General features: G+C 35.3%; 6 protein-coding genes and 1 non-coding gene across 13 annotated transcripts; 4 read left to right on the forward strand and 3 right to left on the reverse strand.

The window, feature by feature from the left end:
* Positions 1–1,174: 1,174 nt before the first annotated feature.
* On the forward strand, positions 1,175–9,568 carry LOC110633639 (uncharacterized). 5 transcript variants are annotated; one of them, XM_058151027.1, is made up of 3 exons: positions 1,360–1,853; positions 3,985–4,057; positions 8,254–9,568. In XM_058151027.1, the coding sequence occupies exon 3, from the start codon at positions 8,265–8,267 to the stop codon at positions 9,333–9,335; it is 1,071 nt and encodes a 356-aa protein (XP_058007010.1). In that variant the 5' UTR covers positions 1,360–1,853; positions 3,985–4,057; positions 8,254–8,264; the 3' UTR covers positions 9,336–9,568. The 5 variants fall into 5 exon arrangements, with proteins under 5 accessions (XP_058007012.1, XP_058007010.1, XP_021638013.2 ...); XM_021782321.2 differs by lacking the exon at positions 1,360–1,853 and adding an exon at positions 3,067–3,328; XM_021782322.2 differs by lacking the exon at positions 1,360–1,853 and adding an exon at positions 3,377–3,400.
* Positions 9,569–10,395: 827 nt separating this feature from the next.
* LOC110633641 (separase) lies at positions 10,396–35,910 on the reverse strand. Of its 3 annotated transcripts, XM_058151026.1 has the most exons (28): positions 35,173–35,910; positions 34,309–34,486; positions 34,122–34,229; positions 33,012–33,146; positions 32,413–32,897; positions 25,482–25,587; positions 25,268–25,393; positions 24,472–24,768; positions 24,284–24,397; positions 23,911–24,132; positions 23,672–23,773; positions 23,406–23,531; positions 22,951–23,319; positions 22,762–22,851; positions 17,433–17,696; positions 17,217–17,340; positions 16,591–17,096; positions 16,314–16,500; positions 15,722–15,959; positions 15,372–15,474; positions 14,648–14,845; positions 14,429–14,466; positions 14,113–14,342; positions 13,610–13,856; positions 12,858–13,239; positions 11,599–11,838; positions 11,344–11,431; positions 10,396–11,226 (listed from the first exon to the last, which is right to left on the reverse strand). In XM_058151026.1, exons 1-28 carry the CDS (start codon positions 35,826–35,828, stop codon positions 10,709–10,711), a joined length of 6,477 nt encoding a protein of 2,158 aa, XP_058007009.1. In that variant the 5' UTR covers positions 35,829–35,910; the 3' UTR covers positions 10,396–10,708. The 3 variants fall into 3 exon arrangements, with proteins under 3 accessions (XP_058007009.1, XP_021638018.2, XP_021638019.2); XM_021782326.2 differs by having other exon boundaries at positions 16,314–17,096; XM_021782327.2 differs by lacking the exon at positions 23,672–23,773 and having other exon boundaries at positions 16,314–17,096.
* Positions 35,911–36,678: 768 nt separating this feature from the next.
* On the forward strand, positions 36,679–40,292 carry LOC110633622 (uncharacterized). The gene is made up of 8 exons (XM_021782299.2): positions 36,679–36,872; positions 36,985–37,150; positions 37,885–37,975; positions 38,057–38,115; positions 38,337–38,397; positions 38,717–38,807; positions 38,902–38,978; positions 39,905–40,292. Exons 1-8 carry the CDS (start codon positions 36,845–36,847, stop codon positions 40,019–40,021), a joined length of 690 nt encoding a protein of 229 aa, XP_021637991.2. The 5' UTR covers positions 36,679–36,844; the 3' UTR covers positions 40,022–40,292.
* Positions 40,293–40,680: 388 nt separating this feature from the next.
* LOC110633626 (pectinesterase-like) lies at positions 40,681–42,519 on the reverse strand. Its single transcript, XM_021782305.2, has 2 exons — positions 41,544–42,519; positions 40,681–41,375 (listed from the first exon to the last, which is right to left on the reverse strand). The coding sequence occupies exons 1-2, from the start codon at positions 42,517–42,519 to the stop codon at positions 40,681–40,683; spliced, it is 1,671 nt and encodes a 556-aa protein (XP_021637997.2).
* Positions 42,520–45,423: 2,904 nt separating this feature from the next.
* LOC110648203 (probable pectinesterase/pectinesterase inhibitor 13) lies at positions 45,424–46,841 on the reverse strand. Its single transcript, XM_058150603.1, has 4 exons — positions 46,548–46,841; positions 46,129–46,432; positions 45,954–46,016; positions 45,424–45,824 (listed from the first exon to the last, which is right to left on the reverse strand). The coding sequence occupies exons 1-4, from the start codon at positions 46,839–46,841 to the stop codon at positions 45,424–45,426; spliced, it is 1,062 nt and encodes a 353-aa protein (XP_058006586.1).
* Positions 46,842–59,830: 12,989 nt separating this feature from the next.
* LOC131182615 (small nucleolar RNA R71) lies at positions 59,831–59,937 on the forward strand. Its single transcript, XR_009150878.1, has one exon. It is a non-coding gene; the product is annotated as a small nucleolar RNA R71 (small nucleolar RNA).
* Positions 59,938–66,816: 6,879 nt separating this feature from the next.
* Positions 66,817–68,926, forward strand: LOC110648204 (pectinesterase-like). Its single transcript, XM_021802358.2, has 2 exons — positions 66,817–67,949; positions 68,070–68,926. Exons 1-2 carry the CDS (start codon positions 66,977–66,979, stop codon positions 68,750–68,752), a joined length of 1,656 nt encoding a protein of 551 aa, XP_021658050.2. The 5' UTR covers positions 66,817–66,976; the 3' UTR covers positions 68,753–68,926.
* Positions 68,927–71,097: the final 2,171 nt, after the last annotated feature.

Raw genomic sequence — 71,097 nt, forward strand, 5'->3', positions numbered from 1 at the left:
GAAAATTAGAACACTTTTATTTAAATTAGTTTATATAGTAAAATTAATTTATTTTAAATATTAATAAATAAAATTTGACAAATTGTAATTAAACTTAAAATTTTCATTTCTACATCATCTTGAATGGAATGTTTTAGAAAAAATCAATTAATTCATTAATTTAACATGGTGAGTCCCATAGACTTTGTGAGTAAAAGAGTAAAAATATAAAACGTACTCAATAATTTCTTGTAATTATTTTGTATGAAAAATTACTATTTAGTTGTTACACTTTAATAAATTAACTATTTAATATTTTTATTTTATTAAATATACTATTTAACTTTTTTATTTTTAATCTATGAACTATTTAGTTTATTTTGTTAACTTTTTTATTAATTAAATTAGTAAAATGAGAGAGAATAATTATGAACAAAGATTAAATAATTGCTTGATATAAAATTACAAAAGTTAAATAATTGTATTATTCAAATTATATAAACTGAATAATTAAATTATGGAAAAAATTTTATTTTAAAATAACAAAAGAGACTTAATAATTCATGAAATAAAAAATAAACAAACTAAATAATATATTTTTTAAATTAAAGAGAATAAATAATTAATTTTGATAAAATGTAAGTATTAAATAATAATTTATTAATTTATTTTTCTAATGCTTTATTTGTATTTATTTATAATTCCTACTAAAATTAAATAAATAGAAAAAGGTTGGTAATTATTTATTTCACTTCATTCATGTCTATCTTCTTTTGCAAGAAAATTCACGCACATTGATGTAATGGAATTGAGAAGCTTACGACAAGTGACATAATCCTGTCCGTTTACCAAACGTAGTCTCATAAAATTGGCCTTCAATTACGTTGGAATTTTTTTTTAATTATAATTTAGGTTATAAAATTTCATTGTTATTAAATTAATTGTTTTGGATTTATGATTATAATTGTAGATTCTGTTTGTCTTGTAAAAAAATAACTTATATATATATATATAATATTTTACATGAAAATATTTTTTATTATTTGATTGTAATGTTGAACTGATGATATGTGTTTATATCATATACGTACCATAAGATTTTTTATTAATAAAAAATATTAAAATTTCTTATAAAAATTAATTATTAACAAAGTTATATTAATATTATATTTTTAATAAAAACTGAAAAATTCAAGTTCCAATTGCGTAATAGGAAAATTTATTTAGAGGTTGAAAATGATAACAAACCCCAATAAGAACCCCTAGTTTTCTTCACTGGTTTTGAGAGTCCCTTGAGTTTCCATCATGAGGGTGGTTTTTCCTCGCCCTTCTGGGCAGGAAAGCTCGCCCTCGGCTTCCCCTAATTGGATGTGGTCGTCCCTCCCCACATTTGGTGGGGTTATATAATTTTTATTATTTTGGTGGAGGAGCTTGGATTTGAGATAGGGTTGTTTATTTTTCTCAGTTTTTATAGATCGATGCTTATTTGAAAATTTCTTCTTGGATCTGTGTTTGTTATGTTTAGGTGATGTAGGAGTCTCACGATTTGAGAGCAGCTACTTTATTTGTGTAGGTTGTCGTCTTTTTTTTGCTGAGATAAGGCTCAAATTCGCATGGTAGTGGTGAGGGTATAAATTTAAGGAGAATTTATCCTTTAGTCTTGGTGAGCTAAGAAGCTTGAAGTCCGGCACCTCATGGCCATGAAAGACTGAAAACGCCATGGCTTTGCTCCTTCTCCCTCTGAGAGTCCAAGTTCTGCCTGTTACTATTGTTGGAGATGTTACTAGTGCTGCTACATTTGTGACATGATTGGCTTTGTTTGGCTTCTATAGAAGTTCACAAAGAAAGTTGGGTCTTTCCTGCTTTTGTCTCAGGTAATCCCTTCTTCTCTCCCCAATGTCGGTGGTGATCTGTGCCTATTTCTGCTACTTAGCGTCTGTGCATAGTGTTGGGTTCTAAGTGATAGGGCTTGATGTTGTGTGGGCTTAATTGTATTTTCATGGATCTGGACTATGTAGTTATTTGCCTTTCTTTGGGCTTTAATGTAAGACTATTGCAGTTGAAAAAAAAAAAACAAGAAAAAAGGGAAACTTTTCTATAATTAATTAATTGATGCATTTAATATTAAAATAAGTCTTATATTAATTATCTTAAAAAAAGTTAATTAAAATATACATACTGAATGTATGAATTTAATCGAGAATTTAAGATTGAGATGAGATTTTTTAAAATAAAAAATTAAGAATTAATTTACATATTTTATTTTTAAAATATTAAAAAAATAATTTATAAAAAAATAAAACAATACTTTAAATATGATTCTATAGATAATAATAAAAAATATTTATTTCAACTTATAAATTAATTAAACTAATTTATAAATTTTAAAAATAAGCTGGCATATTTATTTATAACATTTTCTAAGTTTACAAATTAAAAAAAATAAGTTAGAGAATTGACATTTTATTTTGATATTTATGAGTATTATATTAATAAATTAATTTAATTAAATATACTATTATATTATTTTTATTTAATTTAAAAATATATTACTAAATCACATTTAGAACATTTTTAATAATATTAATAATAAATATATTTATAAATTATTTTTCCTAAATATATTAATAACTTACCGACCACTTTGAGCAATTTAATCAAATTCGCTTATAAGTTAGCTTTATAAGTTGCCATCTAAATTTCAAGAGGCCTATAGCTAGGAAGGAGGTCGACCACACAAGATCCTTTCTCCAACGAGCCCTCCACGTTGAAGTTAGATTCAAAAGAAGGTCCAAAAAGAAACAAACAGCCCAACGTGTGCCATCCGTGATTATCACGTGAATCCTTAAGCCCAGGAAATAGGCACGTCTATTACACTCTCACCAACATCGCGTCATCCGCCACCAATCCCCAAACCCACCAGAAATTTCATCTCCACCCGCTTTAAACACACTTACTCGAACAAAAAACAAGGTGGCCTGTCATTGCATCCACCTGTCTCTTTCCCAAAAATTGCGTGCTATTTCAACAAACCAAAAGAGCGTGGAGCACAAAAATACTCGCCTCCATCTCTCTCAAAGTTAGCGAGCGCGTAGTTCAGTCTTCATTTGTCGCGCGTCTGGAAATAGTTTCCAGTTTGAGCAGCTAGAGAGAGGGAGAGAGAGTGAAATAGGAAAAAGGAGAGTACGATGCATCGCGTAGAAATGACTCGACGAATCCGATAAAAGCGCTAAGAGGGGAAAAAAAAAACAAAGAGAGAGAAATTCTCACTCCCGCCTATAACTTTCTCGCGTTTGCTCTGTCTCGATCTCATCGCCTTACCTTTCGATTCGATTTCATGTAAAAAGAGGTAGATATCAATCGAACCCTAATTTCCATTTTCGTTCTCTGTTTTCCCCCATTTTCTCTCTTGAATTTCCCGGTATGTATGGTGATTCTGATTCCCTGCTCTATTGTATATGACCGGTTGCTGATACTGGAAGGAAATGGTAGCAAAGAAGCAAAATTATGGAAATTTTCTCACTTTTTTTTGAGAAAAGAATTTAATGAGATTTGAACCGGATTCTAGGTTTTTTGAGACTTTATAGATGTATTTTTCAGAAATGAACTTCTCAATTTTACGGCCTGGGTCGGTTTTTTTTTTTTTTTAAATTTTTTTTAATCAATCGAACAGTGCGGAAATTATGTAAATGTGCTTTTTTTTTTTTAAAATGATTTTGGTGTAGCTTGAAGTTCAAACATTTTGCTGCTTTTTTCTTTTTGGAAATGGATTATTATAATAAATTTGGATCTGAGATGGATAAAGAGGTTAGGGGCCATGCGGGTATAATATTAGCTTTATTGTTCTTTTAAGTTTTATTTACTCAATTGATGAACTAGTCAGTTTAGCGTGATTCTTTAGCTAAGCACGTTCTTAGTATTTAGGCCATTAATTAATTAATATATATGAATCTCTGACTCTGTTATATTACTTGTTTTGGTGGTGAATGTTTATGTATATATCAGATACAATTTGTACCTTCAACTCATTCTGTCTTTGCGATCTGGATTTGCTCCAATTGCGCTATTTAGAATACAGGTATGCACTTGGGAGTCTGTATAGCAAGTTTCAATTTTTGATATCCAGTTTGAATTAATGCCTCGGATTTTCTTTTTTTGGTGACAGCACTGGAATTGTTTTATTCCATGTATTGTGCGTTTCTGGGTAAATTTGGGGCTATATCTTATCGAAATTGAACTTTTTGGTCATTAATTGCTGCTTATTTGCATCATGATTGTTTACTTGTTGCATTTTTAATGTTTTCTTCCCTTAAGTTCCAATGCAAATTGCATCCAATTAGTGTAATGCAGAAAGGAGATTTCTGGAATTCAGGTTTATTTTTATGAATTGGGCACTGTTTTGAGTACCTTTTGATTTTTGTTTGCTTTGATTTTGGTCAAATTAGGCATATATGTAAGTTGGATTTGATATTATATGTTCATATTTTGCATTAACTAGTTAAAGCTATTACAGAGTGTGCATATTGTGAACTTTCTATTGCTACTAATAATTTATGCATCTAGGCTTTCATTAAATGTTCTTGTAACCTCTTCTGTTCTTCCTTTTTGCATCTCAAGGAACATAGGTGATACATGAAAAGGATTTCTACTTGGGCCTTTAATGATTGGTCTTTGTTGGAAATTTGCTTGCTGCTAGGGCTCATCCTTGATCCTTGCATAGTTATTGGATAAAATTTACACTTCTTTTACTTGTGGATAACTAGTCATATATTTGGATCATGAAAAGGATATCCTTGAGAATGTTTAGAGGTCAAACAAAGTTTCTTTGTGGAAATCTGCTTGGCAGGCAGGCATTCCATATTACACTGTTGGATTTTTTTTTTTTTTTTTGGGTAGATTGCATACCTCTACATTCAGACTTAGCAGCTTAGTATCTAAAACATGCTACAATTTGGGTAGCAGTTATCCTTATTTGGAGGTTTCTTATGTAAGAATACCAAAGATGCCTGAATGTCATATTTCAAGGTGAACACCAACTATTGTGGATATCCTTGTGATCCATAATTTGGATTTGGCATCATGAAGGCTTGTTGCCACTCGACTTGGTCAGATGAGTCTGAAGTGGCCATTCATCAGTATGAGATGGATGAGTATAACCTATGTTGGCTTCTCTTTTGCTAGTTTATTTTTACTAAGATTAGATGGCCATGTCATTGCTCCCATATTTGTTACCAGAATTAGCCAGAGGAGAATTGCAGCTTCCACCCTGTCTGGAAGTTATTTATTATTATTTTTTTAAAAAAATTCATTTGTTTGCAATAAATGTGGATTGTTTAATGCATTGACAGATCAATTCACAAACTCAAATTTTAGAATAAGCCGCATAATTTAGGTTTTATCTAAGTGGCACATCTACAAAATTTGTGAACTGAAAAACCAATTCACATTAATTTTGATTCATTCATCCATTCACATACGATTGCAGTTTGTTATCGAACGCTTCTCATAGTTTTCCCCCCTATGAGTCTGAGGCTGGCTTTTATTTATTTGTTTCTAATTTTTGGGCACTGTTGTATTTTGTTTCTGTCCCATTAAGTTCTGCTACACTTTTTGTTTATTTATTCATTAGGGGATACCTCATTTTTGTTATTGTATTTGATGGTTTCTTCTCTTGTTCCTCATTTTTGTAATTGTATTTAATGGTTTCTTCTCTTGTTTCAATATTTTCTTTTATCGGTGAAGGAAAATGCCTTGGATTCTTTTGGGCATAGTTATTAAAGGCTCAATGGCGCACTAATTTATTTGTTAGGGGAGACCTCATTTTTGTAATTGTATTTAATGGTTTGTTCTCTTGTTTCAATATTTTCTTTTATTGGTGAAGAAAAAAGCTTTGCATTCTTTTGGGTATAGTTATTAAAGGCTCAATAGCGCACTAAGGCGCCAAGGGGTCCTGGATCCTAGGCGCACACCTGAGTGAGGTAAGGCGCAAAAAAAAAAAAAAAAAAAAAATCCATATAAGTCAAATAAATGTGAATATTCCATCAAACTTAAAATAACATAAAACTAAAAATAATAATAACTAATAAGCATTCAAGTAATAATAACTTTGCAACCTAATAAAATAAAAATAAACTACTGAAGTTTATGACACTAATATATAGAAACTTGAGTAGTCTTTTAATATGAAGAAAATTATGATGCTACTCTAAAAGAAGATCAAAGCATAGTTATTTTATGACTGCTTTACTTGAGTAGTCTTACTCAAGTAAAGCAGTCATAAAATAACTATGCTTTGATCTTCTTTTAGAGTAGCATCATAATTTTCTTCATATTCTTCTACACCTTTATCCTCTTAATACTCATCTTCAAAATCAATATATTTCTCACGTTTCTCATCTCTAGGAACTAAAGGAGTATTAGGTCTCAAGTTGGTAGATGATGCTTTTCCTTTTTACTTTGGCATCGATTGGAAATGGGCGTGGATGTGACCCTTTTTTTTTTTTTTTCGAAAAAGATAATAAGAGAGTGGTAGTGCTGAAAATGAAAATGGAAGGTTTGTGATCCTAGGTGTGGTAGTTCGATGAGATTTTGCAACTAGTTATTACCATCAATGCTAATTCTGAAAACTTCCTAGTGTGTCAATATTGGATTTTGGTAGATCAACAAATTTCAAGTTTAGTGGTAGTGCTTTTTGGCCACTGTTATCAGAACCAGACCGGTTTAACTGGGAACCAGACTAGTAATTGGTTTGGTTCAAGCTTAAACCCTCTTATTTTGAAAATCAGATCTCATCCGCTTGGATAGGCTGGTTAACTAGTGAACTGGTTGACCTGGTCGGATCTAAACAGGCAGATTAGCTTACTTTAAAAAAGAAATTGCATTTGCTATATGTGGGAATCGAACCCACGACTGAAGCCGATTTAATAGCACTGATTGCCAATTGTTCTACAAAGCATTCTCATGCATTCTTTTCTAATATATATGTTACATCTAGTATATTATTTTTCTTTAAAGAATCGAGTGTATTATTATAGAAGAATAATTAAAATTATATTAAAAGTAAATTGATCAATAAATATTCATATATAATAATTACAAAAAAATTAAAATTTATTTGTTTTGTCAAATTGTGACTAAATAAATAATTATATCAATAATTTATTCTATTCATATATTACCTTAGATTATTAAATTTCATTATAATAATATTATTATTTAAATCTAAAATTTAATTAAATTTTTAAAATTTTAAGAATTATATTTTTAAAATAATTTTAATCATTATATAAAAATATATTAAATTAATGATCGTAATGTATTATTAATTGTATAAATTATAATTAATATTTGTTTAATAATATACCAGTTAAATCTCGGTTCGATATTGGTTGAATTTTAAACTCTTAACCTTTTGTTTTTACCGATTCAATGACCGGGCTGGCTTTAAAAGCTTTGCTTTTTGCCAATGAAAGTGCTTGCTAAATGTAGAAATAAAGAAGCGTGCCTTTCTAGAGCCTTGCGTACACATAGGCACGTAAGGCAAGTGCTTGGTGAATGTTGCTTGCCTTTCTCCTGTACGGGCGCTAGGATTGGAGCCTGGTTAGCCTTGAACCTGAGGCTTGCATGAGGCGCGCCTTTAATAATTATGCTTTTGGGTTGTTTTGAAGATTCCTTGGACGAGATATGGCATTGGATTGATGTATCTTGTACAGATTCTAGATAATCCTGATCATTAGCCAGGATGTGGTGCTGACGGTGATGTGATGATTATGACTTTTTACTTTAAAAAGCTTGATTGTAAAATACAGCCTCTAGTAAAGGCATGCTAATTAATTTGAATGGGAAAATTATATCAATTAGGAAATGAATTAATTCAGAGAAGAATAAGAATCATTCAATGTATAATACATAAAGTACGATATGTACAACTTGAAAGATTCACAGGATTGTGAATGCATTTTCATTTGTTTTGTTCTTTTTCCATCTTTTTAAAAAAAAAAAAAAGCCAATATTGCGGATTAAGGTCCCTGTACAACTTGGAAGATTCAGAGAATTGTGACTGGATTTTCAATTGTTTAGTTCTTTTCCATCTTTAAAAAAATGCCAATATTGTCATAGCCGTGTGTGATTTGAAAACTTTGATTGGTTTTATAAGTAGATTGAGTTAGAAAATTTTGATAGTGAAGGCTGCTTTCAGGGGCAGTCCAGGATAGGTGTTTAATTACATCAAATTTTTAGAAGCAACTCATGAATTCTTGTTGTATGTGTTTTTAGGTTTGCTGGAAATGGCAAAAGGTAGCAGAGGACGATGCAGGATTGCTTCCCGGCAATGCAGGCCAGCGCCATACAAATTGGCATCTTGCAATCATGATGAGGACTTTTACAATAAGAAATCCTCCAAATCGTTGGATAAGAAAGACTGGGAAGATGTAACTTGTTCTGTGTGCATGGAGTGCCCACACAATGCTGTTCTTCTACTTTGTTCCTCTCATGACAAGGGTTGTCGTCCCTATATGTGTGCAACTAGCTTTCGTTATTCTAATTGCCTTGACCAGTACAGAAAGGCTTACACTAAAGTCATCTCTTCCAGTGGCACTGCTGATAACCCAATTCTGCTTTCAGATTCCAGTTGGCCTGTTGACAAGTGTGAAGTCACAGAGCTTGCTTGCCCCCTTTGCAGGGGCCAGGTGAAAGGGTGGACTGTGGTGGAACCTGCACGAGAATATCTAAATGCCAAAAGGAGAAGCTGCATGCAGGATGACTGCTCATTTGCTGGAACTTACAAGGAGCTAAGGAAGCACATGAGGACAGCTCACCCCTCTGCGCGGCCTCGTGAAGTTGATCCAATTCTTGAGCAGAAATGGAGAAGGCTTGAGAGGGACCGTGAACATGATGATGTAATTAGTACAATAAGGTCCACAATGCCTGGGGCAATGGTTTTTGGGGATTATGTAATAGAGGGAAATAATTATGGTTTTGATATAGATGAAGAAAATGGGGATTTTGATGCAGATGCTGCAGAGAGTAATGGAGGTTTTGAGGTGGGTTTTGATCGAAACTTGGTGAATGTCTTCCTTCTGTTGCATGCATTTGGGCCATCAGGGGATGGTCTCAATAGACGTCTTAGGCAGTCTGAAAGGCCGAACCGCCTAACAATGGATGAGAGTGCTGCTAGTATCCACCATGTTTCTCCTGTTGGTGGTTCAAATTCCTCAGATGATAATGATGATAGTGATGATGACAATGGTGATGGTGGGTTATCACTTGTAAGCCGCCTTCGCAGTCATGGCAGAGTGCTTCTGGGACATTCAGGTAGGAGGCGTAGGCATAGAGAAGACAGTGGAGGTGAGAGATGATTTGGAATGGTACTTGGGGGGGGGATAAGCATTCAGTAGGTACATAGTTTTAGGAAGGTCTGAATTTCTGGGATAAAAGAAACACAGGAATTTACTTCAAATTTCATGTATTTATTTGGTATTTATATTGCACTGTATCTGTGATTGGTAGGGAAAATTGATGCGGAAAGGGTGGCTGACCTCCTCATTCCTTGTTATATTATTATCATAAATATAATGTCCCAGTTGGCTTCTGTCCTCCTAGTCTAACAATCATTTTATTTTCTATCCAAATTAGGCAAATATAATTTAATTTATTTGATGTGAATATAATAATAAAAATATAATAATTTTTTCACTTCATTTTTTTTTTATCATAATATAGAATATAAACAAATTACTTTCTGTTCTTTCCATTATAAAAAAATTTGTAAGTACTTTTCCTTTGTATAGGGATTTTTCCTATCTCGATATTCTTTTTTTATAAAACAAACCCTACAAGATTTAAGGTTCAAAAAATTTAAATTTTAAAAAGGCTAAGACACTTGGCCAGGGGTCGGTCCAAACTGATTTTGGATTAGAATTGTTGGTTTTGGTTTAAGGGTTAGGGCTAATTGGGATTGGACTGAAAGTTTCACCTTAGTTTTGATTTGAATTTGATTTTGATTAAATTTGATGGTTAATTTTTTTTTTTTAAATTTCATATTAAAAAAAGTTTTGAATTAAATGAAATGATCAATTTGGGTATGATTTTAATTTAATTTTGATATTATAAATTGGAAAATTTTAACTTTTATCTGATTTCAGATTTGAACAGCATATGAATGGTGTAGGTCAGTTTTTTTTCCTTCGAAGGTAAAATTTTGACTACATTTTCAGAAAATTTGTGAAATATTATCAATTTTAGCTATATTTTTTTTTATTTGATGAATTGATTTTGGATAAGAAATTTTAGTTTTATAAATGTTTTAAATGAAATAGACTAGAATTACATAAGTATGAATTGAATTTTAGATTATTGAAAGCTTGCACACTTTCGAAAGCACATTCTCCAAATTCCATTGATAAAAAAAAAAAAAAATTATAGAGAAATGAATATTCATATTTTTTTTAACCAATAAAAAAAAATCATATTCATATTACAGAAGGAATAACAGGAATATTGAAAATTCACACATGTTAGAATTTTTAGGCTGAGCACATCACTTCAAGGGGAAAAAGAAAGAGAGAATCAAGTATATGAAATTATAAGTGGACGTCAGCTGAATCATTTGGCACAGTTCTGTTGTTGATTTTTAACTTGTGATATTAGGTCTTGGCTTCTAGCCCTCCAGGTTATCTTTAAAATCCAAGGACACGCCAATTTGGTAAAAGAAAATGACTGGCTGATATTGCTACAAATCCTTCTTCCTCCATATGCCTGTAGGGACACCGTAACAGACTGGAGATGCTCCAATAAGAAAAGGGAGGGTGCAAGCTTCACGAGCTCGACTCATGAATGATCCAATCCTTGGTCTATGGTTACAAGAATTCTTCAAAGAATCACTATCACAAGTTTCAGGTTCTTTCTTCTTTTGGACTTTCCTTTTGTTAGTAACTTTGGGATCTTTCAAGTTCAATGCCTCAAATTCTTTCAATAGTAAATTGCATTGGTCACAATCTGTGGAAGCACTAGATCTTTCCTTTAACCAGCCATCAAGCATAGCCTTCCCAAACCGATCGATATCCTTATCTGTGACTTCCCAAAGATTTGCAACAATGATGGGGGATCCAGCCAGAAGATAGGATAAAGGAGTACCTTGTGGGGTGTAACACCCATGTAATGACAAAGCACCACTACTGCATCCCATCAGAAGTGTAGCAGCACAATTTTCCAGTTTTTGAATCTCTTGCTGGGAAATGTATTGTGCTCCTGTTCCATCAGATGTGCACCAACGCAAGGGAAGTTCATAATGAGTGAAGGATAAAAAAAAAAAATAGTAAGAACTGAAATAAAATTATTGTGATATACACAGCCGATCAAGTATACCGCTTCCATGGCCAAAATATAAGAAGAGGTCGTGGCTTTTTAAGGCTGAAGTCAATTCTACAGCAGTGGGAGCAGATCCAGCTTTCCCCTGTATTAATTAATAGTGAAATATCATTTGAAGAAAACGCCTTATTTCAGTAATCACTACAATCCCTGTATGTCTACCACAACAGGGATAGAGACAAGTACCACTGAATTTCTTTACGAATTTTCTATTATTAATTTTCATAACCAAAAATGTATAAAAGAAATTACCTCCAAGTTTTGAACTCTAAACCAGTTCTCAAACTCAACTTGTGTACTGCTTAGATCGCCACTAGGATTCAACAAGTAGAATGCATCTAAGGGATCTATATGAGGGAAGGCAGAAACTATCCTCCCAACTTGCTCTGGACAGTTGCAGCTTCTATCAAGTGTCAGACAGATGCTGCCAACAGAAGGCATTCGATAGACCTCTTGGCTTCTGAGAACAGGTAAATTCTCCCATGGAAGCATCTGTAGAGAGTCATTCTTGTCAGCTTAAATGAACTACAAATATTAGAAGAATAGAAAATCTAATTCACCCCACCAAACAGATGCAGTAGATATAACATGTCATCTTGATCTGGGAAGAAAAATCAAAATTCTTAGATCACCTTGCTAACCAAAGGCAAGGCAACATTTTGAAACGATATGAACTGTGTAAATAATCAGTAAGGGCATGTGATTTCTCATTCGGCCAAACACCTAAAATTGCGTAGATATATGCACTATTCAGGTGGTGACGGAAAAAACATCAATGTAGTGGAAGTTCCACAAGGTCAGAACCAAAGGTTCAGTTGGATCAGTTCTGACGCCCTCAGGCTTGGTCTTGGTTGAATAATAAAATGACACTTAAAAATTCTAGGTTGATGTAAGCAAAACTCTGTCAATTCTAGTACAAATACCAACTTGTCCAATTAAGTTCCTTGGAAGAAATAAAAATTTGTCAGCATCACTTTTCACAGGATTCCATTTCATTTCTCTGTTGATGTAAACAAACGCCTGTGAATTCTAGTACAAATAGCAGCTCGTCCAATTAAATTCTTTGAAAAAAAAAAAAATTTATCAGCATCACTTTTCACAGGATTCCATTGTTCAATTATATTCCCGTTCTAACAATGCAAATATATAATTTGGCTTTCACGGCTTTAGGGTTTGGCAGAATTCTTGTCCTTCGCATGATTGTATTTTAAATTTGGAGTCAATTGACAGAATTAGAATGAAACCTTTCAATGGTTCTAATGGTTTTGGAAGCTTGTTTCTGATTTAAAGCTGAAAATCAGCCCTACTGACTTGCCTCTAATTTAAAGCTGATCAACATATTAAAATTATTATTATCTTTTAACCAGACAGATACTAATCCAGCTGCTATTCGGCTAATCTTTAAAAACTACAAACATAATACTAAATCAGAAAAACAATGGACCGAACACAAATAGCTGAGACCACTCTCAGAATATGACAAAAGTAAACCAAAGCCAAGAAAGGCATACCTGCACGTCACAATCCAGCACCAAAATTACAGGTTCTCTATTAAAAGAGTCCACTTCAAGTTCATTCACTGCATCATGAAGTAGCTCTTGAATTCCCTCAAATTCGTTAGACAGTGTCTGGCATGTTTCATCAGAATATAGAGCTCTCCCAATGAAGCAACCCTTTTCCAGAGATACTAAGTCAGCAACAAAGTCTCCTCCATCTAAAGCATACTTTCCTCCTCCAAGAATAACCTTGAGAAAACTTTCATTTACATCCACTTTGCATTTAGATCTCAGATTATGCATCAGCTTCTTCTGCACAGAGCCTAGGTGCTTGCAGTTAGACAATTCTCCTAGAAGCACATACCTCCAGGGACCCAACCACAAATCTTCTAATTTCCTGGATCATAGAAGCATGGCATTTTTAAGCACCAAACAAATAATTTCAGAGAGTTGGATATGACCAGAAAGATGCAAGAATGGATCAAGGTGCCATGGCTAACACATATCCAAAGCCATTAATCAATGCTCAGGAATAAACATGATTTTTCCTACTCTCCTCAACCTTTAATTAAATAGAACCAAACATGTATATTTTAACTATGAAGATGGAAGGGCAGATGTTTGAAAGTATTGCTCGATCGAATATAATTTTAACAAGTTCATGCAAGTCATACAAAAACAGAAACATACAAATAAAACTTAAAGGCATATAGTAAACAAGTTTCAGATTGAGGCAGAAAGGAGTTGCACTGAGTTTAGAGAACTACCTCAGCAATTTACCAAGTTGCCAATCCAACTTCTTTCTCCTCATCCACCATGAATTTCTATTCTCTTTTGTGTCCTCTAAAGGAAAGATTGATGAAGATAAATAGTTTTCTTCCAATATAAGTTTAAATGCAGGAGCAACTTCATCAACAACAGTGAAACCCCAGGGACAATGCCAATGTTTACCAATGTCATTGTTCTCTGCAAATTCTCCATAGCCAGACTTTGCTGCATCATCATCTGAAGCTTCTGATAAATTTTTGCAAATTATTGAGTATGCCATAACTAATGTATACAACTAAGAGTGAGCAAAGAAAATAGAAAAACCAATCTGAAAAATTGGTTAATCAAACTAAACTTCATATATAATAATAATAACAACAGCAACAACAACAACAAAAAAAATAAAATTTACTAGATTTAAATGATTTTAAAAAAATGATCATGAATAAAGCTTCAAGCTTAAATTAAATATTACTATCCATTTATATCTTTTGCAAAGCACCTTCAGAAATTGAATTCACTGGCAGAAGCATCACGATAGGCTGGCTCTTGAAATTCAAGCGTGACAACAGCATCCAGGCACAAACGCTTGAAGGATACATTAGTAGTTCTTGTAATAGAGTTGAATAAGGACCCCATATCAAACTTATGCAAATGACCGTGGAGCAAGGAAGCCTCGAGAAAAACTCTATCACAAATTGTTCCAGATCTTGAACAGACTTGGGTGCAAGCCTGTGGCACACAACGAAAAAAGGAAACTCAGAATGTGTTATAAATTATGGAATGCCTTGCAATGCAAATGTGACAGCTGAATATACCTTGTCAAGTTGCATGTTAAGCTAGTTACTTGTGAGCCCTGAAAGAGGAAACACCTAGTTAAACTAAGAAATAAAGTATGATGTTAATATAATTATAATATGTACTATGATTATATAATCAATTTTACATAATTAAGTTGAAAAATATGCTTCAAACTCCTGCTATATAGATCAATTTCAACTAAAGAAGAGGATGAAATAATGAGCATGCATATACACCTGATCATCTACAAGGTTTCCGGCTTTACGTTTCCCAGTGATACTTGAAAAGAACTGGTAAGTAAGATGAGTACCAAGTGAAGCTTGATGAAAATATGAAGCCCAGTGACCCTCAGAGAGCACTTTGCTAGAAGATGGCATAGGAAAGATTTCACTTGAGGAAGAAAGAATATAAATACCAGACAGCAATCTGGAAACCTGTTAATTTAATGATTGAAATTAAAAAAAAAATCAGTAATTCCAAATGACATAGAGAGAAGAAAGTGCTTCTTTATAAGTAATAGCTACAGACAAGATCTGAAAAATGCATAATAGCAACAGACAGTGGATTCAAAGTCATATGCAATAGCAACAAGCAAGTCCTCAGAAACAAAGGATAAAAAGTAAACAACTTTGAAAGTCCAAGGTGTGATCATTCCTTGCAATATTTATGTACTATGTGCCCTGAAACGCAATAAGTGTTCAGCCAAGTGTACTGCCAACAAAGTTGCGAACAAGCTAATGTGAAGAATCTAAAATCACAAAATTAAGGCAACAAAGAAAAAAACTACAGTAATGAGGAAAAGGAAGGGCAACACAAAAAAAAATTTCTGTTCATCAAAACCAAAACAAAAGTTCCCACCTGTATTTAAAGTCCAAGATATGTAAAAGACAACATTAAACTAGTGACAATAAAGAATAGCCAGAGTAAATTACGCTGAAGAAAAGCAAGAAAAAGTTTGACCTTCTGAAAAAGTACAGGAACTTCACGGCAGAGTACAAAGGCTAGCATCAAGCAAGAAACTATTTTTGGCAACTGATCATGGGATAGATCGCAGAAAATGTTCCTGGAGCAGAATAAATCAAGAAAAAACATTGTTAAATTGCATAATAGACAATTTGTACTGTTGATAGTAGTGTGTATGAAGACTGATGCTCACTTTTAGGCATATTAGCTAGCATTATTAGTTGAGATGTAAAACTAAAATTACATAGATATATGATGTCCCTGCGTAGCATTGCAGTCTTTGACAAACAAGTAGATATATAGTACAACAGGCATGCATGTATTAATGATTAGTTTATTACAAATACCTGCCGCCTTTGGAATAGTAGCCTTTCAAAGAAAACCAGCAAATATTGTAAAGTAAAGCTGCACGCTCAATGGCAAATACATCTCCAGAGAACTCCCTCCCAACCAAATCAAGCAAAAAAGAGAGGGAAGCAGGAGTGTAAGTTTGTTTGAATGGGTTTCGGCTGACTAGAATGGAGACACTTTGAAGAATATTGTCATGTGCTTCATCGATTAGACCATGAACTTCAAGGCATTTTCCTGAAAATTAGACAATAAATTATTGAAACAAAACAAAATGTAGGAGAATGAGTTGCATGTGCACACATTCTAATTTGTATTCTCATTGAAATATTAAAACCTTCATACCCCTTCAATTCCTCAAGTATTCATCCCTTTTTTTTAAATAGCCCTAGCTGTATTGTACAGTTTGGCATCAGCATAAACTTTTCAAATAAAAGCACCTGACTGGTGAGTAATAGGAAAACTTCGAATATAAAAATTTAAGTAGAATGCCAATGCTTTAATTATTTCTCTCAAGCTGAGTTAGCCAAACAGAAGACTTGCAAGGATATGCAGTGTACCATGTTCAACAACTATAACAAGCATCCATACCTCTGCCACTAAGTACCCTCAAGGACAGCTGCCTTCGGATGAGCTCCCATTTCATATATATGCAATTCGTAAATAATCCAGACTCCTTAACTTCCACAGCAAGACAAAACCCGCACTTCATTTTGTTGCAAATGCATGTTACTTCACCAGTCAAATCCACTTTGCTGTTCCTTATTTGGGAGAGTGACTTCCCTTGGCCAACAGTATCAGACAAATCACACTCATAGTTGCCATTGAAATATTTTGAAGGGACAAGCAACTCAGTAGTACTGCTTACATTTTGGTTCTGAGAAGAACGATATCTAGAACGAGTTAGTCTTGTATTACACTCAGTCATAGAAGATTGCTCCTTTGGTAAAGATCTTTTAGTATTCTTAGTCTGTCTGCACTTTCTAGTTTTCACTTTGGCATTTGGCCTTGACCTTGTGGAAACAGAATCCATTGTATCTGGATTAGCTGTGGAAGAACAAGGGCACTTATTTGCCATTCCATCTTCAACCTCTTCAGGACAACTAATAGCGTTTTTCCACACAGAAAGGTTCAATTTGTCTAGGGATGATTTATACAATCTTTCAGCAAGAGATAACCTCTCCATTGAAACATTCCTAGCATAAGAAGTACAATTTCGTGATAAATCAGCACGCTGCTGATCAACAGTAATTTCCTGAACCAATCTGCACTTCGGGCAAGAAAAAGCAGAGCTATTAAGCGCTAAAGTCTGTTTGGCACTTTGAAGTTCCTTCTCAGACTGATCCCAAGACCTTTTCTTACGATATAGTTTTCCTGACATTTCACCAAGAGTAAGATAATTATCACATCAACTTCTAAACAAAAACAACTACAAAATAGGCAGCCAGTTACAGCTCCAGGAACCTGAAAATAGGAACTATGTCTATTTTATACCTAAAACTGAAGAGAAGGCAACTATAAACAATGACAAGCTTTGTTGGCAGGAGATGGTTTTTCCCCACAGCAGAAATGTTTCAGCCTCAGCTCCATTTCCAATTATTTCATGGACAATTCCAACCTGCATTTCCAAGTCAATTCATAAGCTTTATGGAACAGAGGGTATGGATGAAATTTCCACATCAGAAGCCTACAAGTCAAAGATAACCCAACCTGAAGAGTGCTTTCAAGATAACACTGAAGTATTTTCCATGGACTAATATAACAGACTTCAAAATCTGATGAAATGGTATCAGAGTACCAAACTTCACCAACAACCGATTTGTTCACGTGCAGATTGCTAAGACCATATGCAAGCTTTTGCGCATGATCCCCAGCTTCAACGTGCTTTTCAGCTTGCTGCTCAACAGAGTATGTAAATTTCTCTTGGAAGAGTTTAGTACGCAATCGGTGGGCTTCTTTTGCATGATAAAGAGCCTGTAGATAGGGAAAACTTACTGGAAATTCGGAAATCCACAACCAGCAGAAAGACACAAATATACATCAAGATGAAGCTGAAAGAAATCACCATGCATTATATCCAAGCTACCCATGCATACGTCAATATTTTACTAAATAAGTGTTATGGAATGTCAACTTTGTATATTTTTTTGTATCCCTATCTTAGAGCATAACAGATATGTATTAGCCTAATTATAGGATTACTTTCCTTTTAGTTAGGATCATAATTATATAAATATGTTGTAATCCTTTTTTGAGAAAGCAGAGAAAATATTTTCACAACATGGTATCGGAGCCATTGTGAAGGAAATTCCCATTTTTTTTCCTTTCTTTTTTTTTCTTTTTTTTTTTTTTTTTTTTTTTTTTGCGTTTTTGGCTACTGGAAGAATTGGGTCATCACTAAGGGTGACCATCTTGTCTCACCTCCCACCCCAGATGCCAGCTGGGTCGCCGGCGACCAGCTGCCAGAGGTCTAGTCACCAGTGGAGTTGCGCGTGAGCCGCACACCCCGACAGAAGGTTTAATGCCATTTCATGCTCCAACGCATCAAAGTGCGTGTGCCGTCTGATAACCGTTTGTTTCTTTTTCGAGCACTTCCGACGGTCTTTTCTTGGATAGGGATCAATTACCCAGTATGTAGCTCCTTGATTCTTGTGACTTTTGTGGTTTAGAGGTTTAAAATAGTACTATTTCTACTTTTTTGACAACCCTAGTGTGTTGTCTTGTTTTTGAGATCTCTCGTATTTGTTTTAATATTGCTTTTTGTGATTTGGTGTGCATCTTAGTAGTTTCGAAGAAGTTTTAGGTAATCTGCTCCTTGATAAATTGGTTGTGTTAAGTTTCTTAGAATGGCAGATACTAAGAATGTAGTTGCTGATGTAATTCCTATGATGACCAAGATTACGGTGCACAAACATAGTGGTTCCAATTATTTAGAGTGGAGAAAAAATGTTTTTATTTATTTGCCAAGTATTAATAAGGATGATCACCTTACCCAAAATCCTCCTACTAATGATACAAAGCAGACTTAGATGTGAGAAGATGCTTGGCTGTTCCTATAGATTCGAAATTCCATTAGCAGTGAGGTAATTAGTTTAATTAATCACTGTGAGTTTGTTAAAAACATGATGGATTATTTAGAATTTTTATAATTAGGCAAAGAAAATATTTCTCGTACTTGTGACGTGTGCAAGGCATTCTATAGAGCAGAAAAGCAAAATAGGTCTCTTACGACTTATTTTATGGATTTTTAGCGAGTTTATGAGGAACTCAATGTATTGATGCCATTTAATCCTGATGTGAAAGCCCAACAGGCTCAAAGGGAGCAAATGGCTGTGATGAAATTTTTTGCAGGTCTTCCTCCAGAATTTGAGACTACCAAATCTCAAATTCTTTCTGGTTCAGAAATTTCTTCTCTACATGACACTTTCGCTAAAATACCTCATACAGAATCTTCCCAACCTCCTCAGTCTATTAACAGTGCTTTAGTTGGTCGCAATGATAGTGGGAGGTAAGGCAACAGAGGAGGAAACAGAGGAGGGTTAAATGGCAATAGGGGTAATCAGCGTAGTGAGGAAGTTGCCCATAACTGTGACTTAAGGGGCATTGTGTGCTATTATTACCATTAGCTAAGGCATACAAAAAGAATATGCCTACATTCAGATGGCAAATATAGCAGCTGAGGAGTCTACTATAGCTCCTCATTCTGAAAAAAAAAAAAAAAAAAAAATTAGTTTCAACTGAATAATATGCACAATTCTCTTAGCATCAGGCATCACTAAAGCACACTAATTCACTAGTCACTGCTATTGCTGAGTCAGGTAATTCCACTACATGCCTTGTGTCGTCTTCTTCAAAGTAGGTAATTGATTCTGGGCCTATAGACCACATGACAGATAACTCTAGTCTTTTATCTCAATTTCAACCTTATTACTTGTCTATTTCTGTCACTTTAGCTAATGGGTCCAAATCTTGTACTATGGGTACTGGTGTAGCCAATATATCACCCCTAATCTCTGTGTCTTCAGTTTTATGCTTAATTAAATTTGCTTTTAATTTACTCTCTGTTAGTCAACTTACTCGTATCCTCAATTGTTGTGTCTCATTTTTTCCCAATCATTGTCTCTTTCAGAATCTTACGACGAAGCAGATTATTGTAAAGGGCATGAGTCTGGGGGCCTATACGTCATTGACAAGCAAGTGTCGAGATCTTTTGTTTGCTCCAGTATCTTAAGTCCTCTCGAAGTTCATTGTCGGTTGGGCCATCCTTCCCTATCTGTCATGAAGAAGCTATGTCCACAGTTTTAATCTTTGTCAATTTTAAATTGTGAGTCATGTCAATTTGCCAAACATCATCGTTTACCTATAATGTCTCGAGTCAATAAACGAGCTTCATTTCCTTTTGAGTTAGTTCATTTTGATGTATGAGGTCCATATTCTGTCATTTTTAAAATTGGGTTCAAGTATTTTGTTGCCTTTGTTGATGACTACTCCCCTGTTACTTGATTATTTTTAATGAAAAATTGCTCAGAGTTATTTTCCATCTTTTATGTCTTCTACGCTGAAATCAAAACACATTTTAATGCATTTGTTCGTACCTTGAGAAGTGATAATGCAAAAGAATATCTTTACAGCAATTTTCAGAATTATATGTCACAGAATGATATTCTCCATCATATCTCTTGTGTTGATACTCATTCTCAAAATGGAGTTGCTGAAAGAAAGAATCGTCATCTTCTCGAGGTAGGTAGAGCACTTCTTTTCTAAATGAAGGTACCTAAACATTTTTGGGCTAATGCAGTCTCCATGGCTTATTTTCTGATTAACCATATGCCATCATTTGTCCTCCACGGTGACATTCCTCATAATGTGGTGTTTTCATTTAAGTCTCTGTTTCCCATTGAACCTTCTATCTTTGGGTGCACTTGTTTTGTTTGTGATGTTTGTCCACAGGTTACCAAATTGGATCTCAAGTCTCTCAAGTGTGTCTTTCTTGAGTACTCTTGTCTTTAAAAGAGGTATCAATGTTTTTCTCCTACTCTCAATAAATATCTTGTGCCTGTTGATGTTATATTTTTTGAGTCTACCCTAGTTTTTTCCAAAATCATTTGTGTCTAAGGGTCAGGGGGAGGAAGATGATCTCTTAATATATACTAAGTCTAGTCCTCTCCCATCATCTGATCCTTCAGCCTCAGTACTAGTTCGACCTAAACCACCAGTTCATCATGTTTATTCTAGGACCTTTCCTAGGAGGATGGAAGAGATCCAAGACTCAGACTCCAACACTCTACCGACTTCTTCGTTGAGAGATCCAGTTCCTGCTTTTGATCCTGATTTCGACCTTGATTTACTGATTACTCTTCGTAAAGGTAAACGCAAATGCACTTATCCTATTTCATCTTTTGTTTCTTATAATCAGTTGTCTTCTTGTTCTCAGTGTTTCGTTATTTCTTTAGACTCTATCTATATTCCCAAAACTGTTAGTGAGGCATTATCCCAACCCGACTGGTGTGATGCTATGAGAGAGGAGATGGAGGCTCTAGAAGCTAATGGTACATGGGACTTGGTATCTCTGCTCACTAGTAAGAAGGTTGTAGGTTGTAAATGGGCGTTCACAGTAAAAGTGAATCCCGATGGATCTGTGGCTCGTTTAAAAGCTCGTCTTGTGGCAAAAGGATATGCTCAGACCTATGGAGTTGATTACTCTGATACTTTTAACCTATAGCTAAACTTGCCTTTGTTCGCTTGTTCATTTCTTTAGCAGCTATGTATGATTGGCCCTTGCACTAGTTGAATATCAAGAATGCGTTTCTTCATGGTAATCTTCAAGAAGAGGTATATATAGAGCAACCACCTGGATTTGTTGTTCAAGAGGAGTCGAGCAAAGTTTGCAGGCTTCGTAAATCTCTTTATGGTTTGAAACAAAGTCCCCGAGCTTGGTTTGAAAGATTTAGTGAGGTGGTACAACAATTTAGTATGCAAAGAGCAATTCCGATCATTTTGTATTTTTTAGGCATTCTGGAAGTAGTCTTATCTTGATCGTGATATATGTTGATGACATTGTCATTACTGAAAGTAACTCTACTGGCATTTCATCACTAAAGTCTTTTCTTCAAACTCAATTTCAAACAAAAGATTTAGGTTTGTTAAAATATTTTTTGGGCATTGAAGTTTCAAGATGTAAGAAAGGCATATTCCTGTCTCAAAGAAAATATGTTCTTGATTTATTAGCAGAGACTAGAAAATTAGATGCTAAACCATATAGTGCACCAATGACTCATAACGTTCAGCTTACAGCAGGAGATGGTGAGCTATTTGATGATCCTAAGAGGTATAGAAGATTAGTTGGAAAGCTAAATTTTCTAACAATGACTCGTTCAAATATTGCTTACTCTATTAGTGTTGTAAGTCAGTTTATATCTTCCCCCACTGTTACTCATCGGGAAGCTTTAGGGTAGATATTGTGCTATTTAAAAGGTGCTCCAGGTTGAGGGTTTTATATAGCAATAATGGACATTTAAATGTTGAGTGTTTTTAAGATGCAGATTGGACAGGATCAAAGATTGATAGGATGAGGTTGGTCTTAAGGTTCCATTACCTGCAAATTTATGGTGTGACAATCAAGTAGCTCTCCATATTGTTTCTAATCCTGTGTATCATGAACGAACTAAACATATTAAGATTGACGGTCACTTTATTTGTGAGAAGATTCAACATAAAATCATTTCAATAAGGCATGTCAAAACAGGAGAGCAATTGGGAGATATTTTTACAAAAACCCTAAATGGAGCTCGAGTTGACTACATTTGTAGCAAGTTGGGCATGATTAACATCTATGCTTCAACTTGAGGGGGAGTGTTATGAAATGTCAACTTTGTACATTTATTTGTATCCTTAACTTATAACATAACAGATATGTATTAGCCTAATTATAGGATTACTTTCCTTTTAGTTAGGATCACAATTGTATAAATATATTGTAATCCTTCTTTGAGAAAGGAGAGAAAATATTTTCACAACAATAAGAAATGAAAAAGATTACCTCAAATAACTGTCCGCTTGCAATAAGTTTTTCACACAAATCATAGTAAAGGCATCCAGCAAAGAAAACAGAATAGCAGGTCATAGGAACCTATAAAAAGAGCAACAGAAATGAACTAATGACCTTACATTTATTAAGTGGTTGAGAAATTAATGAAAGAATCATGGTGATTTCTTGGAAGGATCTTACTCTTGAAATGAGTTCATAAGCAGCCTGTTTAACATCATCAACTGTGATATCAGATTGAAAAGAAGCTCCATGATCACAAGAGTCGCAGGAAATGCTTGTAAATAAATATGAAAAATTTTGTTGAAACCCAACTAATAAAGGTGGCGATCCCTTTAGACAATGCATCCAAAAATCAATAGACTTGAATTGTTCACCATATTCCCTTGATAAGCTTATCAGCAATTCATCACACACAGGTGTGACACAAAGGGCATGACAAAGCCTTCTACTTTCCCACAACATGGACAAGAACTTCTCCAATGGAACATTTTTTCGTTCAAATAATCTAATCATCAGCTTATATATGTCATGGTGAAATTCCATTGAACCCTGTATAGAAAAAATAATTGAGGAAATTAAGCTGAAAAAGCATCAGCAACAATAACCAAGATCACTTGGTGAGATCATAGAGATACCTTTATTGATAGTAAATCAACTGTATTATACAACAATGGCAGTGCATTGTCTAACATACCGCCATCCTCTGGAAATGGAACGCTCAACCATACATTTATCGCTGCTTTGACATCTTGAAGGACTTGCTACTTGAAAAAAAAACCAAGAGAAATTTAGTAAAACCGGACAGCTTCATTTTCCTTCATAGATAAACTTATTAACTAAGCACATAAAACCCTTGACCATTAAATAGTAAATCTGAAGACTAGCCTTGTATGATAAAAACCTTTGAGTTTGGTTCAGCTTCCTGGGTACATAATGCACGTAAGCAATATGCCACAGCTAACTGAAGACAAGTTGGACTTCGGTTGGTAGATTTTTCATCATTCTGCTTCAGTGGCTATCTTAAGTAAGTCACATGCCCAACTCCATATAGAGCAAAGAATTTAATAACGAATGTTCAATAACAAGCAAAATGTGACATAAAAAAAAACATGCTGTAGCCACTGTGGTCAAATAACTCACAATTATAGATATTGCTTCAGACAAACATCGAATACAGTCTGTCAAACCTTCATGCCCACTGGTCCTCAATGACCGCCCTTTTTTTAGTAAAATTCTTGATCTCTCTAAATAACAATCTTGTGTGAAGTAAAAATCTTGCAAGAGGATATCTATTATTTTAATTTGCATTCTCTGGCACAATTCAGGGTACATGGTGTCCATTTCTTCATATGCAAGAAGCTCCTAAACAAATTTGACAAAAAAAAATGTTGGGAAAAAGAAAGGTAAGAGTAAAATCTAACAGTCACAAGTATGGACAAACAACACAAACTGTAATACAAAATGCAGAAAGACAGAATAATCAATCAAAAGATGACATCACAAAGGGCCAAACCTGCTGTAAAATTTTGCCAATTGCCCTCTTTGACAATTTTGCAGAGGATGACAACAAATAATATAAGGTTGGACTATCATCCACATCCAAGTTCTTATTACGTTTGCATTCTATCTGAAAATGAAATAAAAATCAGACTGCCAATAAGCCAAATATGTCGAAGACAGTTTACGGCATTCAAATGTTACCTTCACCCATTGTTTCACCAAAGGCATAGGACCTGGCAGCCTTGTAAATAAACATTCAGCAACTGACCAATTTTCAAGACTATTTACAATTATCTTTTTCACTTTAAGACTGCCACATTGAGAGAGAACATCCAAAAGAAATGCATTTCGCATACATGCCTCCATAACAAAATCTAGAATATATTCTTCTGAAACATCACCAATGCCTTGTTTACTGGAATTGTTCACAAACATTTGACAAAGAAGCGCAACACAAGTCCAGGAAGCTCTACATGATAATTTTAATGCCTTTGAAGCCTGAAAAGATAATTAAAAAAAGGTCTTGAATACCTAAATATTATTCTTCAAAAAAAAAAAAAAAAAAGAAGTATACATAAATATTAAACAGAGCAGAAAACTAAAATTCAAGTCTGGGCATGCATAGAATTAACAACATACATGATCCTTTTCCCTCCACTGATCCAATTTATAATGTCTGCCTCTTAAATAATAGCACAGTAGGCCCACTTTTTTACTGTACCCTACACATCGCCTTCATAAACATCTTTCAAACTTGGAATTAAAAAGCAACCTCAAAAGGCACAGTGGCATTATTTGGAAGCTAATATGATCCTATTTTCCAATTTCCATCCTAAATGCTTTTCTTAATAAAGGAAATTTAAATTAGATCCAAAACTAGCGCTGTTATATAAAATTATGAACCAGAAAAGACATTTTTGTCACATAGAAAGGAATCATATTAACATCAAATGCTTTTCAAGTCAGAAGCCGTATCTTTATAATTTTTTTAAAGTACCTCATTTACATCCTTATTTCTGTATAAATGTACACCAAGATTGTAAAGAGAGGCAAATATATATTTCAGCCCCTGGGGTTGAATCCATTTGCTGGCTATGATGTGCTTCATTAGATGCACACTCCTCTGAAATAAGAAACGAAAAGCCAATTAGCAGTATTTAAAATTTGAAGCAAACTGCATATCTCAATTATTATGGAACTAGAATGGCAACCTGGAATTGAAGCTTTGTCCTGATGGAGAGAGTAAAAGCAGCAACAGCAACACTAAGTATTGTCTTGTTTTCATTAATTTCATCTCCCTCTCTTTCAGATGCTGTACTGCAACTTATATAGGCGAATGTCAGAAAATGCTCAATGCTTAGGGACATAGGTGACCAGAAATTTGTATCTAATCAAGTTCCAGTCTCAAACATAAGTAAGACTGATAACAAATTCAACTCATGGCCTGCACATAGTTCAGAATTTAAATTTCCAGGACTGTCCAGCCAAAGTATAACAAAAAAAAACAAAAAAGTAAAAACAGTTTTTAAAAAGTAGAAACAATTGTTCTTCCAAAAAAAAGAGATATCTTCCAACCAAAGAGATTTAAGCTGTATATGCAATTATAAATTTTATTTATTTCACTAAACTCTACCACATGTCATGCTTATTGCTTCAGGACTCAATCTTTGAACAGGCACAAGAGATTGTACTTACAACCCAGAAAGAAACAAACTCAACTCAACTCAACTAAGCCTTTATCCCAAAAATTTGGGGTCGGCTATATAGATTCGCTTTCTCCGCTCTAAACGATTTTGGGTTAAATCCTCAGAAATGTGTAATGCTTCTAGGTCATGTTGTACTACTCTCCTCCAAGTCAATTTAGGTCTACCCCTTTTTTTCTTTCTATCCTCTAACCTAATGTGCTCTACTTGTCTAACTGGAACCTCCGTATTTCTACGCTTCACATGACCAAACCACCTCAATCTCCCTTCTCTTAACTTATCTTCAATTGGCACCACTCCTACCTTTTCTCTAATACTCTCATTACGGACTTTATCTAATCTGGTATGGCCGCTCATTCACCTTAACATTCTGTAACTCTTATCTTAGATGCACATAACTCTTTCAGTGCCCAACACTCACTACCATATAACATAGCCAGTCGTATAGTTGTACGGTAAAATTTTCCTTTCAACTTATTGGGAATCTTACGATCACATAAAACTCACGTGGCACGTCTCCACTTCAACCATCCGGCTTTAATCCTATGACTAACATCTTCCTCACATCCTCCATCTACTTGAAGGACTGAGCCTAGATATTTAAAGTGATTATTTTGGGACAGTACCACTCCATTCAAACTAACTCCTTCCCTATCACTAGTTTGGCCTTCACTGAACTTGCAATGCATGTATTCTGTCTTCGTTCTACTTAACTTAAAACCCTTTGACTCTAGAGCACTTCTCCAAAGCTCTAGCTTTTTATTGACTCCTTCTCGTGTCTCATCTATCAGAACAATATCATCCGCAAACATCATGCACCAATGAATACTCTCTTGTATATGTTTCGTCAATTCGTCTAAAACTAATGTAAAAAGGTAAGGGCTTGTGGCTGATCCTTGGTGTAATCCAATTGAGATTGGAAAATCTCTTGTGTCCCCTCCCACCGTGCGCACAATAATAGTTGCTTCTTCATACATATTTTTCAACACTTGTATGTACCTAATAGATACCCTCTTTTGTTCTAACAGATTCCATAAGACATCTCTTAGAACACTATTGTAGAAAGAGATGATTCTCATATATTTCAATTAATCTGTACATGGGTATTTATATACAATTGATTCCTATAATTGTGTTATACTAATTAGGAAGAAATCCTAAATAAGAAATCCTAAATAGGAATACAGAATACAGAATATACACAGAAATAATATAATGATTGACTTTCCATAACACTCCCCCTCAAGTTGGAGCATAGATGTTAATCATGCCCAACTTGTTACAAATGTAGTCAATTCTAGCTCCATTCAGAGCTTTTGTGAAAATATCTCCTAACTGCTCTCCAGTTTTGATATGTCCTGTTGAGATGATCTGTTGTTGAATCTTTTCACGAACAAAGTGACAATCAATCTCAATATGTTTGGTTCGCTCATGAAATACCGGATTAGAAGCAATATGGAGAGCAGCTTGATTATCACACCACAATTTCGCAGGCAGGGGGGTCTTAAAACCTGTCTCATCTAGTAATTGAAATATCCACATTACCTCACATACTGATTGTGCCATGGCTCTGTATTCGGATTTAGCACTAGATCGAGAAACTACACTCTACTTCTTGCTTTTCCAAGACACCAAATTTCCTCCAACAAAAATGCAATATCCAGTAGTTGACCTCCTATCAACCTTATATCCAGCCCAGTCGGCATCTGAAAAACATTCAACATTCAAATGCCCATGATTACCATATAACAAACCTCTTCCTGGAGCTCCCTTCAGATAGCACAAGATTTGTCCCAAGGCTTCCCAATGAGCAACAGTTGGCGAAGACATAAACTGACTTACCACACTAACGGCATAAGCAATGTCAGGACGAGTGACAGTAAGGTAGTTCAATTTTCCTACCAATCTCCTGTATCTCTCTGGATCTTCAAACAACTCACTATCCCCTGCTAACAGTTGTAAATTTGGAGTCATTGGTGCACTACAAGGCTTAGCACCTAATTTTCCTGTCTCTGTCAATAAATCAAGGACACATTTTCTTTGAGACAAGAAAATACCCTTCTTACTTCTCATAACTTCAATACCCAAAAAATACTTTAATAATCCCAAGTCTTTGGTCTGAAACTGGGTTTGGAGGAAGGTTTTAAGAGATAAAATACCTGCAGAGTCACTCCCAGTGATGATAATTCCATCCACATAGACTACCAGAAGAATTAGACCAGCCTCAGATTGCTTATAAAATACTGAGTGATCACACTTACTCTTTTGCATACCAAATTCCTGTACTAGTTCACTGAATCTCCCAAACCAGGCCCTAGGAATTTGTTTCAAGCCATAAAGAGACTTCCGAAGCCTACAAACTTTACCCAACTCCCCCTGAGCAACAAACCCAGGTGGTTGCTCCATATACACCTCCTCCTGAAGATCACCATGAAGAAAGGCATTCTTGATATCCAATTGGTGCAGGGGCCAATCATATGTAGCTACTAAAGAGATAAACAAGCGAACAGAAGTAAGTTTAGCTACAGGAGAAAAAGTGTCAGAGTAATCAACCCCATATGTCTGAGCATATCCTTTTGCTACAAGGCGTGCTTTTAATCTAGCCACAGAACCATCAGGATTTAACTTTATCAGAATACCCATTTGCAACCAATAGCTTTCTTACCGGTGGGCAAAGGCAACAGCTCCCATGTACCATTAGCATCTAAAGCCTCCATTTCCTCTTTCATAGCAACACACCGGCCAGATGAGACAAAGGCCTCACCAACAGTATTAGGGATGGGAATAGAGTCTAAAGAAGTAACAAAACACCGAGAACAAGAAGACAATTGATTATAAGAAACAAAAGAAGAGATAGGGTAAGTACATGAACGTTTACCTTTACGAAGAGCAATGGATAAGTCTGGATCAGAATCATGATCAGTATGAGGTACAGGATCTCCCAACGAAGTAGCTGGTGGAGGATCTGAGTCAGGAATCTCCAATCTCCTGGAATAAACATGAACAACGGGAGGCCGAGTAGGTCTAGAGACGGAAGAAATAGGCTGTGAGAGAGGACTAGACATTGGTTGGACAGTATATATTAAGATATCATCTTCCTCCCCCTGACTCTCATACACAGATGATTGAGAAAAAAATGGAGTGGACTCAAAAAATGTGACATCTGCAGAAACAAGATAACGATTAAGAGTAGGAGAGAAACAACGGTACCCTTTATGAATCCGGGAGTACCCAAGGAAGACACATTTGAGAGACTTTGGATCCAATTTAGTAACCTGCGGACGAACATCACGTACAAAACAAGTACAACAAAAAATACGGGGTTCAACGGGAAACAAAGATTTTGTAGGCTTCGGAAGTCTCTTTATGGCTTGAAACAAAGTCCTAGGACCTGGTTTGGGAGATTCAGTGAAGCAGTAGAGGAATTTGGTATGCAAAAGAGTAAGTGTGATCACTCAGTAGGTGGATCTTTAGTAAGGTGATCATCCTTATCAATGCTACGCAAATAGACCCTAACAGTCTTACTCCACTCCAGATAATTCGAACCATTAAGTTTGTGTTCCGTGATCTTAGTCATCATCGGAATCACATCAGAAATAACATTCTTATTGTCTGCCATTTGTTGAGACAAAGAAAACTAACCGAAACGCTAATCCAAAGTCTTGTGACAACAAAATAATCCAAAATCACAAATCAAGCAAATACCGAAATAGGATCTGAGAGCCAAACCTCAGAAGTCCTTTAATGGTGTACTGGATCAGGCAACAGCACACAGTGGTGGAATGAGGGGATTGAGGCGACGATGGCAATGTTGATCGGAGTCGAAACGGCCGGTCGGCTGCCAAGGTCTCTCCTTAGCTGGGTGGTGAGAGCAAATAATCACCCTAGATAGATGACCTGCTCTGATACCATGTAGAAAGAGATGATTCTCATATATTTCAATTAATCTGTACATGGGTATTTATATATAATTGATTCCTATAATTGTGTTATACTAAATAGGAAGAAATCCTAAATAAGAAATCCTAAATAGGAATACAAAATACAGAATATACACAGAAATAATATAATGATTGACTTTCCATAACAACTATCATAAGCCTTCTCCAAATCAATAAAAACTATGTGCAGATCTTTCTTCACATCTCTATATTTCTCCATCAAGCTTCTAATGAGAAAAATTGCTTCCATAGTTGAACGACCGGGCATGAAACCAAATTGATTGAGAGAGATAGAAGTATCATGACGTAGTCGATGCTCCACAACTCTCTCCCACAACTTCATAGTATGGCTTATGAGTTTAATTCCCCTATAGTTTAAGCAACTCTGTATGTCTCCCTTATTTTTAAAAATAGGTACTAAGATACTTCTCCATTCATCAGGCATTTTCTTTGAGTTTAGAATTTTATTAAATAATTTAATTAACCATGTCACTCCCATATCTCCCAAATATTTCCACACTTCAATTGGTATTTCATCGGGTCCACAGGCTTTACCCACTTTCATTCTCTTAAGTGCTTCCTTTACTTCTAAAGATCTAATCCTTCTAGTATAATTCACATTCTTTTCTATTGTTCTATAATCTATATTCACACTATTACCATTTTGACTATTATTAAAGAGATCATTAAAATAATTTCTCCATCTTTCTTTAATGTCCTCATCTTTCATCAACACTTTTCCTTCTTTATCCTTAATGCACCTAACTTGATTGAAATCTTGACATTTCCTTTCTCTCCTCCTTGCTAATCTATAAATATCTTTCTCCCCTTCTTTAGTTCCAAGTTTCTCATATAACTTTTCAAAGGCATGTGCTCTTGCTTGACTAACTGTCTTTTTTGCTTCTTTTTTTGCTATATTGTACTGTTCATATGCCTCATTATTATCACATTTAGGTAATTTCTTATACCATTCCCTTTTTCTCTTCACTGCCTTTTGTACTTCCTCATTCCACCACCATATCTCTTTTGAGGGTGGTCCATGTCCTTTAGACTCTCCAAGTACTTTTCTAGCTACTTCTCTAATCTTTGATGCCATCTGTATCCACATATCATTGGCCTCTATATCCAGCTTCCATACTTCGGACTCGAGAAGCTCATTTTTTAACTTCACTTGCTCTACTCCCTTGAACTCCCACCACTTTGTTCGAGCTACACTATTTCTTCTGACCTAACTTGAATTGTTCCTAAACTTGACATCCAAGACCACCAACCGATGTTGACTTGTTAAAGCCTCTCCTGGAATGACCTTGCAATCCTTGCATAAAGCTCTATTTGTCTTCCTGATTAAGAGAAAGTCGATTTGGCTTCTATGTTGCCCACTTTTGAAAGTCACTAAATGTGACTCTCTTTTTATAAAGTAGGTATTTGCTAGCATTAGGTCGTATGCCATAGCAAAATCCAAGATGCTTTTTCCCCCCTAATTTCGACTTCCAAAACCAAAATCTCCATGAACATTCTCATAACCTTGTCTATCACTTCCTACATGTCCATTCAAATCTCCACCAATGAAAACATTCTCTTCATTTGGTATGCTTTGTATTAAATCATCTATATCTTCCCAAAACCTTTGTTTACTCTCGCTGTCTAGTCCTATTTGTAGGGCATAAGCATTAACTATATTTATTGTTTCTCCTTCTAGTACTAGCTTTACTAGTATAATTCTATCTCCTACTATTTTCACAGCTATTACTGCGTCTTTCAATGTCTTGTCTATGATTATGCCTACTCCGTTCTTATTTCTCTCATTTCCGGTAAACCACAGTTTGTACCCTGAATTACCCACTTCCTTACTTTTCTATCCTACCCATTTAATCTCCTGAATGCAAGCAATATTCACCATTCTCCTTTCCAAAGTATCCACAAGCTCCATTAATTTTCCTATAAGTGATCCAACATTCCAAGTACCAGCCCTGATCCTCCTCCTAACCTGCTCCTTCCTAATTGGTCTCTTTCTATGATATCTTCAATTGTTTTCTATGTCTATCTTATGTTCTGTTCCACTATCTGTTCTACCATCTGTCCTATGGACTAACTTCTTTACCCACACCTGTCCATGATGTGGGAACCCTTGCTCACTTAGCACCATACCAGGGCGCCGGCATGGCGCGTCGCTTTCGGTGAACGCCCTACACCCTTGCATATTTCTCACTACACCCGGGCTTCGATGTAGCGCGTCGTTAGTAGAGGACGCCCCAAGGTTTATATCATTTGAATCTATATCATAAGATGTGACGAAATTTTTACGCTGGTTGTCACCTACCGCAACCCTCCTCCTTTATCCGGGCTTGGGACCGGCTAAGTGCAAACACTAAATTAAATATAATACTCTTTAATTACGCTATTTAATAGCAAAAAATTTTAAAATGAAATACACAATTTTTAGCACGACTAATCAAAGCAAAACAAAGAAAGCATCAAATTTATCATAGTTGACTTACCTGTGAAAAAATAGGAAAACATCAAAAAATTGGTCAAATGCTTCTTGGATGCTAAACAGGAATGTAGAAACAGAAGCAACATCACTTTCAGCAACTATTTGTTTCTTCTCCATGTTTACTAGTTCAGCAAGTGGCTGACACAAGAACTCCAATGCATTTAAGTAGCCCAGGAAATAAACCCTTTTATCCTTCTGTGTGCAAGCTAAAGCTATTCCATAATGAGAATCTGACTGAGAACATAATAGACAGTGAGACCGCTTGTAGTCAACACCACATGACACATCGTAAAAGTAACTTCGTAATGAATCAAGCAGAGATGCCAACTTGTGAAATCTAACTCCATCAGAAAGCAAACTACATGCTGCAGGCTCATCCCCTGCACTTTTGGAGGATGTAGAATTGCCAAATCGGCACTTAACAACACAGTCAGTAATGGTCAATCCAACAACATAAAGCCTGAGAATCATATCCATTGGTGTCATGTCCTGCCAAAAAATTGTTAAACATGCAAATATTCAGGTAGATGTATTTGTCCAAATAATGATTTGACTGTTAATGAAAGATGGTATGTGCATAAGCAAATGATCTAAACATTATACCGGACCGAAATCACCAGCTAAGACATCTAGATGTTTTGCAAAAGTACTACAAAAAATTGCACTTGCAGTCAGACATTTATTGGCACAATAAGAGACAAGTTCGGCAAATTCTATTCTCCAATTTTGCTCTTCAACCTGCCAAACAGAAAAAATTCATCAGGAATATGGAGAAGTTGATTTCCTTCTAGCTTAGCTCACAAACAACATAATCCCCATAAAACATTGGATCAAAAGTCTAAGGCAAGAAGTTCTTTGTGATGTATATTTTAACTAAGAAGACATCTCAAAATTTCTATTAGGTGGGAATTTTCATTTTATTCCTGGGTGTGCTGAGGAGAAATATAATGAAAAAACCTTAACTTATTGCCTTTGTTGTTGCCTTTTTTTTTTCTGATAAACAAATATGAATCCCTTGTTCATGGCAAGCCAAAGTTGAGGAGAAGGGCCACAAAAGGTAAAACTAAAAAGAAAATTACTCAAGGGCTTATATTTCATCCATTTACTACAAGTTTGTAATTCATAACTTATCCTTATCAAGTGCAATAGATTATAAAGGGAGAAAAAACCAAAAAGAAAAGGAAGAAGAAGAAGAAGAAGAAGAAGAAGAAGAAAAGCAGCAGTTACAATTAAAGGGGCAGGGCAACCAAAGTATCCTACTATGGAGTGATTGTAATCATAGGTCCATAGTTTCTTCAATTAAGCCAGTAACTTTTATAATGGGAACTTATCATAAGTGAAGGAAATTGACTTCACATAAGAATATTTCCTCCTTGAATTTTTAAAATTGCATTCTCCAATTCATGAGAAGTTTCAACTCCTGGTTTGTAAAAGGCACAAACAAATTAGCCAGGATCTGATAATGAACCAATTTGCAACCACCAAGAACAACATTGTGTAGTTGATGTTCATGGCTAGAAGAGGACTCTAAGCGCAGTAAATAAATCCTTTGCAACTTTCATATACCTTCTTTTACTATATGTATTTAAATTGGAAAAACCTTCTCTTGTAGAAAATGTTGTGAAGGGAAATCAGCTTAACCAGCACTTTCACAACCAAGAGGAAGTGAAAGTCAATGTTTAGGGCCTTGACTGATAAATCTGCTTATCTTACCTTACACTTACGGGCCAGCAAGTTGAAAACGCATATTAACATGTCAATGATGACTGAAGGTCTATCATCCTGAAGCAAGAGGAAGGAGGAACACATCCGACGGGAAAACTGCAAACAGTCCACTAGTTAGAGAAATATGAACCTCTGAAATTTAATTGGCAAATATTATAATAAAGCAAAAAATTACCTTGTAAATTTGATCTTTCAAGGATGACTTTGCATACTCGTTCAATGATGTCACACAAAAAGCATGCACTATATCTCTGTCAAAATTTTGTAGCTCCCCAACCAAAAATAGAGTGCATTTGCCCATGTATGTGACAAGCACCCTATGCAACTTCTCATATGCATTGGCATCTAACACCCTAAAATATATGCAAATACATATCATCAGTAATCTAAATATCAAAGTCCAAAATACAGTAAAGTAATAAAATATTGATCTTTGTTCTTCCTTCCATTTCTTATTTCTTTAAAGCAATGCCTCATAATGTTTGTATTACAATTCGTAATAGAAATCAGCTTTCAGCAATATGTCTTTGCTTCCAAAAAAGATATCAGTCCCACCCAATTAAAGCTCTAATTGTACCAAATTTCAATGAATTTTTCTTTGGCTGCATTTTTGTCAAAGTAAAAAAAAGTATTTAAACAACCCAAAAGCACAAAATCTCATTGAAGCAAACAGAAGAACTCTGCTAGAATAGCACAAAATCAGATTGATACAACATTAGCTTCCAGAATTATTCGCGTGTTTCTGTAATTATTCATTTCCCCATTTTTACTTCAAAGCTAGCGAAATTCATAAGATACCGAACTCCAACTATTTTTATGTTCCCACAATTCCCATTGACAAAATACACATAATAAAAATAGTCTTAAGAAGCTAAAAACAAAATCCAGCAGCTGAAATAACTCTAGTTTTCCATTGGTTATTTCCTTTATCATTATTATCCAAAATAATATAATTCAGAAATCCATTTCATTTTACTTCTTTTTTTTTTCACTGCCCCCGCAGCCCCGTTCACAGGATGAGTGATAGCATTCCACACACCTGAACCAGGGTGCAACCTCCTCCACCAATCCAATAACCTTCCTATAATCCTCGCCAGCCTTGCTCTGCCCCAATGCCACACACTTCACGATGGCCACCACCACCTCCACCACTACCTTCGCAAACTCTGCATCCCCATTCTCCACCACACTGGGTACAAACCCCCCCAATTTTTCCTTCCTCTTCTTCTTCTCCCCCAAATCCAAACCTCTAAGCCTCTCCAAAACCCCAAACCCTTCATTTTCTGCTTCCTTGTAAAATCCACAAGCTTCCAAACAATACAGCAACCTCACCCTCTGTATACTCACCATATAAGGCTTACACGATAACTGTGAAGACACCAGTTCCAAGCAGTCCAAACACAGCTTGTAAATATCAAAAAGTTCAGGAACAAGCTTCGGGGACTCCTTACTCTCCTCAGTGCGTAATTTGGAGGAATCAGAGAGGCGTTTTGGCAAAATTGAAAGGCAGCGATTGAGGAAAGGAAGGAACTGCTTAGCTAGAGATCGAGTGAAGGTCTGGATTTGGGATTTGGGTTTCTTGGCATTTCTTAGATCATTGAAAGGGATAAGGAAATCAAAGAAGTGGGAGGAAATTGGAGTAGAAGTGGAGGATTCGAGCATAGAAATTAGATTGGATTCTGTGGAAGAAGCCATGAAAGAAAGAGAGAGAAGCAGAGGAAGAGGAAGGAAGATGGGAGAAGAAAATGAGAGTTGTTAGTAATTTGAAAGGCGGGAATCGAGCCCGCCTAGGGATTTCTTTTTAAAGCAGTGAATTATAGACCGCTCCGATGAGTTGAATCCAAACTTCAGAACCCGACCCAGTCCAAAACTAACATTTAGGCCCACCCATGAAAAGCCCGTTTTCGGCCCACATCTCTTATTTATTTATTTTTTATTATATTTTGCATTTCAAAACCTTAAACCGACATTTTATTAGGGAGGGAGAGCTCGAATCTGGAGTATTACTCAGAATGAGCTATATCTTGACCACTCGGCTAAGCCTGACCGACACATCTCTTATTTTATTCATCCACTATTTTACTCATTGTTTCATTGGACCCTATTAACCAATTATTTACTTGTTAAATATATTATAGTTTTATTGAATATTAGTGTTATAATTATTATTAAAAAAAATATTTATTTAAATATGTTAATTAAAATATATTAATATCTCTAAGGTTAATCTAGTCGTCAAGATATCACTTATTTTCGATAATGCCTCAGGTTCCAACTCCCTCTTTCAATAAAATGCTAATTTAAGGCCTTCAAATGTAAAATGAAATAAAAATAATAAATAAATTAAAACATACTAAAATTAATAATTTTTAAAATGATATTTTTTTAACCTTTTAATTATAATTTTAAATAAAATCTTAAACAAAAGATAATAAAATCTTAAACAAAAGATAATAAAATTAATCTTGACCAATATTAAATTATATCGTTAAAATATTTTTTAGATATTATTAAAAAAAAAAATTGATCCGAGTCAGGGGACTGGTTCACTCATCGATCCGATTTAAAATCACTGCTTTCAGCCGTTCGCCTCGAGACGAGACGCCTGTCTACAAGCCATAAAACCCTAATCCCAAAAGCCTCGCAGAGGACTCTAAACTCGCTTCTCCAAAGCTAAGATTTGCTCTTGCAGCTCAGTTTAATTACCAACCATGCCAAAGTCCAAGCGCAACAGAGCAGGTCTACTTTCTTCTCCGTTTTCTCCGATGATATACGCTTATGCTGGTGTAGCGGGTTTTCTTGGGGGTATGTTTGTGTTTTTTAATTGTGAATTTATTTTGTGTTTTTGTAGTTTCATTAACAAAAACCAAGAAAAAAGGGAGAGAACACAAAGAATCGATAGTAAATTCTATAAGGGAAGCGGCGGAAAACTACAATTCGATATATGTGTTTACTTTTGAGAACATGAGAAATCTCAAGTTCAAGGAGTTTAGAGAGCAGCTGAAATCTACCAGCAGGTCAGTTTATTTTTTTATTATTGTGGAAACGTAGGAGTGATTTTGAGTTAACAATTTTTAAGTAGTTTTAAGTGTTTTGTTAAGAAGTGTTTAAAAGTAATTTAATTTATTAAAATATTAAAAAGATATATAATTAGGTGTTGATATTTTTAAAAAATATTAAGAGGATATAGTTTTTCAAATAACTCATACATCATAAATAAGTAGCTTTACTTATAAGTCAATACTAATGCTAATATACTTATTAGGTTTGACTAACTTGCAAGTCAAACTTAGGATTGTGCTAGAAAGGAAGGAAAGGTTTGGGGGGAGGGTGAATGTAGAATTGTGCGGGGAAAATAGTTCTTATTCAAGATAAGTTTGGGTTGGGCATTTGATTTTCAGAGAGCAAATAAGTGGAAGATGTTATTTAAGTTCAAGACTTTGATTTTGTTCCTTTTGTTTTGTGGTTTAGTGTCTGTTATCTCCAGATTACAAAATCTTCCTAGCACTATTGATTACCATTTGGGTGAAATTTGCTCATCTTATACTGTTGTTTTTACTGGATTAAGCCTTTGTGTTCCTTTTTTTTTTTTTTTGTGGATAGCATCTCAAATTTTGTTATGGGAACTTAAAGCACCTAGCTTTTCTCTACCATCTTCTTATCTGCCCTTTTCCATTGAATCTCCAATTTTCAGATGCTCAAAATGAGCATAAATGGCTCACCAGCGATTTCATTATTATGATATCTTCAGATTCTTCCTTGGATCAAACAAAGTAATGCAGGTATCTCTAGGTCGATCTGTTGCTGATGAGATCAGGCCAGGAATCCACAAAGTTTCCAAGGTAAGCTTCTTCATTTTTGAAAGCTTTTCTTAATAGAAAGTTCTTGTCTTTTACCTTTTGTTTTCTTAATGTTTCTTTTAGCTTCTCCATGGAGATGCTGGACTTTTTCTCACCAACTTGCCAAAAGAAGAAGTTGAAAGGTAACCCTCGTATTTGTCTGTGATGTGTTGGTTCCTTTATGCTCATGGTATCATATTTGCCCCTTACTTTTGGCATTTAGGCAATCTCAGAGACTCCCTTTGGGCTCCTTTACCATATGAGAATAATTTTTATGTTGTTAAAAATTGCTGGCACTTATGTGGTTATGTTTTGGGACACTATAACTTATATCTATAATTTTTTTTTCATGGATATTTTGCAGGTTATTTAATGAATACGAGGAATATGACTTTGCAAGGACCGGAAGCATCGCAACAGAAAAGGTATAGGAAAACCTTCTACTATTTGATTTACATGCCATGTTTCTAGGTCAAACACAAGTATAACTGTATTGAGTCCAGGGCTTATTGACTTTAATCAAAGAACTGGATATCTAAGCTCTCTCTCCCTTTCTCTCTCCTCTGTGAGAAATATTATTTTGGTGTTACCATATATTAGGCACTATACAATTGCTATCTCCATATTTATACTGTCAACATGTGTAATATCTGCCAAATCAGCATACTTAGATCGAACACAGAAGAATGAAAACATACCTGAGATATATATGCTGACATCCGCATTCATGTCTGAATGTCTCAGGTAGAACTCAAGGAAGGTCCTTTGGAGCAGTTTACCCATGAGATGGAGCCCTTTCTTCGCAAGCAAGGAATGCCTGTTCGGTTGAACAAGGGTACATAATTGCTATTTGCTGTTTGGTGTCCCTTATATAGACGTGAATATGTATATAGCTTGTGATGCACGACCAATTTAATTATGGTCTGCAGGTGTTGTGGAGCTAGTTTCAGACTTTGTTGTGTGTGAAGAGGGAAAGCATTTGTCACCTGAGTCTGCTCGAATACTGGTTAGTTAGTCTTCCCAATTTTTTATTCTTCTTTTGGGTAATCGGGAGGTTATTAGACCTTGGGTTTCAAGTATAGCCATCTTTAATGTCTCATCTTACAAGCCTTCAATCAAGTTTCGTTCGAATGACTTTAAACGTGGTGATTGGTCTTTTAACTTGATTAGTAAATCACTATGGTTGGAAAATTTGTCTTCCCACCTTGGATTAGGGTGATTCTTTCCTTTCTGATTGTGTACTCAACTCAACTCAACTAAGCCTTTATCCCAAAAATTTGGGGTCGGCTATATGGATTCGCTTTTTACACTCTGAACGATTTTGGGTTAAATCCTCAGAAATGTGTAATGCTTCTAAGTCATGCTGTACTACTCTCCTCCAAGTCAATTTAGGTCTACCCCTTTTTTTCTTTCTATCCTTTCTGATTGTGTATTTATGGAAATTGCAATCCAGTGTATGTGTATGTACTCTTTGTCATAGCATAAAATATGTTGCAAGTTCATTGCTGATGCGTTCCTTATTAGCGTGCTTTGATGCGTGATGTGTTACTGGCTTGCAGTTCAATGATGATCCAACTTGTCAGGTTACCATTATTCTTTTGATCCGTTAACTTGCATTATTGCATCTGTTGTGGAATAGTGGATGCTATATGAGTTTATATCCCACAAATTTTATGCTCTTTTTTAATATACTTCTGTTATTATCTGGTCCTGTCCATTGGCTATCAAACTTTGTGATTGGTTTTCAAATGTAGCCGATTCCGTCTGTCTGAGCCACTGTGGATTTGAAATTTGGTTATGCTAACTAGCATAGATTTAGCGCACAGCTGCTGCTAATTTTATTGTCAGCAGCAATTCATTTTGTCTGACTAGCTACTTTTACCCAATTCTTAATTAGTCAGAGGAAGTGATTGATCTATTACTTATTTGCAGCGATTATTGGGCATCAAGATGGCTACTTTCCGTCTTCACTTAATTTGCAGATGGAGTCCTGAAGATTTTGAGATTTACAGAGAAGGGCAAGATGAGTCAGATGTTGAATCAGCATAAAACATTGCGGCTTTAGTCTATATCCTCCTTGAATTTTTGTTAAATCCTAATGACATCAATCCATATCATGTGTAATACAAACTAATGCAGTCCAATAGGAGGGGTGTGTATGTAGTGCAGAGTAATAGAGGAGCTTTGTACCTTTGGTTAATCAAAGGCAGCATCCTCTTTCATTGCTCAGTTTTGTCTGCAAGCTTCTGCTCCTGATTTTGATTTGCATTTGTTTTGACTACTTTTGAAGGAAGAAATTAGAACCAGATTATTTTGTTCACTCATTTCGTAGAATGACGTGGTAGTCGCAAATTTTTTTTTTTTATCATTTTGAGTTATTTCAACATATTTTTAATAGATTGTGATGAGAATTTGAACATGTAACCTCCTAAAAGAGGTGTGCCTGTGGCCTTAAGAAGGTAAACCACTTTGAGCTCATGGAGACATTGAGAAAATTTCATGTAACTAAGACTGTCTATATATTTACTTAAATGTGTATCCATTTCAAAAATGGATACAGATCAGCTGCATTACGCAAACAAGAAATTTCATTAAAAATAATCAAAATCAATCTCAACTTCGTTGCATGATTCAAGGGATCTGCAATTTTCAGTTTAGAGGCACATTTTGTGTTCAGCTGCCAAATAAAAAAAACGTGAAGAATGTCCTCAACGTAGCAATCCAAGCAAGACGGGCACTCCAGCTTCCTTTATCCATTCAGCTCCATGAAGGAATCCCCCAGCAGTGAATTGAAGGGCCTCGTTCCTGTCAATGACACGGAAATTGTTCCACTCGACTCTGCTATTAGTATTGGCTCCAGGGCCAGTATTGGCGTACTCAGCATAGTACAAAGTGTCAAGGTGTAAAAATCCAGCCCAAGCCATCCATCCCTCTGGCTGAATGAAATCTGCCAATTGAGACTCCATCACAATAGTCCTGGAGAATGGCTTCCAGGGCCTGCCTAAGTATGTTGGGATCTTGAACCTGCGAGGGACTAGCCTCTTCTCAGGGACAATCCTGCAGTTGTGGATGACCAATCCAGTAGTCGCATGCTGTTCTTTCCTGCCATCTGCAGTCACTATGTTCTTTTGGTTTGACCTTGGCCTCCTGACGATGATTAAGGAGTTCTGAATCACTGCTGCACCATAACCAAAGATGAAATCTACGGTGCCGGAAATAACACAATTCCTGTAGAATTGGCGTTTGGCTTGGTAGAACAATGTGTTTTGATAGCCATCCATCCTGCAATTGAAGAAAGCTGACATATCTGAATCCACTCGGAGTGCTACCGCATGGCGCCCCCCAGGACCTGCAGTGTTTGCGAATCCTATTGACTTGGCGATAAACCCATCAGCTTCAGCCGCTGCATTTAGTCATAGCAATTGAATTAGTCGTTACTGATTGGGAAAATTACAAAATGAATCTGTTATATGTGCAATGCAATAGATTCATTTTGATCATTGATCATGCTGGAATCTATATGGAAGCGTGGTTTAGTTTACATTTTGTGCCTTAATGATGAACTACTTACCAAATGTAGCAGTCCTCCATGTGTGTACACCACTGGCGGAGCTCCTTTTTCCTGTGACGACGGTCTTTTTGGGTCCATCACCATAAATGAAAACATTAGGTTGTTTCCTGGTGACAGTAACGTGCTCATGATAGACTCCACCCTTGACATAGATAACATATCGACCCTTTAGGCGTTTGGGATACGCAGCAAGGGCTGCACTAATGTTCCTGAATTGTCCACTACCATCTAGAGCCACAACAGCATTTGGTTTAATCATGCCATTATCTTGCAAAGCCAAAAGTTTTCTGTCAGCAGCAGAGAACCATGTGGGATATCCACCATCACCAAGAGAAAGAAGCCGGCGAGAATTCTGGGGGGAATGATAGTCGGATTTATAGGACTTGGGGATATTGGACAGTGTAGAAAGGATAGCCAGAGCATTGTCGATGTGATGGCTGGCATCAACCATCTCCTTTCTCATCGAAGGCTTAATGATGCTATGGTCTTCAAAACTATCCACACATGTTTCTTGGTATGCAAGGACAGAACTCAAGCAGCTCTGCAACTGGGTAGAACGTTCATTGATTGTGTTCAGCTCACTACAATTCACCAGTGAATACGATACCTCGAGCTCCTGCATAGCATTTCCGAGCAATTCTTGGCAATCATCTAAGGCCATTTTCTCCCAAGACTCATTATTAGCCTTACGTCCCAAACGCCTGGAGAACTTTATCGATTCCTTCACTGCGTCGGATGCAGCTAAAATAGTTGCCTTAATAAACTCATTATGGTCCGTACTGTTCACAGATTCAAGAGTTTCAGCGCAAGATTCCTTGTAATTTGTAGGTTCACAAACTTGGTCATGAACAAACTTGACGTGATGAGAGGTTAAACTTTTCATTTCACTCTCTTGGTCGAACCAACCTGCCATTCCAATGACACAGCCAACAACAACAACAATGGAAAACAGCGTAACAATTAGTTTGGCAATCATTTTCTTTCCCTTGTCTTGTTTATACTCAACCCTTTAATCTTTCCTCTCTTTTAAATGCATCTATGTGTAGCTCGTTTGACGGATTGCATTCATGGCTGCCTCTTTATATATGGAGCCTTGGGAGTTTACCCCAAATAGGGTTTTTGCATGAAGTGGACTGAGAGTTTTGGGATGGTAGAGCGCAGTTTCAGCTGGATATATGAGTTGTATAGTTGATTTAGTTACAAGAACTTGTAAAATGTTTAGTTCCAATCAATAGGGAACTAAGTCTGATCTAGCCTTTCGAGTAATGCAACAGAAAGAAAGAGAAGTTCCAACGGTTTTCTCTTTTTCAACTGAGAATAACAGTTCTTGTTAAGGGATAAGGAACTTGGTGATGGTTTTGAGTTTCAGTAATATATAGTGCTGTTAAGAGAAAAGTTGGTTAATTAAACTGAAATTTAATTTACTAAAAATGTTAATTTGTCAAAATGTTTTATCTGTAATTAACGTAATTGTTTTTTTTTTTTCACATGTTAATTATATTGACTATATATGGTGATATATTGTTGATTAATGCATTATTCAAACTTCAATTAATATCACTCAAAGTTCATTTAACCATATTTCATTGGAATACTCTGATCAGAAGTTGACTCAACTTCTAGTTGATATTGACATGCTTAAATAAATTAGACACAATAAAAAGTAATTTAGGGTTTATTTATTTAAACATAAAAAAAATAGAGAAATATTTTTTATTGTGTCTAATATTTACTGAAGCATGGAATAAATATCACATATAGTCACTTAACTTTATCAGTGTTTTCATAAAAATCACTGAACTTTAATTTTTTTTATAAAACTTACTAAACTTCAATTTGATTTCATAAACTCGCTGTAGCTCAAATTAAAATTTTATAGGTTAACCTGTTAACCCATCAACTATTTTATAAATAAAATAAATTATTTTTTTTTTTTTGTTTCTTAAAAAAAAAGAAAATAAGATGCATAAAACGCATCTACTTACTTCTCTGGCCGTCAAACTCCTTCCCTTCCTCTATTTATTCTCCACTAGCAATGCTAGGTAATTTTATTTATAAAATAATTGACTATTTAGTAGGTTAATCTCAAAAGTTTTAATTTTCAGTTATAATAATTTTTATAAAATCAAATTGAAAAAAATTAAAATTTAGTGATTTTTATGAAAATATTTATAAATTTAAGTAATCGTATGTGATAATTACTCTTAAATATATACAGATTAATTAGTTTTTAGCTGAAGTATCAACAAAATTTAGCCAGAAAAATTTTAGATGATATTAAAATAAAATTTGAGTATTTTTATGATACATATTAAAATTAAGAGTCGGTGATAAAATGATCTCAAAATCAATGGAAGGTGAATGAAATTAAACCGGAATTTGTAGAAGCATTTTTCCTGAATTTTCTCATTGATCATAGATGTCTTTGGATTTCAAGATACCTTTAGGTTCTCTCTGTTTTGGCTGCTGATGAATATCTATAATTCTCTTTCATTGCAGCCAATGAATTTTAATTATTTGAGAAACTATTGACCTATAATAAGTAAAACTTCAGAAAGCCCTTAGAAGTTCAAAGTCCTAATAATGCAAAATTAGCCAGAAATTAACCACAATGTCATCTTAGTGATATCAACATCATTCATAAGATATGAGTTTTGAGATTAAATTTTAATTAAAATTAGTGAATTTTAATAAAATCTCAAATTTAAATGCCAAATGAAAAAAAGGAAAAAAAAAACTGCTATGGATGATTACAAAATTAATTACCATCAATTTAGTTAGTTTAATTATGGAATTACTATTCACTTCGTCCCACAAAAATAGATTTATTTCTATTTTCACATGGATTAAGAAAATATAATTAATATAGTTAAAATAATAAATTTTATTTTATCTTTTCTTAATATATCATTCATCATTTAAAATTAAATAACTCATATTATTAAATTATTCTTGAAACTAATAGATTTTACTTTTTTATGTATATTAAATAAGAGCATATTAATAAGTTAATAAATAAATTAATATTTTAAAAAGGAAAATGAATAATAATTTAGGACAAATAAAATAGAAAAATAAGCGTATCATTTAAAATACACAAATAAAATACATGAAAATATTATAAGTGATTATACATATCAAAGTTGTTTTATATTCATTATCAATCATTATCTTACCAAGTGTTTGGTCAAAATTTCTAGTTTTTCTCTTAGAAGTTGGAACTATTATGAAATTTCTTCCTTAATTATATGAATATATATACTCTATATAATAAATATTTTCAAAGGTGAAATGGGAAAATAAAGATTTAATCAGAAAATCAAATTTGAGAGGGCATATTGAAGACAGATAAATTGAATGACAATAGAATTTCAAAAGAATAACTTAAATCAGAAACAAAAAAAAAATTAGGTTTGTTGATTTGCCTAATAATTGCATTCTTAACAAAATTTACGTGTTTAAATTGATTATACACCCGATTAATATATGATTTGCACATCATTTTTTTTTTATTTTGAGATTTAATAAGTACTTTGTGGTGTTACAGTTTTGAATTAATCGAGTGTATGACTGAGTTTCGTGAGTCATTTTTATCACTATTAAGTTTCGAAAAATTTATGTACTATTAAGTTTTGAAAAATTTATGTCTTGACCTGGTTATCAAGATATACGTAAATTTATATATTTAACAGGTGAGTCTCATTATATATCTCATGTTTTGAATCAGTGGATTGAGTTTAAGTAAAAAATTTCTAAGTTTCAACATTACAACTAAGAATATTAGTGTATCAAGCCAGGGACAAACTTTGCATTGGTCCCATTCAACCATTCACTTCCTTGAATGAAACGATCAACAGTTAATTGAGTAGCTTCATTCTTGTCAGTCAATGAAACCCTTCCATTTGACCCTCTTATCGGTGGCGGCTCCCGCACCGGTATTGCCATACTCAATAAACTCCAAGGCGTCAAGGTACAAATTTCCATTCCATGGTAGCCACCCATCTGGGTGAATGGCATCTATAATTTCTGATTCCATGATGACTGCCCTTGAGAATTCCTTCCAGGGCCTGCCCAAGTATGACAGGATGGTGGTCCTATCACGGAATAGTTTGTCCTCAGCTACAATTTTGCAGTTCTGAAGGACTAATCCTGTGGTTTGATGCCTGATAGCCCTGCCTTGTGCGGTGACAGCGTTAAATTGGTTATTCAGTGGTCTATTCACAACAATCAAAGAGTTCTGTATTACGCAAGAGGCGTCCCCGAAGATGAAATCAGTGGTGCCTGAAATTGTGCAGTTGCTGAAAAATTGGCGATGGGCTTGGACGTACAATGTGTCTTGATACCCGTCAATCTTGCAGTCAAAAAATGCTACCTTATCAGCCTGGACTCGGAGTGCCACAGCCTAGTGACCTTCAGGACCAGCAGTGTTTTCAAATGCCATGGATCTGGCAGTGAATCCTTCTCCTAGAGCCTCTAAAACATTAATACAGCAAGAAAAATTCTATCATTTTCATCAACTAAAAACAATAAATAAACCATTAACACCTTCTAGCCCAGCAATTGAATTCTTGATCACTATTCTTACCGAAGGTGCAAGATCTCATGGTTTTGTAGCCAGTTTTACTGCGGTGGCTTCCTGTGACAACAGTCTTCAGAGGGCCATCACCATACATAAACACATTGACCATTTTCTTGTCCACAGACACGTAGTCTTTATAGATTCCAGCCTTAACGTAGACGATAAATGGGGCTACATTCTTTGGTGGGATGGAGCCAAGAGCTTCGGTGATGGTCTTGAAATCTCCACTACCATTCAAAGCCACAATAACATTAGACTTAATGGTGCTAATGTCCTGTGTAACCAAAAGCCTACGGTTCATGCCTGTGTACTACATGGGATAACCATCCTCGCCAACAGAAAGAAGCCTCTGAGTATTATTTTTGCTATCAGTACCAAAATCGAATTTTAATCCGAAGGAATAAAATGTTTGACAATGCATTTACGATAGCTAAGGCATTACTGGTGAGTTGGCCTGCATCAATCATACCATCTTTCATGGAGGTCTTGTACTGGCTATTCCGATCGCCGAATTGATCCTGGCAGGTTTGTTGGTAAGTGACAACTGCACTGAGCCAGTTCTGTAGCTCAGCTATTCGTTGATCCATGGTGTGAAGGGTACTTTCACCCACCAAAGCAAAGGATGCCTGAAGCTCCTGGACTGCATCATCCAACAATTCTTTACAATCTTCCAGGGCCAATTTTGTGTCTGGATCAAAGGATGAATTTGCCTTCACCATTAGATTGTCAGACAAATTGAAAGATGAGTATTCTTTGCAATCTTCTCCAATAACTCATAAGCTTCATCTTCATGCTTTATAATAAATTCTCCTCCTGTTTGAGCATCAATTATCCCTCTGATTGCAGAAGTAACATTTGTGTAAAAATTCTGGTTTATCATCCATTTCGGAATGGTTTATCATTCATCTTCTCTTGGTCTGAAAGCTGTTATTTGATTCCTCAATTCTTGAGTTTTTTCAGGTGGAAAATATTGTGCAAGAAATGCATCAGTGAGTTGCTCCCAATTTGTGATGGAGTTGTGAGGTAAAGAGTCAAGCCAATCCAATGCTCTATCTTTCAAAGAGAATGGGAATAACTTCAATCTTGCTGCATCATCAGACACTCCAGGTTATTTTTGCATGTCACAGATCATAGCAAACTTCTTCAGATGTGTGTGTGGATTTTCAGAAGGATGTCCCCCGAATTGGGAATTTTGAATCATTTGAAGAACTCCAAAATCCATCTTGTAGCTATTTGCATCAATTCTTGGTCTTGCTATGCTCTCTCTTAAATCATCAAAACGAGGAAAAGCATGATCCATCATACTTCCCCTAGGCACATTAGCATTTATAATCTCTTCACCTTGGGCTGCATTTTCATTGTTTCGATCATTTCCAGCATTAACACCAATTCTCATTCTTTCATCAGCCATGACTTCTTCTAATTCAGTTTCTCTCAGAGCTTCTTTTCTTTTCCTGGTTTCTTTCTTGTTGGCTTTACAAAATTTCTCAATTTCAGGATTGAACAATAAGGATGTGTCACTTGTGCTTCTAGCTCTTCTCATAAAAGATTAAAAGTACCTGAAAAAGAACAAACAAACACAAAATGAAAAGATAACAAAAAAAATAAAACTATAAACAACTAAAATAATCAAGAATTCAATCTTAAACAAACAACTCCCCGGCAACGGCGCCAAAAACTTGATGTGGCCCAACCGCAAGTGCACGGGTCGTACAAGTAATACAGTAAAGATATCGTTCCCACGATGAGTTGTGTTAATGATTGAATTTTTGATATAAAAAGTTAACTAAATTGAACTAATTTCAAAATTAAAACAATAGATTGAATGGGTATTGGAGTATGAAATCTATATGTGCAAAATTAATAATCTATCTAACAATATATTAATTAAACTAAAATTGCATCAAATTGAAATAAGCAAGTTCAAATATGGCAGGGTTTAAAATGGCAAGCAATTAAATTCAATTGAAAATTACCAATAATAAAAAAGCAATTCCGGAGTTCGGGATTTCATATTCGAGCTATTTTGGGATTTTAAATTGGTTATCCAATCTTGTGAAACTTATGGTTTTAAGGAGATTAATTCTTAAATCCTTCGAATACCCTTTCGAGTGAGACAAAGAGTGCCTTAATCAAACTAATCCTACTTTCGTGGAGTTAGAATTAATTAAGACCCATTAGGTTCTTTAATTAATCTGTGAACCTTCTTAATCCTTAGTCTATTTCTAGATCTAAGTTAATTAAGTCCAATTCCTTGATTATCTATCACAAGGCCTTCTCCTTTCGGTGCCTCAACCATGGATTAAGAACATCACTTAATGGGATCCTACACTAAGCATGTCATTAAGCACACAAGAAATGAATAAAACTCATTAAGACCACAAAATATGGATTACCCAATCAAAATCCACAAAATATCTCAAATATTACAACCCTTACTCCAGAATCAAAGGTAAACTACTCACTACCCATAATGCTTATAAAATATATTGAGTTTAAATGGAAATAAAGCTTTAATCTAAGCTAAGAAACAAGAAACTAAGCACTAGAAATGTAAGGAAAGAAAGAAATCTGCAAATCTTGGTTGAAAATGGTGTGGAAGGTGAAAGTGACTCTTCAGCTGCTGCCTCCCTCTTCCTTTCCTTTTCTGCTCCTTCCTTCTCCTTTTTTGTCCCCCCTCTAAAATGGGAAAATGGGACTATTTATAGCATTTTCTGACATGGAGCCCTAAAATGGTGTGTTTGAGGAGGGATTTTCTGAGGGAATCTTCTGCCAGCTCATTAATGAACTCTTTATGGGACTGCATAAGTGGACTGCATAAGTCATGCAGTCCCTTATGCAGTTTTCGGCTGGTTTCTGGTTCACTTATGCGAAACTGCATGACTTGGTGCATAGGTTATGCACAATTCCGTGAAAGTGCATAAGGGAGGCGTGAATATGCATAAGCTATGCAGTCTCCTTATGCACATTTCGGCAGGTATTGGAACAGTGATTTTTCTCCTTATGCAGATCTGCATAGCTTATGCGGCAAGTTATGCACAATTTGGTCAATGCATATTTCAGCTTGAAAACTTGTTTTTGACATCTTTGGCTGTAGAAGTCACTCCTCAATGGCAAAAATTCTCTTCAGTCCTTCAAAAACACCATTTTTCCTACAAAACAAAATAAAAATTACAAATTAATCTAAAATTGACAATTATGAAAAACTAACTAAATAACTAATGAAATTAGCTAAAAATGACTAATAATAAAATAAAATAGCTATGAAATTAGACCCAAATGACTATGCAAAATGTATGCATCAAATACCCTCAAACTCAAGCTTTTGCTTGTCCTCAAGCAAACTTTAAAATGTGATGCAAAGTTTTTAGGGGTGCCTTATCGAAAGAGCTATGAAAATTACCTATTAAAGTAACTTAACACACCTTTAGCCATACCAGCAATCCATATACCCATCATTCAAAATGCAAATAATCTAATGCTTATCCAAGCTTTCACCGCTTAGCCATCAAGTCAATTATCGTTCAAAATCCCCAAACCAACCAATCAAAAGAGAAAGTCATGCTTAAAAGGAATTCTAGGACAATCAATAGGCAAAGTGTCTCTATATAAAATGATGGAATTAAATGAATGGATAGATAATTTTCCAATCCCATAGGCAAATTCCCTACTCCTATCTCCACTAATGTAACAAGTACTATCAAGAGATCAAAGGTCTTTTTAGGGATGTAATGGGGCCATGGGGTTCAAAATGAGGCTAAGAAGAAAGATGGGTAAAAGGATTCAAAGCATGAGAATATTTTCAATTTTGAAATATAAGGTACACTTTATTTTATATATATATATGTAGGAGAGAGAAATACACAATGAGGATTGTCAAGTGCTAGCATATTTTACAAAAACACATAAAATGGAGGGACATTTTGATACTTTAAATTTGTATTTTGTATTTTCTTTTGATGCTTGTCCCTAAAATTTGCCACCCCCAAACTCATTTCTTTTAATACTTTGGGTGGATTTCTTTCATTTTGAATGACAATGGTAAAAAGCACATATACTAGCACCCTTTTTTACAAGATGACAAGCATTTCTTCTCCCTTTTATTGTATTTTTTTTATGTACCTAATATTATGAATAGTTATTCTCATGAAAAAGGTTGGAGTGTTTGGTTCATTGGCTAGGTAGTAATAAGGATTTCAAGAAAAAAAATTAGGGACAAAAAGGCTCAAAGGGGTTTGCAATGGTCAATTTAAATTGGGAAAAAGGGCCAAAGGTTTAAAATGAGAAGGTTTAAATCAAAGAATGCCTAATCATTTCTCTTTTCAAGTACAAGCTGGTATTTCGCCTTGAAAGGTTTAGAAAATTTGTTCTAGGATTGGTGAGACATCATTTGACCACCTTATATCCAATAATTCCCTCTAAACACTTCCATCTCCAAATGACTAGTCGAGTGGCTTTTTGGCTAAGAAGATATAGGCAAGGGATAGACACTTCAAAACCTTGCATCTCTTAGGAAACTTTCAATCCACAAACCCAACTAAAGGGTGAGTCAAATCACTCTCATAGGCAACTTTTCAAAACTCAAGGGATTTGGCAAAAGATTTTAATGCATGATGTATGATTCCTAAAAATGAGTAATGCATTAACTAAATGGAGGAAATTTATTTGTCTATTTGTGTGCAATGTGTACAATTCTAAATTGTGTAAAATGTGTGTGTAAATGTGTAATGTATATGTATGTAAGGATGTATATGTAAAATATTTACAATATATGTAAATGGAATGGGATGAGATGCTCCTATACTCAAAATGTGAAAAATGAAGCAAAAATCAAAATGTGCACCCCCAAACTCAATATTAGACATTGCCCTCAATGTCTCAAGCAATACATTATCAAAACTCAAAGTAAATAGTAATTACTAGGAATTGTGAAATGTTAATAGCAAAAAGAAAAGGTTACCTGGTATAGAGAAGATGAGAATTCAAGAGATAATAGGAATGCATAAGAAGCTGCACAGGTTATGCATAATAAAGTGCTGTCCAGAACAAGTGCATAAGGAAGTTGCATAAGCTGTGCGGTTCTGCATGAGTGGCAATAAGGACTGCACAGGCTATGCAAGATAATTGCATAAAGGAATTCACAACCTGTGCAGTATGTGCAAAAGCTGCTGCATGATGCTGAGCAAGGACAAATGTGCAACCACCAGTAGAAGCATGCAAATATAGACAGAGTATGGATAAATATGCACAAAAAGGGCAATAAGCAATAAAAATTAATGAAAAACTAATGTAATGGCTATCAAATAGAATTGTAATAAAAACAGAATTCAAAGCAAAGTAATTCAAAAGAAACTAACAGAATTCAAAACAAACTATAAATGTTTGAACTTATTTACAAAGGAAAAGTCCTACAAGTTTGAACAAAAGCAAAACAAAAACTAATCCAGTTCTATTGTTTTGCCCTTGTCCATTAATGTTGCTAAAGGGCTGGTTACATCTGGCTGCTGTCGAAATGATGGTGCTGGAGGAGGTGATGGAGGTGGAGGTGGCATTCCCAGAAAAATCATGAGCTGCTTCATCATCTCCTTCAATTCTTTCTGCTTATCTCTGGTTTCCATGACAAGGTCAAATAAGTGATCATGACGATCCTTGAGGGTATCAAGACCAGTGTCAAGCTTCCTATCCACAAAGTATATATCATCACTAAGCCTTTCAAGATAGGTGAATAAGGCTTTAGTGTTGAATGCAGGAGGGGCTGTGGATGAGGAGGGTTCAGCTGTAGGAGGTGTGGGTCGTGCGTGCTGGAGTGTCTGTGCGCTTGAGGGGTGGGGTAGGTTCGAGAGAGTCTTTGTGGGACTGATTGGGCAGGTTGGGCTTCTAGTTATGCAGCGGGTTCAGCTTCTGTTGCTGGGTGTGCAGTATCAAAATGTGGCAAATTGAACCCTATTTTGGATAGGTGTGCAGCATCAAAATATAAGGTGTCCACAAGTGCTGGTATTGGGTGCTCTTCAGGATTAAAACCAAAATGCTTGGCTATGACAGTTATGAGCCCACCCAAAACAATGTCACCTATGGATTTGGTGGCAATATGCAGACATGCTCACAAAAGAAATAACCAGAGAAACCTTGACCTTGTGAAATGCACACCATAACATAAATAATTCAGATTTCCCCAAAGACTGTAACTAGTCCCTCTCGCCCAAAATAGTGCTAGCAATCGCCTATGAATAAACCTAAGTGCAGGTCAAGTATTTGAGAGGTTTTGATCTACCAGAGAAAAGTCTGAGGTTGGTTTGTGATAATTCTCCAAAATTGGGCAGCATTCCAAATACCCTTGTTTGCTACCTCTACCCCTGTATATGGCACTCTAAATAACCCATCAGTTGCAAAACCAAGAATGCTATGAAATTGATCCAGTGATAACTCTCTATTTTGCCCCAAACATCTAAATTTCATAGTTGGCTTAAAATCTACATCATGCAATTTCAGGGTGGCAGAGAATGAGGAAATAAACTCCAAAACTAAAGCTGGGTAAACAATTTCTTGCTTATGCACAAATTCCATCCAACCCATACCATCTAGATAGTCAACCACATTGTCAAATAAACCAAGTGACTGAAGAGAGTCCACAGAAATATACCTAGTGGGTTGCACCTTCCTTTCCTTAAGTCGTTTAAATGTTGCTTTGTGAGTTGCATCAGAAAGGGACCAAGGGAGTTTTGAGACTTGTGAGGTTGCTGACAATTGCTTTTTACTGGAAGAGGGTGTGGAGGCTGAAGTCTTTGGCTTTTTGGGTGGAGGCTCTGACCTTGGGGTGGTGGGTGGTTCATTGCGCTTTGAGAGAGGAGGTGCAGAGGACATGGGCCTAGTAGATTTCGACCTGATTTTTCGTTTATATGTGGTTGTGGAGGGTGGTGGGGGTGTCGCTTGTGGAGGGGAATTAGGGTTAGGAGGTATCATTGACAATGGTGAAACCTGGAGAGGGGAAACTGGACGGGAATGGGGAGGCGACTCCATTGTTGATGGAGAAGATGGAGGAGATGAGGGGAAAAGAAAATATGCACGGGGTAATTAGGGCTAGGGCGGCGGAAATGGGTGTGGAGAAGAAGGGAAGGAGGAAAATGTCAGGAGAAATGGAGGGGAACGGACGGTCATGAATAGAAAAGACGGGGGGCGGGAGAAATGGGTGCCGACGGAAATTTTGGATTAGGTTGTGTAAGACTGCATAAGTGAAAAGTGAGTGTGCATAACTTATGCACCCTACTTATGCATGTTTCTGCAGGTTTTGGACTTTAGAGAAATAGCTCATGCACAAGTGCATAAGTCATGCACTGTCCTTATGCACATTTCGGCAAGTTTTGAAATCTTGGGTTGGTGGTCATGCAGAAGTGCATAAGTCATGCACCCTCCTTATGCAGGTCTAGGTAGGTTTTGGTGTTTGGGGTTGGCGGTCATGCAGTTGTGCATAAGTCATGCACTCTCCTTATGCACCTCTCGGTGGGTTCTGATTTTTGTGGAAAGTGGTTATGCAGAAGTGCATAGGTCATGCACTCTGCTTATGCAGGTCTCGGAAGATTTTGGTGTTTGGGGTTGGTGGTCATGCAGTTGTGCATAAGTCATGCACTCTCCTTATGCACCTCTCGGTGGGTTTGGGTTTTCAAAGTTTTCGGTCATGCAGTAGTGCATAAGTTATGCACTCTGCTTATGCACCCCTCGGCAAGTTTTGAAATTTTGGGTTTCTGGTCATGCGGAAGTGCATAAGTTATGCACCCTACTTATGCAGACTTCGGCAGAGAGAAAATCAGAGTTTTTGGTTATGCGAAAGTGCATAAGTCATGCACTCTGCTTATGCACCCCTCGACAGAGAGAGAAAATGCAGAATTTGAAGTTATGCAAATGTGCATAAGTCATGCACTCTTCTTATGCAGGTTTTGAAAGATATGAAATTTGACAAAATTAGGCTATGCAGAGTTGCATAAGCTATGCACTCTTCTTATGCAGTTTGCAACAGGGATGAAAATGGCAAGAATTGTGGTTATGCAGGATTGCATAAGCTATGCAGTTGCTTGTGCACAATTCAACAAGATTGAGATTGCAATGGAAAATGATTTGCAAGTGTGAAAAATACCCTAGAATGAAGAAATATAATTCCATGAAGCATAAACCATGAGAAATTTTCACCAAAAACACATCAATACATACAAAATCCATCAAAATTTCATCACACAAGCATGTAAAAGTAAATCCTGCATAAAAGGCATTTGTGACCCATGCCATTTTGACTCAAATTCTGCAAATCAACATTTAACACATTAAAAACTCAATAAAACTTGCATAAAGTTGCATCTATTCACAAATGATGAACTCCCTAAGTCATGCCAAGAAAATGCAATTTGTCCACCTTGAATCCACAACCCAAGTAAGCTCAAAATTACAAAGATGACTCACTCACCACCATATTAACATTATAAGCACAAATACTTAAAAGTTACACACCCAACCTCACCGAGAACATAAGCCATCTGCTGCAGACACCCTCTTTGCTGTAGAATTTCATTTTTCCTCTCTGCATAAACTAGGTAGCAGACCCTGCACAGGTTATGCAGTAAGAACTAATCAGTTTTTGGGAGAGTTTGAAGGACAAAATTTTCAAGTTAAGAATCACTCCCCAGCAGTTCACCAACCTTCCTCCATTGAAATACATCTACAAGGGACAAAATTCAACAATGTCAAAAATTGAATTTGGGGAGATTTTAGATAAAAACAAAAGTAATGAAAGTAAAAGTGAATCAGCAAAAGCAAAATAAAAGGACTTGGGATGCCTCCCAAGAGGGCTAATTTATAGTCCTTAGCTGGACTCTTCATGAATTTCAGTGAAAAAGAGGTGAGGGATTGGAGAGCTTGTAACAGCTTGCTCCTTTTATTGGGTCTCCAGTTATGTAATGTTTCAATCTATGCCCATTGACCTTAAAATTCCCAGATTTTTCACTCCAAATTTCAATTGCTCCATAAGGGAAAACCTTAGAAACTCTATATGGACCAGTCCACCTTGATTTAAGTTTTCCAGGGAACAATTTCAATCTTGAGTTGAACAATAAAACTGAATCACCTTCTTTGAATTCCTTTTTCCTAAGGTGCTTATTATGCCAAACTTTAGTTCTTTCTTTGTAAATGCGGGCACTTTCATAAGCATCCATCCTCAGTTCTTCAAGCTCATTAAGTTGCAATAGTCTTTTTTCACCAGCTTGCTTAAGATCAAAATTCAAGGTCTGAATGGCCCAATATGCTCTATGTTCTAGCTCCACAGGTAAATGACAAGACTTACCATACACCAACCTAAAGGGAGTAGTTCCTATAGGGGTTTTGTAGGCAGTCCTATATGCCCATAAAGCATCATCTAGTTTGATAGACCAATCTTTCCGAGAATTGTTTACTGTTTTCTCCAAGATATGCTTGAGCTCTCTGTTAGAAATTTCAACTTGTCCTGAAGTTTGAGGGTGGTATGGGGTAGCTATCTTGTGCACTACACCATACTTCCTCATTAAGCTCTCAAATTGCTTATTACAAAAATGGGAACCCCCATCACTAATTATAGCCCTAGGAGCTCCAAATCTACTCAAGACAAATTTCTTCAGGAATTTCACTACTACTCTAGCATCATTAGTTGGAGTTGCAATAGCTTCCACCCACTTTGACACATAGTCAACTCCAACTAGAATGTATTTATTACCAAATGAAGAAGGGAATGGCCCCATAAAATCTATTCCCCAGACATCAAATAATTCCACTTCAAGAATATCATTTAGGGGCATTTGATCTCTTTTTGACAAATTTTCACTCCTTTGACATTTATCACATTATAACACAAATTTCCTCACATCCTTAAAAAGATTTGGCCAAAAGAAACCAGCTTGCAAAATTTTACTAGCTGTTTTAGAGATTCCAAAATGTCCTCCATAATCAGAAGCATGGCAATGATGCATAATACTCTGTGTCTCTTCATCAGGAATACATCTCCTTATTAAACCATCACAACATCTCCTAAAGAGTAAAGGATCATCCCATCTATAAAACTTCACCTCATGTAAAAACTTTTTCTTTTATTGCCATGTCATTCCTAGAGGTAAGACTCCACAAGATAGATAATTCACAAAGTCAGCATACCAAGGTAATTTAGCAACAAGAGAGAAAAGTTGTTCATCCAAGAAAAACTCATCAATAGGGATTTCATCCAATTCTTCATCATCCAATTTTAACCTACTAAGATTATCAGCAATTACATTTTCAGCTCCCTTCTTATCTCTAATCTCCAAGTCAAACTCTTGTAGCATCAGAATCCACCTAATGAGCCTAGGTTTAGCCTCTTTTTTAAGGAGTAAATACCTGATGGCTGCATGATCTGAAAATATAACCACCTTTGAGTCAATAATGTAAGGTCTGAACTTTTCCAATGCAAAGACAATTGCTAGAAATTCCTTTTCAGTTGTTGCATAATTTGTTTGAGCCTCATCCAGTGTTCTACTAGCATAATAAATAGCATAAACCTTTTTGTCCTTTCTTTGACCAAGAACAGCTCCAATTGCATAGTTGCTAGCATCACACATAATTTCAAAAGGTAGGCTCCAATCAGGTGGTTGCATGATTGGTGCAGTGATAAGAGCTTGCTTCAACCTGCAAAAGGCATCCAAACACTCTTGGTCAAATACAAATGGTGTGTCATTACTTAACAAATTAGACAAAGGTTTGGCTATTTTAGAAAAATCCTTGATAAAGCGTCTGTAGAACCCGGCATGTCCTAGAAAACTTCGAATTCCCTTGACATTGGTAGGAGGAGCCATCTTCTCTATCACTTCAACCTTGGCTTTATCAACCTCTATTCCTCTATTAGATACCAAATGTCCAAGCACTATCCCTTCCTGAACCATGAAATGACACTTTTCCCAGTTTAACACAAGGTCAGTATCCGCACATCTCTGCAAAACTTTAGAAAGGTTAGCCAAACATATGTCAAATGAAGATCCATAAACAGAAAAGTCATCCATAAAAACCTCCATTATATCTTCAATGAAATCTGAGAAGATTGCCATCATGCACCTTTGAAAAGTGGCTGGTGCATTACACAACCCAAATGGCATCCTCCTATAAGCAAAGGTTCCATATGGACAAGTGAAAGTGGTTTTCTCTTGATCATTTGGATGGATAGGGATTTAAAAAAAAACCTGAGTATCCATCTAAATAGCAAAAATAAGAATGCCTAGCCAGTCTTTCTAACATCTGAACAATGAAGGAAAGTGGAAAATGATCTTTTATAGTGGCTAAATTTAATTTTCTGTAATCTATGCACATTCGCCAACTAGTCACTGTTCTGGTGGGAATTAATTCATTATTTTCATTTTTGACCACTGTCATTCCACCCTTTTTTGGGACAACATGTACTGGGCTCTCCCAAGTACTGTCTGAGATAGGATATATGATCCCTGCATCAAGCAACTTCAAAATTTCCTTTTTAACAACTTCTTTCATATTTGGGTTCAACCTTCTCTGATGTTCAATAGATGGCTTACAATTTTCTTCCAAAATAATTCTATGCATGCAAAAGTGTGGGCTTATTCCCTTAATGTCATCTATGGTGTATCCTAAAACTTTTCTGAATTGCCTCAACACTCTTAACAACTTATCAGCCTCTAAGGTACTTAAGTTTGCATTTACAATTACTGGATAAGTGTTATTGGTGCCAAGAAATTCATACCTGAGCTGAGAAGGAAGTTGCTTAAGTTCTACTTTAGGTGCTTCTTCTTCCCTGAATGATAGTTGCTTAGATTCGACTTTTTCCTTTTGTGTGAGTTGAAAAACTGGAGTAGAAATGAATGGTGGACTTCCCTCTAGATGTTGAGCATATGCAGCCACATGAGGGTTGTCATAGTCTATGCCTCCTCCATGAACCAAACAATTTTCAAGTGGATCTTCCGGATATCTTTTTCTGAAGTGTTCTTCAACCAGCTCATCAATGATATCAACTCTCAAGCAAGTATCAGCTTCAGAATGATGCTTCTTCATAGTGTTATTAATATTGAAAACCAATTGCTCTTCACCAACTCTAAGAGTTAATTTTTCTCCCTTAACATCAATTAATGCTCCTGCTGTAGCCAGGAAAGGCCTCCCCAAAATGATTGGAATATTAGAATCCTCCTCCATGTCCAAGATGACAAAGTCAACAGGTATATAGAACTTCCCAACCTTTAGAGGCACATTCTCCAAAATCCCTTCAGGATACTTAATTGATCTGTCAGCTAACTGAAGAGAAATGTGGGTTGGCTTAAGATCTCCCATATTGAGCTTCTCATAAATGGAGAGGGGCATAAGGCTAACACTAGCCCCTAAATCACATAAAGCTTTTGTAGAACATGATTCCCCAATGTGGCATGGAATTGAAAAACTCCCTGGATTCTTGAGCTTTGGAGGAAGTTTCCTTTGGAGGATAGCACTACATTCTTCTGTCAAAGCTACAGTTTCATCATCTTCAAGTTTCCTCTTGTTTGAGAGAATTTCTTTCAAGAATTTTGCATAAGAGGGCATTTGTGAAAGAGCATCAACAAAAGGCACATTTATGTATAGCTTCTTCAAAACCTCTAAGAACTTCCCAAATTGCTTATCAAGCTTGGCTTTGTGAAATCTTTGTGGAAAGGGAAGCTGTGGCTTGTAGGGCTCAGGAGGTATATACTTCTCTTCCTTATCTTCAATTTTCTCTTTACATTTTTCTGCACTCTCTTGTTTTTCACTTTCTTGTTTTTCACCCTCATCAGTTTCTTTCTCATTTTCTCTCTTCTCACTATTTTCACTCTTCTCATTATTTACAACTTTCCCACTTCTTAAAGTAATAGCTTGACACTGCTCTCTTGGGTTTTCTGGTTGACTTGAAAGCTTACCAAAAGACTTGGTACCTGAGGAAGATGCTTGTTGTGCAATATGATTTTCCAGCATTCTGTTATGTGTTTGCATCTGTTCTAGCCTTGCTTTCATCTCTCTCATCTCCTTATCATGCTTATTTTGGTTGGCAAGAATCTGTTGTAATAAAGCTTCAGTGGTGGAACTTTGTTCTTGCTGTTTTGGTGGAGGATTCATATTTTTCTGCTGAAAATTAGGCAATGGTTGCCTATTTTGCTGATATGGAATTCCTTGTTGCTGTTGTGGTTGAAAATTCTGATTTGGGACTTGATTTTGCTGATTTTCCCATGAAAAGTTGGGATGATTCCTCCAAGTTGGATTATAAGTTTGAGAATAAGGATTCCCCATTTGCTTGTTTCCATAATTACCAACATATGCTGCTTGCTCTCCATAGTCTACTCCACAGCTGGTAGTTCCTTCTGCATAAGCAACTTGTTGTGAACTTCCAGATGATGATGATGAACTAACCAACATACTCAAATCTTCCATCTTCTTAGCCAATACATTTGTAAGTGCATCAAACTTTGCATTAATCATGTTGAACGGATCAAGATCATACATTCCAGCAGCTTGCCTCTTTTGAGATGGAGCTGGTCCTCTTGGACTACTCCAAAGATGAGTATTCTTTGCAATCTTCTCCAATAGCTCATAAGCTTCATCTTCATGCTTTATAATAAATTCTCCTCCTGTTTGAGCATCAATTATCCCTCTGATTGCAGAAGTAACATTTGTGTAAAAATTCTGGTTTATCATCCATTTCGGAATGGCATGATGTGGGCATTGTCTCTCTAATTTCTTCCATCTCATCCATGATTCATAGAGAGTTTCATCTTCTCTTGGTCTGAAAGCTGTCATTTGATTCCTCAATTCTTGAGTTTTTCCAGGTGGAAAATATTGTGCAAGAAATGCATCAGTGAGTTGCTCCCAATTTGTGATGGAGTTGTGAGGTAAAGAGTCAAGCCAATCCAATGCTCTATCTTTCAAAGAGAATGGGAATAACTTCAATCTTGCTGCATCATCAGACACTCCAGGTTGTTTTTGCATGTCACAGATCATAGCAAACTTCTTCAGATGTGTGTGTGGATTTTCAGAAGGATGTCCCCCGAATTGGGAATTTTGAATCATTTGAAGAACTCCAAAATCCATCTTGTAGCTATTTGCATCAATTCTTGGTCTTGCTATGCTCTCTCTTAAATCATCAAAACGAGGAAAAGCATGATCCATCATACTTCCCCTAGGCACATTAGCATTTATAATCTCTTCACCTTGGGCTGCATTTTCATTGTTTCGATCATTTCCAGCATTAACACCAATTCTCATTCTTTCATCAGCCATGACTTCTTCTAATTCAGTTTCTCTCAGAGCTTCTTTTCTTTTCCTGGTTTCTTTCTTGTTGGCTTTACAAAATTTCTCAATTTCAGGATTGAACAATAAGGATGTGTCACTTGTGCTTCTAGCTCTTCTTATAAAAGATTAAAAGTACCTGAAAAAGAACAAACAAACACAAAATGAAAAGATAACAAAAAAAAAATAAAACTATAAACAACTAAAATAATCAAGAATTCAATCTTAAACAAACAACTCCTCGGCAACGGCGCCAAAAACTTGATGTGGCCCAACCGCAAGTGCACGGGTCGTACAAGTAATACAGTAAAGATATCGTTCCCACGAGGAGTTGTGTTAATGATTGAATTTTTGATATAAAAAGTTGACTAAATTGAACTAATTTCAAAATTAAAATAATAGATTGAATGGGTATTGGAGTATGAAATCTATATGTGCAAAATTAATAATCTATCTAACAATGTATTAATTAAACTAAAATTGCATCAAATTGAAATAAGCAAGTTCAAATATGGCAAGGTTTAAAATGGCAAGCAATTAAATTCAATTGAAATTTAGCAATAATAAAAAGGCGATTCCGGAGTTCGGGATTTCATATTCGAGCTATTTTGGGATTTTAAATTGGTTATCCAATCTTGTGAAACTTATGGTTTTAAGGAGATTAATTCTTAAATCCTTCGAATACCCTTTCGAGTGAGACAAAGAGTGCCTTAATCAAACTAATCCTACTTTCGTGGAGTTAGAATTAATTAAGACCCATTAGGTTCTTTAATTAATCTGTGAACCTTCTTAATCCTTAGTCTATTTCTAGATCTAAGTCAATTAAGTCCAATTCCTTGATTATCTATCACAAGGCCTTCTCCTTTCGGTGCCTCAACCATGGATTAAGAACATCACTTAATGGGATCCTACACTAAGCATGTCATTAAGCACACAAGAAATGAATAAAACTCATTAAGACCACAAAATATGGATTACCCAATCAAAATCCACAAAATATCTCAAATATTACAACCCTTACTCCAGAATCAAAGGTAAACTACTCACTACCCATAATGCTTATAAGATATATTGAGTTTAAATGGAAATAAAGCTTTAATCTAAGATAAGAAACAAGAAACTAAGCACTAGAAATGTAAGGAAAGAAAGAAATCTGCAAATCTTGGTTGAAAATGGTGTAGAAGGTGAAAGTGACTCTTCAGCTGCTGCCTCCCTCTTCCTTTCCTTTTCTGCTCTTTCCTTCTCCTTTTTTGTCCCCCCTCTAAAATGGGAAAATGGGACTATTTATAGCATTTTCTGACATGGAGCCCTAAAATGGTGTGTTTGAGGAGGGATTTTCTGAGGGAATCTTCTGCCAGCTCATTAATGAACTCTTTATGGGACTGCATAAGTGGACTGTATAAGTCATGCAGTCCCTTATGCAGTTTTCGGCTGGTTTCTGGTTCACTTATGCGAAACTGCATGACTTGGTGCATAGGTTATGCACAATTCCGTGAAAGTGCATAAGGGAGGCGTGAATGTGCATAAGCTATGCAGTCTCCTTATGCACATTTCGGCAGGTATTGGAACAGTGATTTTTCTCCTTATGCAGATCTGCATAGCTTATGCGGCAAGTTATGCACAATTTGGTCAATGCATATTTCAGCTTGAAAACTTGTTTTTGACATCTTTGGCTGTAGAAGTCACTCCTCAATGGCAAAAATTCTCTTCAGTCCTTCAAAAACACCATTTTTCCTACAAAACAAAGTAAAAATTACAAATTAATCTAAAATTGACAATTATGAAAAACTAACTAAATAACTAATGAAATTAGCTAAAAATGACTAATAATAAAATAAAATAGCTATGAAATTAGACCTAAATGACTATGCAAAATGTATGCATCAGCTGCCATTACATTTTCCTTGGGTCATTAATAATGTTTACAGCTCCCAGACTCTTCTCGCAAGCTTCCTTGTAATCGGTGGGTTGACATATTTGAGCCACATTTTTGGTTGTGGTAGACACTTTGCCACCACTTCCGTTGCTGCTGCTTCGGCTGCGTTGGATGACGGCTACAACCCCTATCACCACCCAAACTACTTCGATGAGGGAAAAGGCCGGTACAACTACTTTGCTCATCATTTTGAATAATTTTTTTATTGTTTATCAATGTTTTTTCTTTTTTTTTTATAAGATCTCCCTCTATAGGATGTTATGCATTAGGAAAACAAATGCACCGAATCGGAGAGGAAGATTGATGATACGAGGAAGAAGAACTAAGCTTCCTTTATTGTTCTACCTGAAATCAGGCTATGGAGCTTTGCATGGTTAGGGAGCTTCATTTATAGGTAAAGAGAGATGTTAAATCCCTGGCTGATCAGTTTTGTAGTTAATGAGATGGGTTTTCGTGGCTCGGTAATTACTCGCAATTTAGGAGGCTAATGAATCGAAAAAACCTCAAATTATTGGTTATCAACAGCAAAATCATTAAGAAAGAGATTAGCTACAAATAGTTTGGAAAGTTTGTGTCCTCTTCATCACCTTTTGTTCAATCAAAAAGGAAAAATGAACAAATGTTTCACTTTTTACTAATTTCAGGGTCAAAATGGGTCCAAATAAAGATGATAAATCACATAATTTTTTTTTTCATCGTCAGCAGGTGTATCCTAGCTATTAGCCAATCAGAGTAATTACCTCATAGACTCTCGCAATTGCCTAAAAACCACTGAATTCAAATAGGGAGCTATAAAACTTTGGATCCAATGGTACACTTACAATCCTCAAACCTGGGATTTCTTCCAAATCCACCTCATCTTAGGCCAATAAATCATCATCTTTTAACGCAATTAAAGTTATTAGTTCTTGAGTTTGGATTCTAGTTAAAGTTGGATTAAAAAGTAGAAAAGAATACCTTTCACTTATTATTATTAAAAATTTAAAAATTTGAGCTTGCCATATAGAGTGGTTCAGGCACCAGAGTTCATTGCCAAGAATATGGGATTCGAGAATACCGCAGGTTTTGATGGTCACCAGGCTGTTGCCATCCGAGTTAACTCTGATATGTCAGTAAAGAGGCAGCTATGAGTAGCAAGAGAGAACTCATTTATACACTAGAAGAATAGAAATTTTTTGGTAATTATCGACTCGAGATCATTTAATTTTAAGATTTATTTTATAAAATTCACTCAATTTTATTTTTTTTTCAACTCATTTAATTTCAATTTTGTATCGTTAAAGTCACTGTGATTGGATCAGGTTTTCAAGTTAATCTGATTAAGTTTTACTCATAGTAACTCAACTTTAGGTGTTTTTTCAGCATCGTTACTCAACTTTAATTTCTTTTTTAAAACTCAAAACTCTTTAACTTTAATTTGAGGTAATTATCACACGCTATCACTCAACTTTATAAGTGTTTTCATAATAATCACTAAATTTTAATTTATTTAATAAAATTCACTAAACTTATTTCATAAAAATTACTATAACTTAAAATTAAAGGTTTTCAAGTTAACCTGTTGATCTGTCAACTATTTTATAAATAAAATTATCTAACTAGTGGTTGCTAATAGAGAAAAAATAGAGAAAGGGAAGAGGTTTGATGGCAAGTGAGTTAACTGGATGCATTTTATGCATTCTATTTTTTTTTAAGAAACTAATAAAATAAGATAATCTTATTTGTAAAATACTTGACACATTAGCAAATTAACTTACAAATTTTTAATTTCTGATCATAATAATTTTTATGAAATCAAATTGAATTTCAATAAATTTTATGAAACAAATTAAAATTTAGTGACTTTTATGAAAATACTCATAAAATTAAGTGACTGCATCTAATATTTATCCCTTCAATTTGAGTGAACATAAAGTCTATCTTACATGTAATTAGAGCTTTATGAGCTACCATAAAACACATATCTCTCTCCTCACGTCTTTCTAATTTCACATTTTCTAATCAAAATTTCTTAAATTTCAGATATTTATACTATATATATATATAATACACACACTAACGACTCCGTGTAATACCTCAAAAATTTAAGAAATATATAATTTATTAATTTAATAATTTAAATATTTTTATTACATATTAATATTTATTTTAAAAATTTTTAATTCAAATTTTTACTAATAAATTTGAGTGTATTTATTGTAATACTATTTATTTGTAATTTAAAGTAATAAATTCAAATACTTTACTGCAGTATGCGGAAAATATAATTATTCCAATTTTTTCCTTCAAATTATAAATAAATAGCATTACACTAAATACATGCAAATTCAATAATCAAAATTTAAATTTTAAACTTTTAAAATAAATCTTAAATATATTAATAAATTATATATAGTGAAATTCACTTATTAAATATATGAATTAATTCCATATATTTATATCTTAAATTCATGATAAACTGAATTAAATGAACAAAGTAAGCATCGCATTAAATCCAAAAAAGGAATAAGCTCATTAGTTGCAATAATTAAATTTGGCTGAATTCACAATCTCTTTTGTGCCTTGACCTAAGAATTTTTCAAATCACTCCATGGTTCTACAATTCCTTAAAAGTGTCTCTTCATGTCAGGTTTTATTTTTTGTTTTATTAATGGCATGAAACCTTGGATTTTTCTTTCCTAATGTTTAAATTAATTAGCAGAATTTTTTAATTAACTAGAAAATTTATACTTTAAATTAAATAAATTCACTTCATTTATATTGATTCCTTATTTATATATTTTACATTCAAATTTTAATGTGTTACAAAATATTTATTTAAATTTATTACATTCTATATATTATACCTTATCAAAAATAGCTTTAGAATTGAATATTTTATTTAGTTCAAAGTCTTTAATTGAATATTTGTGTTTATATCCAAGCTTTTCAAATTTGATAGGGTTGAAAATTGATGGGAGAGAGAGTTAAGAGATTAAGGTTCAATTAGATTGAATTAAATTTGAATTGATACATTTTTCATCTTAAATATTATTCAATAAATATTAAATTTATGTTATTATGTAAATAATAATATTTTATATATTGTTATTAATTAGTATATTAAATTTTTTTATATTAGCATATTAATTTAATAAATATAATCCTCTATAAATTAATTATATATATTCATTATAGAAATCTAAAAATTGAGATCTCTCGCAAATAATGAGTCTTACACAATTGTAGTTAATTGTCAAAAGCAGAGCCAGGAAATTATGTTAGTGGGCAAAGAAAAAAAAATTTCTTTTACTTATTTGAAATGAAAGGGAAAAAAAATATTATATAGGATAATAAATTAGCTATTGAGTGAAAAAAAAAATACATCCAAATTTTCTAAATATAACAAAAATAAAGTAAAAATTAAAGGAAAATAACTTCATAAAGCAATAAATTTTCACTATAATCTTAAATTTATAATTTTTATTATAAATTTTTATTTTTTAAAAATATTGTATGATCGCTTCATTACCTATATTATTAAATACGTCTTTCTCAATAATCATTAAATAATTTAATTGATCCTTAATTTGATTTAACAGTCTTGTTTTCATAATTTCCATTAAAAAAAAAAATAGCAAATGCCATAAGCTTCATAAATGAAAAGTCACACGAATAACATTAAGAAGATTAATCAATTTTCTTTATTAAAGATGAAAATAAATCATTTAAATTTAAGCATGTTTATAAAAAAGCAATTTGATATTTATCTAATCACTATTTTTTAATGTACTATCAATATTTAAAACAATTTTATCACGTTCTTAACAAAACAAAAAGAGATGACGGGAAAAGCTATGATTCTTGTGAATATGAGGAGAAAGGATCAAAAGTAGCATTGAAAAAAATAGTTAAAACTTTCTTGAAATATAATATCAAAGAATCTTGTTTTTTATTTTTTTTGTTTTAATTGACTTCAAATTTTATATAAATATATGAGGAAATTTTTTTATTTTTCTTTATTTTTATTTGATGATACTTAACTTTTTATAGTTATTTTAAAAAAAATAGATGAATTATTATTATTTATTAATAATTTTGGGTGGGTCATTAATAATTTTTAAATTAAAGTTCTCTAAATTCATATAATATATATATATATATATATATATATATATATATATATATATATATATATATATATATATATATATATATATATATAAATTTTCATTAATTCATTGGGTCGATTGACCAACTCTAGCGCGTAAATCTGCCAATATATATAGTTGAATTCAAATAAACAAAAAAGAGAACGAATACCTTTCACTCCTCCTTTTGTTATTATCGTTATTACTATTATTATTCCGTAAATAGAGATCTGCCATTCAACATCTGGAGAAAAATTCATGCATAACTGCTAATTTAGGAAAATCACAAGCCTATAAAAACCTACGCACCTGAGATTTTCATCATCAGCCCAAGCAAAAAAAGCATCACGTCTCTGCATTTTATCACTTCCCTTCGATCTTTCGCCCTTTTACACTGGAATAGAATCATCTGTTGCCAGGTTGATTCTCGGGGCGAAAGATTCGAAAGAGTGAAAAAAAAAAAAAAGAGAGAGAGAGAGAAGCCCAGAAAGAAAAAGAAATGATTGGAAAAATTGTTGTTTCAGGGATTTCCCTGATTCTTGTCGTCGGTGTTGTCATTGGAGTTATAGCTGTTGTCAACCGGAGTGATGGAACGCAAAGTACCAATGACTTATCACAAGAAAAGGCTGTTATCCAAATGTGCCAACCTACTAATTACAAGGAGAGCTGCACCAAGGTTCTCAGTTCTGCCAACAGCACAGATCCTAAGGAGCTAATCAAGGCAGGCATTTTAGCAATCTCGGATTCTTTGACAAAATCCATGAACTTGAGTGAGGATCTTGTAGGAAATGCGGGTAGTGAGCCCCGCACGAAACTTTCCCTAGAGGATTGCAAGACATTGTTGAAAAATGCCTCTGATGAGCTTCAGGATACTCTTAAAAAGATGAATAACAGTGACATGAAAAGCATAGCTGAACACGCCGATGATTTTCGTATCTGGTTGAGTTCTATCATCTCTTACCAGGAATTGTGTGTTGATGGATTTGAGCATGACAACAACATTAAATCTAAGGTGCAAAACAGTACGAACTATGGCAATGAACTAACAGATAATGTCCTGACCATTCTTGGTGGGATTTCAAACATCCTACAAGACTTTGGGCTACAGTTTAACCTTCCTGCTAGCCATTCTCGTCGGCTTCTCGGGGCTGACGGGTACCCAACCTGGTTATCTGCTGCTGATCGGAAGCTCTTGGCCGTTGACAACGCTGGCGGTCCCGCACCAAATGCAGTGGTTGCTTTAGATGGTACTGGGCAATTCAAGTCCATTAGTGAAGCTATAAACTCATACGCCAACGCCGGCAATGGCAGATATGTTATTTATGTAAAGGCAGGAATTTATGACGAGGCCGTAGTGGTGCCAAAGACCCATTCTAATATTCTCATGTATGGTGATGGACCAGAGAAGACCATTGTCACCGGAAAAAGGAGCTTCAACGGTGGTGTAAACACCTGGAACACTGCTTCCTTTGGTAAGTTCGATCATGAAAATTAATTATTATTTTCTTTTTCAATTAATTGGGCTTTAACTGAGTTCAAACTCGTAACTTTATGGCAATATAATAAATGACGCTTTACTTTGCCATTTACAGTGGTTGAAGCACCAGGTTTCATTGCCAAGAACATGGGATTCGAGAACACCGCAGGTCCTGACGGTCATCAGGCTGTTGCTATCCGAGTTAACTCTGATATGTCAGTGTTCCACAACTGCAAGTTTGATGGGTATCAAGATACATTGTTGTACCAAGCCGGACGCCAATTCTACCGCGATTGTGTCATTTCCGGCACCATCGATTTCATCTTTGGCTACGGTGCAGCTGTGATCCAAAACTCCGAGATCATTGCCAGGATGCCTAATCCCAGCCAAGTGAACACAGTGACAGCAGATGGCAAGACCGAAAAGGGTCAAAACACTGGACTTGTCATCCACAATTGCAAGATTGTCGCTGAGGCCGCGCTTTTCCCTCAGAGGCTCACTGTGAAGACATACTTGGGCAGGCCATGGAAAGAATTCTCAACGACTGTAGTTATGGAGTCAGAATTGGGAGATTTGATTCAGCCTGAAGGATGGTTGGAATGGGTTGGAAAGCAATTGTACTATGCCGAGTATGCCAATACTGGACCCGGTGCCAATACTGCTAATAGGATCAAGTGGACGACACTTCATTTCCTTAACAGTAATGAAGCTCAACAATTCACCGCTGGAACATTTCTTGCTGGTGCTGCTCAATGGATCAGAGACGCTGGTGTTCCTTTTTTTCTTGGGTTCCGATGACAAATCAATACAGAGTCAGCAATAAGTAGGGAGAGAGAACTCATTAATATAGGAGAAGAAAAGAAAATTTTATATTTCTAAGCCTCAATTGTTTTCTGTTCTCTCAAATTAACTTCATTTCTTTCTTTCTCTTAATTGTATTGTTTTGTTTTATTATAATTCTTTTTCCTGATAGCCTTGCATCTCTCTCTCTCTCTCTCTCTCTCTCTCTCTCTATATATATATCAAACTAACTCGAGAAAGTATTTCAAAGAGTCTGGCGCCCCGTTTGGTTCAGCAAAAAATTGACCTAAAAATGGGAATAAATGGGAATGATTCACTTGTGAGTGTTTGAAAGCTTTTTTTTTTTTTCTTTTTCTTTTTCAATTTCATTAGTGAATCCATTCCCATAACTAAAAGAATCACCATTTCACTTGTCAACTCTTGAGAATATTTTGTTAAAAACTAAATGGTCAATATACCCATGTATTTATTGGGATGTTTTAAATTTTTATATGTTCATACTATTAATTAAAATAAAAATGTAAAAATAATATGTTTATATTTCAAATAATTAATTAAAAATAATAATTATAATTATAATTGTAAAAATTATAATAATTATAATAACTTAAATAACTTATAATATGTCATGACCCAACCTATGGGTTGGATCGGCACTAGGACGTGAACCATTTTAAAGCCCCCGAGGCCCGTAGTAACCCTAACTATTCCTTAACCCAACTCTAAGGTCCATTTTGGACCCAATTTCAAGAATTCAACCAGACAGAGTCCGATCATAAAATGGACCATTCAACGGGGAGTTTTTGACTCCTCGGACCTGTAAACACAATATATAATAAATTGAGGAGCTCAGCTCACCCTTCACATAATCAAAATGCCATAACTCAAATAGGAGCTCAGCTCCCTCATCCAATCCCATCATGCATGTAAACACTATATTTAGGCCGACCTCCGAAGTCAATGAACTTTTAAAATTGAAACTTTATTATCCATTCTCTATCGATGTCCCGATCACAAGGTAGCTTTTCCTAACTTACCGATTGCTCGTCCCTGGAACAAATTGACCTCATGCTCAAGTTAGATTGTTTTCCGATTTCTTGGTCTTTATCAGATAAGTTCGAGCCAACACTGGGTCTCCGGACCATCCAATCTTATCTATTGATATTCTCCGATCTCTCTGTACAAATATTGCAGAACTTCACTTGGCTAATGTTGTGATTGGACTTCTCGCTTGAATGCCCCAGATATTCCTTAAAATAAAATTAAGGTTTCTATCCGGTCTAATAATGGTTCCGATCTTAAAAGTTCAAAGTCAATGTCAAATCTCTACAATTCTAATATTTTAAAGTTTAATCCGGTATTCGATCATGACTTAGTTCGATCTCATGTTCATGTATAATGTTTTTCCGATCTCTTATCTTCTAATTAATAGTCGCTTTCAAGTTTAATGTTTAGCGACATTCAATCAATTAAATACTCAGACAATTTGGTTTGGACGCTTTCCGATCTCATCAAGAAATTGAACAAAAAAAACTTCAATTCATTTCAAGATAAAATGTACAAGTCATTCGGTAGAAGGGTCTCCCCCAGCCTGCTCCCCGGGTACATTATCATTTCTCTCTTCCTCTCTCTCTCTCTCTCTCTCTGGCTCCTCCTCGCTCTCCTTCTCACCCCTCGGGACAAGATCCACCATCCAAGAGAAGTCTTCCTCAGGATAGCGCCTTACAAGCTCGGCCAGAAGATCGCCATGTGCATTCACATAAGCGCCAACTTCCCTTGTCACAGCCTCCTCTTCTTTCACTCTGATCTCCTCTGTAAGGCGAGCAACATCGGAAGTTCTGCAAGCCCGAGCTTTTTCTAGTTCATGCTCCAGTTCAGTTGTCCTGTCCTTATAAGATTTCGTCTGACCCTCAATCTCGGTGATGTAGTCCTAAGCGGACGAAAGCTGGGATCGGGTGGAAACAGCATCCTGGATCGCCTTTAGAATTTCCTGTCTCAAGAGATGAGCCTTTTCTCTGATTATATGTTAATTCACAAGGCTCTCTAAGCTCAAGCTCATCGTCTGAGCCAGGAGATCGTCAATACTTCAGGGGTCAGCCTATTCCGGTGGTCTTAGAAGCAAATGGTGGTACCCAAAACTTTGGCTGGGCCAGGATTCCCCCGAACTGAGTGGTTCTTCTCTAACGAGTGAATGAGGGCCTGGGCACCACGAGAAAGGGTCCTCACAACAGGTTGGGAAGACCCTCCTTTCGCACTTAAAGAAACCGGGGGAGGTGGCGGTTCATCTTGTCGAGGAGGGGAAGGAGCGATCTCTACCTCTGGGATCGGCTATCCTGAAGGTC

This window comes from Hevea brasiliensis, chromosome 8 (assembly GCF_030052815.1).
Source record: "Hevea brasiliensis isolate MT/VB/25A 57/8 chromosome 8, ASM3005281v1, whole genome shotgun sequence".
Taxonomy (NCBI): Eukaryota; Viridiplantae; Streptophyta; class Magnoliopsida; order Malpighiales; family Euphorbiaceae; genus Hevea; species Hevea brasiliensis.

Coding starts and splice junctions, on each gene's coding strand:
- LOC110633639 (XM_058151029.1), top strand. CDS start 8,265: ATGGCAAAAGGTAGCAGAGGACGATGCAGGATTGCTTCCCGGCAATGC.
- LOC110633641 (XM_021782326.2), bottom strand. CDS start 35,828: ATGGCTTCTTCCACAGAATCCAATCTAATTTCTATGCTCGAATCCTCC. Junction 24,133..24,283: donor TTGGCAAAATTTTACAGCAG/GTTTGGCCCTTT, acceptor AAATTTGTTTAG/GAGCTTCTTGCATATGAAGA. Junction 17,341..17,432: donor ATCTTGAAAGCACTCTTCAG/GTTGGGTTATCT, acceptor TTGGAAATGCAG/GTTGGAATTGTCCATGAAAT.
- LOC110633622 (XM_021782299.2), top strand. CDS start 36,845: ATGCCAAAGTCCAAGCGCAACAGAGCAG. Junction 38,398..38,716: donor GAAGCATCGCAACAGAAAAG/GTATAGGAAAAC, acceptor TGAATGTCTCAG/GTAGAACTCAAGGAAGGTCC. Junction 38,979..39,904: donor CTGAGTCTGCTCGAATACTG/GTTAGTTAGTCT, acceptor ACTTATTTGCAG/CGATTATTGGGCATCAAGAT.
- LOC110633626 (XM_021782305.2), bottom strand. CDS start 42,519: ATGATTGCCAAACTAATTGTTACGCTGTTTTCCATTGTTGTTGTTGTT. Junction 41,376..41,543: donor ATGGAGGACTGCTACATTTG/GTAAGTAGTTCA, acceptor GACTAAATGCAG/CGGCTGAAGCTGATGGGTTT.
- LOC110648203 (XM_058150603.1), bottom strand. CDS start 46,841: ATGGTGAAGGCAAATTCATCCTTTGATCCAGACACAAAATTGGCCCTG. Junction 46,433..46,547: donor CCAGTAATGCCTTAGCTATC/GTAAATGCATTG, acceptor TATCCCATGTAG/TACACAGGCATGAACCGTAG. Junction 46,017..46,128: donor CATGAGATCTTGCACCTTCG/GTAAGAATAGTG, acceptor TTAATGTTTTAG/AGGCTCTAGGAGAAGGATTC.
- LOC110648204 (XM_021802358.2), top strand. CDS start 66,977: ATGATTGGAAAAATTGTTGTTTCAGGGATTTCCCTGATTCTTGTCGTC. Junction 67,950..68,069: donor CTGGAACACTGCTTCCTTTG/GTAAGTTCGATC, acceptor TGCCATTTACAG/TGGTTGAAGCACCAGGTTTC.